Consider the following 72,089-nt stretch of genomic DNA (forward strand, 5'->3'; position numbering starts at 1 on the left):
GGGCCCAAATTCAAGAGCAAGTCCACTTTACACCCCAAGTCCTACTGACCAGGAGAAGCACCTCCAAAACCTACCTTCCAGGTTATCCCCAAACCTTGATGTCCAGGTCCAAGTCAGCCTCAACCAATGCGGTTGAAGTCCAAACCACGTCCAAGCTTTTCTATCTACAAGGCTTCTTCCCTAGGTCCCACCATCAGCAAATCACCAGTCCTGCCCAGATCCAGGTGGAGAAGAAGCCAGATCAGAGGAGTCAGAACCCAGGAACAGGTCACAGAGGTCCAGGAAAGCCTCCTATGAACCACTCACCCCTCAGATCCTCATCCCCTGGACCCAAGCCATGCACCCATCATGCTGCCAGCCTCCAGCTCAGATCCTGGACTCTTCCAGAGTTATCAGTCCTCCTCCTCCTCCAGACTCCCTGATCTCTCCCTCCAGTGTCAGTCCTCCTCCTCCTCCTCCACCCCCTGCTCGTACACTCAGCACATCAACAGGTAGCCTGCAGTGCCTGGAAGATCAGGACAAATCCTCCGATCCAGCCGGGACTCCCCCCTCCACCTCATTACCATTTATGGCAGCAGAGGGCGTCGTCATGGCAACAGTGGAAGCCGGCCGCGTGCAACCTATAATTCTCCCCGGCAGAACAGACAGCACCAGATACAATGTAACAAATAAAGGAAATCCGAATCAAAACAAACGTTTCTGTCATCTGTCAGATTGTATTATGAGGGTGATGGACGCTGAGACACCCAGGCCTCGTATTTAATAGACAATAATCACTTATTTCTGTGCTTGATTAGAACTGGAGAAAAGGATTTGAGATGAATATCTGTGAAGTGATATAAAGTATCTCTCACCAGTACAGAGACACACGGGGCTTTATTTACTAAAGAGAGAGTCTGCAAAACCAGGCACACTTCTACATAGAAACCAATCAGCTTCCAGGTGTTATTGCGAAAAAAGAAGCTGATTGGTTGAGCCTGATTTTGCACTCCTTAACTTTAGTAAATAAATCTCATAGATCATCATCACCCAGACTATCTATTTCCATTATATTTAGTGAAATGAATTACAGGTATATTTAAGGAAGGTGTGTGTGCAACTACAAGTCTCAGGATGGCCTCCCAGCCAAAGAAGACTATACAAAGCCACTACAGAGTCAGAGAACACAATCATTATTTACTATTGAAGAGATGTCAATTGTTTAATAGGAACGAAAGTTCCGGGTTATGTTTCTGGAGGGGCTGTATAAGGTGGCGGACAGGAAGTGGTAGACACGTGGGAACGGAGACTGGAGAAGAGGGGAGGATGGGGAAGGCTCGCAGGTGAGTGGCTGTTAGCTGTGTGGATGGGGTCGTACTGGTCCCCACTTGGAGGGAGCCTATCTCTCTGCACCCCTATCCTCTTCCTTAGTCGTCCCTGTTTCATGTCTGCTGTATACACCTCTACCTAAATGTTGGCTATTTAAAGTAGAACTATGGGCAAAGCGCGTTTGTTTTAATTTTGGATAGAGTAAGGGAGGATTTTTTAACCCCTGTCAGTTTTTTTTTTTTTTTTTTTGGCCATCTGTATTCTATTGTAGAGATTTCCTTTTACTTCCTGTCTCACAGCCAAAACAGGAAGTAAGGAAACACCTGGCTGTTACTTGAACTAGTGTCCCCATGGGAAGATTTTCCTTCTTCCTGTTCTGATTTTCTTTCAGTCTCACTGATAACAGTATATAGGACAGATTTATCGGGTGAATCTTCCTAATGGGGACACAGGGATAAAAAGGTGTTCCAATCCACCTCCACTCTTATCTAAAAAATAAGAGTTCATCCAAATACTCCGTCATTGCATTTGGTGTTTTAAAAAAAATCATTACACAGGAAAAGCAAAGCACTTTGGGGATAAAGCAATCGTTTTTTTGGCATGTTAACCACTTCTGGACCAGGTTTTCCCCTTTTTTTGTCCAGGCCATTTTTTGCGATTCGGCACTGTTACTTTAACTGACAATTGCGCAGTCGACACTGTACCCAAATAAAGTCAATGTCTTTTTTTTTTTTTTCTTCCTACAAAAAGCTTTCTTTTGGTGGTATTTGATCACCTGTGCAATATTTATTTTTTTTGCGCTATTAAACAAAAAAAAAAAAAAACGCCTTTTTACTTTCTGCTATAAAACATTTCCAACAATTATTTTTTTTTTTTTAAAACACTTTTTTTTTTTCATTTTATTGATAACAATAAAAAAATTAAAAAATAAATAAAAGTTCTGTCATTCTCCCCCCCCCCCCCCCCACTAATAGAGCTTTCTTTTGGTGGTCTGTGATTGGTTTTTATTTTTTGCGCTATAAAATAAAAAAGCGACAATTTTGAAAAAAAAAAAAATATTTTTTACTTTCTGCTATAAAACACATTTTAATAAAAAAATGTAAAAAAAAATCACATTTTTTCATTAATTTGGGCCAATATGTATGCTGCTACATATTTTTGGTTAAAAATTCCAATAAGTGTATATTGATTGGTTTGTGCAAAAGTAATCCATGCTAAACATATGCACTGTTACTGTACTAATGATACTGACAGGGAAGGGGTTAACACCAGGGGCGATCAAAGGGTTTAATGTGTCCCTAGGGAGTGTTTTCTAACTGTGTGGGGGATGGACTTGCTGGATGAACACAGAGACCTGTGTTCCTAAATAGGAGGATTACAGGATCTCTGTGTTCATCACTGACAGAAGAGCGGTCTGCCTCCACGGGGAGGTATCGCGGGTGCCCAGCGGACATTGCATCCGCCGGACCCGCTGATTGGCTCCCCCTGTGGCTAATCGGCACATGCGCGCCCCCCATTAGCTGTCTCTCGAAGCGACGTACAGGTACGTCATATCGTGGGACAGAGCCGACCTGCCGCTGTATAAGTACGGCGGCTGGTCGGCAAGTGGTTAAAGTATAAGTATTTAGCTTTGTATAGAGTGGAGAGGGATGAGAACACTTGTCAAATTTGTATTGCCGTCTGTGTCCCTGTTAGGGAGATTTACTCTCTGTATTTGTCCTGTTTAACCACTTGGCGCCCGTGCTATAGCTGAAAGACGGCTACAGCGTAGGCTTAAAATGCCGGTAGGGTGTACATAGACATCCTCCCATTCTTATGCTGCCCACGGGCACCTTGGGCCCTCTGGCCCTTTACCTTGATCATCACTGAAGGGCGTAACGCACGTGATCAGCTGTTCGCGGAAGTAAAAAAAAAAGCCAGCTAGCTGCTGCTTTTACACCTCTCACTGTCAGCGTGAAGAAAAGACAACAAAACTGAGGAAATAGATGTATGAGCGCTGCCAGCATTGCTGCAGAGGTTGAAGGGGTGGGGGGGGGGGGGGTCAGCCTGTCAGTGCTCAGACCATACCCCGCACACTGCATCAAATTGGTCTGCATGGCTGTCATCCCAGAAGGAAGCCTCTTCTAAAGATGATGCACAAGAAAGCCCACAAACAGTTTGCTGAAGACAAACAGACTAAGGACATGGATTACTGGAAGTATGTGTGGTGGCAACCAGGTGAGGAGTACAAAGACAAGTGTGTCTTGCCTACAGTCAAGCATGGTGGTGGGAGTGTCATGGTCTGGGGCTGCATGAGTGCTGCCAGCACTGGGGAGCTACAGTTCATTGAGGGAACCATGAATGCCAACATGTACTGTGACATACTGAAGCAGAGCATGATCCCCTCCCTTCTGTGACTGGGCCGCAGGGCAGTATTCCAACATAACGACCCCAAACACCTCCAAGACGGCCACTGCCTTGCTAAAGAAGCTGAGGGTAAAGGTGATGGACTGGCCAAGCATGTCTGCAGACCTAAACCCTATTGAGCATCTGTGGGGCATCCTCAAATGTAAGGTGGAGGAGCGCAAGGTCTCTAACATCCACCAGCTTCGTGATGTCGTCATGGAGGAGTGGAAGAGGACTCCAGTGGCAACCTGTGAAGCTCTGGTGAATTCCATGCCCAACAGGGTTAAGGCAGTGCTGGAAAATAATGGTGGCTACACAAAATATTGACACTTTGGGCCCAAATTGGACATTTTCACTTAGGGGTGTACTCACTTTTATTGCCAGCGGTTTTGACATTAATGGCTGTGTGTTGAGTTATTTTGAGGGGACAGCAAATTTACACTGTTATGCAAGCTGTACACTCACTACTTTACATTGTAGCAAAGTGTCATTTCTTCAGTGTTGTCACATGAAAAGATATAAAATATTTACAAAAATGTGAGGGGGTGTACTCACTTTTGTGAGATACTGTGTGTGTATGTGTATGTGTATATATATATATATATATATATATATATATATATATATATATATATATATATATATATATATATATAATTTATTTATATTACACTACACAAGGGGTGATTAGACAAGAGTGGCAGATGCTATTTAGTAGGGCATGCCAGCTAAGTTTAACCGCATGGTAGCCCACTTAACAAATGAAAAAAGACCACAACCCCCAGCCCCCCCCCCAGTTTTTCTTTGTGTCTTTTTTTTTTTTTTTTTTTAATTTTAAACAGGTAATTTCTCTCCTTTGCTGATGGGCACTTATAAGCTGCACTGATGGGCTACACTGATAAGGTGGCACTAATTGATAGGCCTGATGGGCACTGTTGGCTGCACTGATAATCAGTGCAGGTGTCCCCTTTCACTCTAGCTGGTTGCCGGCTCTCTCCTCACGCTGTGACAGTGGGAGGAAAGGCATGCAGATATCTGGGAAGTGTGTTTACATCCCGATCAGCTGTAATTGGACACAGCCAATAACAGGTTAAAGAGCCGCTGTCATTGGCTCTTTAACCCAATCAGGGATGCGCTGAGTCCTAGGGACACCGTTCACCTCCGATTGCCGTGCGCCAGGAATGGGAGGACATCCTATGACATGCAACCAGAACTAAAGCGGTCCTGTCCGGCCTTCATTTGACTATGAGGCAGGCTAGAACCAAATCAAAAGAAAAAGCCAAATTCTTTATAAAGTTTCCCACGCAGGGGAAATCTGCTTCTCGCATCAAAACATCAGCAATGAAAAATACTAGTCCACCTGGCTATGCTTCAGCATCACTGCTGCTCTTAGAACTGGTCCCTCAGACCACCGGCTCTTCAATGCACGCAGCTCCTCGCACCTGTCTCCTAAAGTTAAGCTCTCTGGTAAGCACACAGTGATGCTCCCTGTCTCCAGAATTGGAGCCCATCTCCCTTCTGGCTGGAGCACCAAGCTATTCTCAGAACTTGCTGATAATGGCCCTCTCACAGGCTGCAAGTATCTCGCAAAATTTGGACACAGGATTGAAGGTTCATTCCCACCCAAGACCCTTTGTAGCCTCCAAACTGTAGGCCCCAATCCGGGATTACAAAATCTAGAGAGAGCTCAGAACACGGCTTTCTCTGCTGAAAATATACACACCGGAGCCTCGCAAACTGGAAATTTGAGAGTCCTGTGTCTTTTTTTCCAATAATTTCCCAGCGGCAGGACCTTGCACTGTCACAATGTATATAATTCATGCAGAACACATTTACATGGGGAGTACAGTGGTATATTGAAATACTGCTGCTGTATGTGGTCACTGCTAGACTGGGTATTGCGATATGTAGCATTGCAGTGGCTGAGTATAGCTTACAACAGGGGTGTCAAACTCAATTTAATCGTGGGCCGCATCAGCATTATGGTTGCCCTCAAAGGGCCGGTTATATCTGTAGGATTAGATGTCCAGAGCACCCCACGCCCCCTTACACCTTTACATGGGATTTCAAGAATCCCCCCCCCCCCCCCCCCACCATCAGAAGTCAAGTCACCCACCCTTCCTTGCATCACAATGCACCCCCTTACCTTGTGCTGCTGGCAGGAAGAAGATGCGGGTGGATTTGGGAAGAAGTGCCGGGTCCGGAGGAGAACCAGAGGAGGGCAGAGTCTGCAGTCTCCAGAGTCTGCTGAATGCTGAGACCAGGGGAGGCAAAGGCAAGGTGGTGTTGCGGCTGCACAGAAAGGTGCAGGATCTGCAGGAGGAGTTCTTCCCTCCTCTCTGCTGCAGACTGCTGAGAAGTGGGGGGGGGGGGGGTGGGCAAAGAGGAGCCTTTGTGCAGCTGCACAGATTAGTACAGGATCTGGCAAAGGAGTTCTGTCCTCTCTGCTGCCGACTACAGAGGGTGAGGGCAGAGACAAGGGGGGTGTTGCAGCTGTAGGAGAGGTGCGCGGGCCTTGTGTTTGACACCTGTGGCTTACAAAATGACTACTGCTATTGAAAGCGGGCCCTTTGCCTTGGCCCAATTTGTTCCCTCACTAAAACACAAGCATCTTCCTCAAAGATCATGTCTTTTTTGTTTTTGGTCTAGTGGAAGCAAATAAAATCTGCACAGCTTTGCACCATTCATACACATTTCCTCAGTTCTTGGTACTCCTGAGGGCACTCGTCTGTAGTGTAGATCTTTGTCTGGCTGTGGAAGGACCAGCTTCATCAGAACATCTGCTTGATCAGCTCTCGTATCTGGCTACATCATAGAATATAGCCAATGTTTCATTCTCTATGAATATCTGATAAATATATTATTTTTAAAGAGAATATTTCATCATCTTGCAGGAATCTGAGGCCCAAAAAAAAAGAAGATGAACTTGTGTATGATGAATCTTTGTCCAACGCAGATATCCCTTCCACAAATGAGGTAAAACCTACAAGTCGGTCCATTGTGATTGTAATGTAGATTCCTATTTTGGTTAAAATTTATAAAAATTGTTAAAATTATACTTTTTTTTTTTTTTTTGTCCTATTGCAGGTCTCCTCAAAGTACTATAATGATGAAATTGATGATTACCACGAGGAGAAGTTTAAGGTGAGTCCGTATGTGGTAACGAGGTTCTGTAAGCTAAAAGTAATTTTGTTTAGGGTTGACGTCACTCTGCAAATGCTAGTTGACTGGATATCATGCTGACCCTGTACGATTCTGGATAAAATTAGAATCACAATTTATTTGCTTAGAATAAAGATCACGATTCTGAAGAACTTTATTTTAAAGATTTACAACCCCTGAACATTAGGTTATCAAACAAAATGGCCAAAGATTTTCTGGTGCCTCAAACCAAAAGGGGGTGGGACTTTTTAGGCAATGAAAGGGGAATAGTTTTATGTTTAAAACAATTTATTACACATTTAAAACAATACACGTGTGTGTGTGTGTGTGTGTGTGTGTGTGTGTGTGTGTGTGTGTGTGTGTGTGTGTGTGTGTGTGGCTATAGACCCTTTTGGTGTGAAGAGATGATAAAGGGTTGAATTCATAGTGAAAATGGTGACATGGTGACTTTATATGAATGTATTTGGTGACATGGTGACTTTATATGAATGTATTTCTCGGTTCTCCGTGCTTGAGCACAAGTTTTGGGACAGAGAGAACATCTGTAATATCCGACGTGTTTCGGCTTAAATGCCTTTGTCAAGGATATCACCATATCTGAATTGATCCTTGACAAAGGCATTTAAGCCGAAATACGTCGGATATTACGGATGTTCTCTCTGTCCCAAAACTTGGGATCAAGCACGGAGAACAGAGAAATACATTCATATAAAGTCACCATGTCACCATTTTCACTATGAATTTAACCCTTTATCACCTCTCCACACCAAAGGGCCTATAGCCCTACACACACACGTGTATTGTTTTAAATGTGTAATAAATTGTTTTATTTAAACCTAAAACTTTTCCCATTTCATTGCCTAAAAAGTCTCACCCCCCCCTTTTGGTTTGAGGCACCAGAAAATCTTTGATCAGTTCACAAGGTATGTTGGCAAAAATATAACCCAGGCATTTAAAAAATCCTAAAAAACCTACACATCAAACAAAATGGCAACAAAAGAATACATAATACTCTTTGCTTCAACCAAATTTTAAGAAATGTAATAAAAAGTGTGTGTTATGTGTAAAGAAATAAAAAAATTACCATAAGGTTATGTTAGGGTCAGTAAAATGAGCACTAAAGTTCTGGCTACAGCTGCCCCAAAAAAAGGATTGGAAGACCTCAAGATCAATGTAAACACAGGGATGTATAAAAAATTGCGCTCATGTTTATTTGAAGAGTTAAAACCAAGTATATCCTAATGGAAAAAACTTGCAGAGCTCGGCAGGGTCGCGGCTGGGTCTCTAGATTCAGGCTGCAGGAGCTGCTTGAGAGGGGTTGCCCGTCTGATGGTGAAGGTACTGTAAAAAGCGTCGGGTCAGCCGCAAGGTAGAGACAGCAGGGGTCAGTGATGCTCAGCTGGAGAGATGGATGTTGAGTCGGCAGGCTGGAATAACACTGCTGATGGAGGTTCTGTGAATGGTGGCAGGTCCGCCACGAGGCAGAGGTGGCATGGGTCTGTGGTGGTGTTCAGCTGGCGGGATGTGGCAAGAGGCTGGATCTCCTATCAGCAGGCTGGGATGGTGGAACTGATGTCTGGGAATGAGCTGGGGCAACGAGGATGCGGTGCATACAAGTTCCAAGAGGAGAACGAGGAGGGCATGGCTACGCGTTTTGGGGCAACAAGGACTGCCCCTTTGTCAAACTCCCGCAGCCTGAATCTAGAGACCCAGCTGTGACCCTGCCGAGCTCTGCTAATTTTTTCCATTAGGATATACTTGGTTTTAACTCTTCAAATAAATGTGTGCAATTTTTTTTATTTATCCCTGTATTTACTCATTAAATTATAACGGCACTTAGATGGTGGCACTTCCCATTCTTCCTTTTTACATGAATCGTAGAAATGCTGGATTAGGCTTGTGTGGGGTGATCCAATCGAGATTGAGATATTTTAACGATTAATTGCAGAGCTCTACCCTGTAGCTTTAGTATAATAGAGTGGACCTTCACTCTCAAAATGTAATTTCTCAATTGTTCATTGACGGACACAGTCCTCTGATCCGGATCAGTAGGGTTATACCTCCCCCTACAGGAGTAGGGGGCAGTATAACCCTACTGATCGGGATCAGAGAACTTCGTCAGTCAATGAACTTAAGAGAAAAGGATTTTATGGTAAGCCAAAAATCCAGTTTTTCCTCGCTGCAGGAAGTGACCCAAAGCATTTAGCCAGAGGTTCAGTATAGATCAACAGTGGCACACAAAAAGAAAAATCAATAAAAATGTAAAAAGCCTCCCAGCAGTGTTTTAAAACCAAAAGCAGCTCTGGCTGCAATACTCGCCTCTTATCTAATATTGCAACCCCCCCCACCCCAGTAATTTTCTTCCACCACTATGTGTCTTCAGTCTTCCAGTTTAGTGTTCAGACTGAAAAAATAATAAAAAGAAGGTTAAAAAAAAAAAAAAACTGCATAAATAACCTGGAAGCTATGCAGAGAATGGCATGACTGCATGGAGTACAATAAGTTTAAAATAACATTTTGGCACACCTATGACGTTTTTTCCTTCGGTTGCAGAAAAGCCATTTCATTGACTCGGAGGCAGGCAAACCCTTTATAAATTTTTATAATATGAGTACATTACTGGCTAGAACACCCCCCCCCCCCCATACCCTCGGGCAGTAACATGAAAACCAGAATCCTATACATCTATGAAATTTTACTGTTTGAGGAGATAAAAGGCCATGTGGATAATACTATGTAAGGGAACATTGATCCAGTGATCTTTCAGGCTGCTCAGTGGCCAGAGTGAATGGACCGCATCCATTTTGGTCCATGGGATTAATCACTTCTCTTGTGTTTGATGTAGACCCTTTTCAAATGTCTTCTCTTATGTCAGGATAGGATGTTCTTACTAAAATAAGACATAATAAACAATTGCTGTGATTTTCCATGCATTCATTTATTCCAACCTTTCGTCTTTGCTTTCAGAGTCTGATGAAAAAAGGAGTAAAATTTGACGATGACGTAGAACAATACGACAGCGAGGTAAGTGAGGAAAAAGATGTTTAAGTGTTAAATAAGAACCTCTAATAAATAAAAACTATGGAGACTCATCAGTGCTCTACTGTTTGTGATTTATCCAATGAAATCCATGTTAAAGTGGATGTAAACCCTCACATATACCCAGTGAAGTGAACAGCCTCACATCATACACAGAGATGAGAAAAATCTCCCTACATACATTTTATTTGTATATCTGCTATATTCAGCTTTCTATACCGATTAGAAAGTGAACATCGTGTTAGAATTTTTTTCTCTTTCTGTTCCAGCACTGGGTGTGGAGTCTTGGCATACACTGTGTAACTGGTGATTGGAGGAAAGGCACCCCCCCTCCGCATAGGCAGAGGAAGGAAGAAACATGCAGAGCTGTGCTGTGAATAGACCAGCTCTCTTCTAATTTATCTCTGTGCACCCAACTCAACACAAATTTCCAGCTGCTATCCTGTGTCGGATAACTTGTCAGATGTTATGCTGATCACAGAGTAAAGCCCCGTACACACGTACCGATTGTCGGCCGAAAGATCGGCCGTCTTTTGTCCAGTGCTGTCGTGTTGGTTGAAAAGTGCTCAAGACTGCACACGAATTTTGTCGGCCAACAACAACCAACTTCAGAAGTGATGTCATGTGATGGTTAACTTTCCGTGTGTTTTTTCTTCTCTGAGCATGCCCAGTCTTGCTTATCTGGCTTTTGTCAGCCGAAATCTGTACTGACTGACGAACAATCGGCCGTTCTGGTGTTGGCCTACAAAAATTTTATAGCCTGCACACCAGATTTTGTTCTGCCGAAAAGTCGCAGTCGGTTGTCGGAAGCATCATACTAACAAGCCGACAATCGGCCGATCGGACATTGGCCGAATATTTACGGCCGACAATCGGTACGCGTGTACGGGCCTGAACAGAGTTAGTAGAAAGACATGAGACTTGGGAGAGAGATAAGTAAACACTATAGACATGCATCCAGGTCACATTTCATTTCATGAATGGGGTTTAAATCCACTTTAAGCTTCTGTATGGATGGTGCTTATGCCATAACCAATCTGTCTACTTGGAATTATGTACAAATTTCATATCTAGTATGTCATCACCTGTCCAGATTCATGCGGTCATTGCTAGTGTTTACTTTTCTATAGAATCTCTCCCTATGTATCAATATATGTAGTGTAATTATCTCCTGCAGGAGGATGCATACAAAAGTGTTAATACAGGGAATGTATAAAATCTGTCCAATTACAAAATATATACAAGAATAAGATATACTTACAGAAACAACCTGGCTCATGTGGGGCTATACTAATGTACAATGTAATATAAGGGTTTCCTTTCTGTGCTGCTTTTTTGAGGATTTAAACCATAGGTGTCCAACCTTTTGGCTTCTCTGGGCCACATTGAGTGTAGAGAAATTTTCTCGGGTCGCATATAAAATATATACTATAGTTAAGGTATATAAGTAATAAAACGCTGCTGTGCCCTTCCTGCGCTGCCCCTCCCCCCCAGCACTAATTTAACACAACTAGTGGATGATCCCCTCCAAGGCAGCCTCTGCCTACAGTTAGTTGGAAACCTCTGTGGCCGTGACTTCCTTCCTCCCCAGCAAATAAAAAAGAATTGTCAGGGGGCAGTGGGTCGCATTGCCTGTGGTTCTGGGCCGCAGGTTGGACATGCCTGATTTAAACATTAACAAAATCCAATTCAGTGGGGATACTAGAAGGTTTTAAATGTAATTAGCATGCACTTCTCCCCAGTAGTAATAACTTGTAAAAAAGCAGTCAGTCTCTTTGGGTCCAGAAATGTAGAACTGGGTAATATTTGTGAAGCCTGTCTTTTGTTATGATTTACTAAGCAAAGTATGTGGTTAATGGATAAGCTGCTTTTTCATGAGTAACGGTATGCGCTCCTTCCCTTACTGCCCACAACCTTCTCAATGCCAACAGTCCGGTGTCCGCCAACAACATTCCGCTGAAACTGCTCTACTAAAACTCACCAATGACCTACTAACAGCTAAAACCAACGGCCCGTACTCCATACTCATACTCTTGGTGAGAGGAGAAAGCAAGCGCTCTGAGGAGAACCTATCCAGGGGTCTAGTGGGATAATTGTCAGTATATATTCAGCTAGTGAAAAGATAGTAAAAAGCTGATACAACTCATAAAGATGGAACATGGGAATCAAACCTGTACATAAACAGTTAGGAGATATTCAAGTCCATAATATGGAGCATAGAGTCCCAAAAAAAGTCAGTGTGCTGTTAAGGTAAATGCATGAAAACTGCAATAAGGGCTGGCTCCGAGACACAGGGAAGTCAGTTCTGTGGATGAGAGCAGATAAAAGGACACACAGAGCGCCTCTAAGTGCAGTATTGGTTTATTACAAATGGAAGCACAGAATGTAGTAACTCACATAAGGTTAGGTATCGCAGGCTTGCAATTGCTCCGGTGGTCCGTGGAGGGAAGCTGTAGAGTCCAGGTGTCCCGGGACATCAGTTGATCCCACACTTGAAAAAAGCGCGCGCATGCCCATTGTGAGCTTGGCGAATGCTCTGAAACGCGTTGTGCCATTCCTAGCTCCGGTGACCTCACGCGGCGTATGCTGCGTTCCAACCTGGTTCCCGGGCATCAGCTGAACCCGGAAGACGTCCGGCCGGTCTTTCCGTCTACCGCTTCCATCTTATCGGCTGCAAACATCTTTCTTCCCGGACACCTGGACTCTACAGCTTCCCTCCACGGACCACCGGAGCAATTACAAGCCTGTGATACCCAACCTTATGTGAGTTACTACATTCTGTGCTTCCATTTGTAATAAACCAATACTGCACAAGGTGCTCTGTGTGTCCTTTTATATACTCATACTCTTGGACCTTTATGCTGCCTTTGACACCATTGACTTCTCCTCAACAAACTCCACTCCCTCGTCCTCTGTGATTCTGCTCATGGTTTTCCTCCTACTTATCTCAGTGCACTTTCAATGTCACATACAATACCATCTCCTCCACTCCTCTTCCTCTTTCTGTTGGGGTACCCCAAGGCTCCATCTTTGGGCCCCTCCTATTCTCTTTTTATACCTCTTCCCTGGGCCAGTTGATAACCTCTCATGGCTTCCAATACCACTTCTATACTGACAACACCCAGATCTATCTCTACACTCCCCAACTCACCCCCTCAATCTCCTCACGTATCACAAACTTACTGGGCGATATATCAGTATGGATGTCACACCAATTCCTTATATCCGTATGTATGTCACACCAATTCCTCATATCATTTATGGATTCCACACCAATTCCTTATATCATTTATGGATTCCACACCAATTCCTTATATCATTTATGGATGTCACACCAATTCCTTATATCATTATGGATGTCACACCAATTCCTTATATCCGTATGGATCTCACACCAATTCCTTATATCCGTATGTATGTCACACCAATTCCTTATATCATTATGGATGTCACTCCAATTCCTTATATCATTATGGATGTCACTCCAATTCCTTATATCATTATGGATGTCACACCAATTCCTTATATCCGTATGGATGTCACACCAATTCCTTATATCCGTATGGATGTCACACCAATTCCTTATATCCGTATGGATGTCACACCAATTCCTTATATCATTATGGATGTCACACCAATTCCTTATATCATTATGGATGTCACACTAATTCCTTATATCATTTATGGATGTCACACCAATTCCTTATATCATTTATGGATTCCACACCAATTCCTTATATCATTTATGGAAGTCACACCAATTCCTTATATCATTATGGATGTCACACCAATTCCTTATATCCGTATGGATGTCACACCAATTCCTTATATCCGCATGGATGTCACACCAATTCCTTATATCCGCATGGATGTCACACCAATTCCTTATATCCGTATGGATGTCACACCAATTCCTTATATCCGTATGGATGTCACACCAATTCCTTATATCCGCATGGATGTCACACCAATTCCTTATATCCGCATGGATGTCACACCAATTCCTTATATCATTATGGATGTCACACCAATTCCTTAAATTCAATCTTTCTTTAACTGACCTTGTAATATTTCCTCCTCTCTGATCCCCCTCCCCATGACTTTACCATTCAGATCAACAGCACAACCATTGGTCCCTCCACACACACAGAGGAGCTGGGTGTAACCCTAGACTCTGACCTCTCCTACACCCCCCCACATTCAATCACTGGCTATCTCTTGCCACCTTAACCTCCACAACCTTTCTAGAATTCGCCACTTCCTGACTAACGACCCCACAAAACAAATTATTCACTCCTTGGTTATATTCCGCCTTGACTACTGCAACTCCCTCCTCACTGGCCTACCTTTACGCAGGCTATCCCCCCCCCCCCTTCAGTCTATTATGAATACTGCTAATACTAATACAACCGATATATTATAGTTACTATACAAATACTAACTGATCCATGACTGTTGCTCCTCTCTGCCAATCCCTTCACTGTCTTCCCCTACCCCATCGTATAAAATTCAAAATGCTAACCACAACATACAAGGCCATCCACAACCTCGCCCCCCAGCTTCATTACCAACCTCATCTGTAGATATCACCCAAATCATCCACTCCGCTCCCCCCAGGACCTCCTCCTCTCTAGCTCCCTTGTTACCTCCTCCCATGCTTACCTCTAGGACTTCTCCTCCAGAGCCTCTCCCATCCTTCCTCAATATGTCTGGACAGCTCCTACCCTCTCCGGCTTTAGACAATCCCTGAAAACTCACTTATTCAGGGAAGCCTACCTCACCTCCACCTAGGAACTGTACCTGAGTCACCTCCATCAGATCATTCCCGGCAGCTATTACCTTTTGTACCACCTCCCCCTCCCTTTTTAGATTGTAAGCTCCATGAGCAGGCCCTCTTAGTCCTTCTGTATTAAAATTGTACTGTCCCCGCCCTCTACTTTGTAAAGCGACGCGTACACTGTTGGCGCTATATAAATCCTGTATAATAGTTGGTTAGCCCTCAAAATGTACGTGACAGGTGCACTTTAGAGCTTTATTGTATTAAGGTAAAATGCCATTTGATGTGCGCTTCCACAATCTCACACAGTTTTTTGACTAATTTGCTGTAGGATGAGGTTATGCCCATTGATATTCCGGATGAGGATGATGATGATGAAGAGGGTGACGAAGAGGATGAAGATGATCGTATTTCAATGGGAAGTGACCTAGAAGATCGTGCAAATGATGGTTGGTCAAACTATACAAATTACTTTCTTGCTCTCAGGGATTCAGTGGTTTGGAAGGGACTGATATTTGTAGAGTTGTACAAGGGCCCATTCACAATATAATACTTTAATAAAGCATTGTGTATAAATACGGAGTGCATCGTCTGTGGTGCCTTTTATACCACAGCCTTACAATATACAGTTGTAATTTAATAATAAAGAAATGAAAGGCTTCTTAAAGAGGAACTACAGTCTTCTCACATATTTTATTATAAAAACACCTTTGCCATTCTAAAGGCCCGTACACACGATAAGAAAATCTGAAGGGAAATTTCGTCCGACCGATCTGCCGATTTTCGGATTGTTAGTATGGTGCTTTCGACAGCCGACTCCGACTTTTCGGCCGACAACATCCTGATGTGCAGGCTATAAAATTTTTGTCATCCGTCAACACAACGTCCGATTTTCGTCTCATTAGTACAGATTTCGACGGAAAAAAATCTTAAGAGCAAGACTAGGCATGCTCAGAGAGGAAAGAACACATACAAAGCAATCCAACACATGACATCACTTCTGAAGTAGAATTCTGTCGTACGGTAAAATTCGTATGAAAATAACCTCTTCACTTTCCACATCAGACTAGCATGCCACAAAAACGGACGACAGATCGTTCGATAATCTGATCGTGTGTACTGGGCTTTAAGCTTCCCTCCAACCACTTTGCATATTTTATATATACTGTGATTCTATACTTGCCAAATATGCTGCAGAAATCTCCCACCACAAAGTCTGGATGCAGCCATTTTAACTGCTGCTTGTTCATTTGCTGGATTTACATAGACGCATACATACATACATACATACATACATACATACATACATATGACGGACACACTCATAGCACTGCTTGCCTGCACTTTTCTCCTCTCTTGATGATTAAACCTAGATCTCTGTAGTCTCCTGTTATCTCCGCCCTCATCCAACCCCCTCCCAGGTCTGCAACTCTCATTAGCTCTCCTATGACTCACCCCTCCTCCCTTGCTGGCAAACCTTAAGGAGAGTAAGAGAGAGAGAGAGCTGTGCGTGATGTCATTAGCCTGGGCTTTTTACCAGACAAGAAAGAGGAAGTGAGCTGTATAAGGTATTTACTTGACAGAAAAATGTTTTACTATCCAAAGTTAAAACAACAAGGGCAGAGGATTTAATAGATGGAATGATGAAAAAATGACTGAAGAGCCGCTTTAAGAAAGATACATTTTATTATCAGAATGGTCAGGTCAGTTGTTCCCAGCATGTGAATGTGAAAAGTGTCTTAGAGCAAATCTATACCTGTATGTAAACTTAAAACTGAGGTTTAAACTGCATATATTTAGCTGAGGGTACCAGTGTCATTACTACATTAATCAGTGCTAAAATATGCACTGTTACTGTAATAATGACACTGGCAGGGAAGGGGTTAAGTGTTTAAGGGGTTAAATGTGTACCTAGGGGAGTGATTCTAACTGTGGTGGGGGGGGGGGCTTGTGAAATGACCATAGAGACCTGTGTTCCTATATAGAATTGGAGCCGCCTGCCCCGTGCATCGGGATCCCCGCTGACGAGTGGGAGCATGCCGCCGGGCGGCACGTGCTCGCCCCCTAGCTGCAGGAGCGTGACCGTTGTATACCTACGGCGGTTCACGCAGGAGTGGCTGCCTGCCGAAGTATAACTGCAGCGGGCGGTCGTTAAGTGGTTAATGGTACTGTACAAGGTTTAACAAAGCAAACTGTTTATTTAAAAATGCAATAAATTTTATTCACTATATATATATATATATATATATATATATATATATATATATATATATATATATATATATATATATATATATATATATATATATATATATATATATATATATATATATATATATATATATATATACACATACACACACACACACACACACACACACACACACACACACACACACACTGTATTTTCTGGCGTATAAGACTACTTTTGAACCTCAAAAAAATCCCCCAAAAAAGGGAGGTCGTCTTATACGCCAAGTATAATATCTCCAAGGTAACCTAAGTATAAGTATTACCGGTAGATCATGTAATAGGGGGGTCGTCTTATACACCGGAAAATACGGTATATATATACCATCTGAGACATAGGCATAAAACCTGTGTCATTTCTCTATTGCTCGATAAAACATAATCCAGATGGTATTTGCTATATCATATCTTTGAGGTCATCCCATCTGTGATTTAAAGTGCTCAGCATGTTTCATGGAATAATTGCCACTTCTTCAGGAGCTTTATTACATCATCAAGAAGAGCAGAGATCGATATGCAATACTAAAAAACATATAGCACATAGCAACTATTCAGACTATTTCTGTTAATTTTCTGGTGTTGGCTGGAAAACACATTTTTGATCTTTCTAGTTTCAGCAGTATTTTCATTATATAGAGTGATTATTATTTTTCTGTGTACTTATTGATTTATAATATGTCGTTCTGTCTTCCCCAAGGCAAAATATAAAATTGGCTCCAAGTTTGTAACAATAAAGGGATTAACACACAACCTAATATTTTATCTTACAATATAATGTATCCTGTGGTTTCAGGTCTACCAGATGCTTTGGCCTGGGGACAGAAGAAGAAGCAGTACTATGACACGGACTACAAGGAACACAGCAAAAGTATGTATGCTTCTGTTAGTGTTAGGCGTTGTTAAAGCAATTGTGTAGGCACAAAGCCAAATATCTTGTGTATATTTTTCACTGTTCACCACTCTAATGGATTTAGGTGGTCTCACCCATTTGACTCTGGTCCTCCCAGCTAATAGCTAAGATCTATTTTAATATACTGGTGTTAAATTCTGCTGGTGGTGGAACATCCTTTTAATCCAGGGATCCTCAAACTACGGCCCTCCAGCTGTTGTGGAACTACACATCCAATGAGGCATTGTAAAACTCTGACATTCACAGACATGACTAGGCATGATGGGAATTGTAGTTCCTGAACAACTGGAGGGCCATAGTTTGAAGACCCTTGCGTTTATTTAATCCATTTCCGGGGGTGTTTATGTTCCATTAAATAGTAATTCTATCCAGTGTAAAGAAAACACTTGGTGACCACAGACGGTCTTCTATCGCTGTGGTTGTAATACGGCCTGCTGTACATCACATTTGTGACAAATTCTAAACCAATCACATTGCTAGGTGCAATATAAAAATTATAGTGAATTCCGTATAGATATCAGTGATAAATTGTCCATGTAATAAAATATAAAGTCTGTGGGGTTGATTTAGTAAAATTGGAGAGTGCAGAATCTGGTGCAGCTCTGCATAGAAACAAATCAACTTGCAAGTTTTATTGTCAAAGCTTAATTGAACAAGCTAAAGTTAGAAGATCATTGGCTACCTTGCACAGCTGCACCAGATTCTGAGTGCACCAGTTTTAGGTTGGGTTCATACACATGCAAATTCGATGCGTTTTTAACTGCATCCAATTCACATAACGTGAATGTTACTGGCTTTCACTGTAGCCGAATTGCACATGCCCAGGGTGGCCGCGGTGCAGTTTTGAAAAGGGTCTTGTGCGTTTTTGGGTCTGGTACAGATGCAAATTCAGGCAAAAATTTGCACCTGAACCAGTGAACAGAAATGCTCCAGACTGCAAACCGCAGCCGGACTTGTGTGAACCCAGCCTTTAGTAAATCAACCCCTATAATTCTTAAAGAGGAAGTAAACCCTCCTCTGACACTTGTACCTATAGGTAAACCTATAATAAGGCTTACCTATAGGTACTGTAAATATCTCATAAACATGTATCGTTTAGGAGATATTTACCTTACATGCAGCCAGTGATGTCACTGGCGAATGTGCTCTGAAGGAACGGCCACTGGTGGCGTTTCTTCAGAGCCCCGTGCCGTGACTGTCGGCTCCCGCGCGCAGGAGTGACGTCACCACGGCTCCGGCCAATCAGATGGCCGGATGCCGCGATCCCGGAAGACGGGCGACTGGACATGTCACCTGTCATACAGGTAAGCAGGCGGCACGGCGAGGGTTCGTTCTAAGGTAAGTATTTCATAATGAGCTAGTATGTGATGCATACTAGCTCACTATGTGTTTCTCTTACAGGTTTCAAAAAAAATAAAAAATTGTATGGGTTTACAACCTCTTTAAAAGTGGAACTTCACTCTCTTCATCGACATTGACTATTTTTCATCCTTATGCTTCTACCATTAGTAAATAGGCAGGTATATTATATTTACTTGTTTTTAGGTGTTTTTTAAGGGATTTCTCAGCCAAATAAAGCATGACGACATGGATGGATGGGGGTGTTTGCTTTGAATTATAAAAATTAATTGAATTAAATTGAGTTTTTGGTGCTCAAATGCAGTGTTTCTCCGCTTTAACTTAACAACTTGGCAGTATTTTCACCTCTGTGCTCAATATTTCCCGGGTCGGTAAAAGGTTCCCAGATAGTTCTGTCCCCTTATTAACAAGCAAGTCCTAAAACGCTTTTCACAATAGGTTATTTTGGGCAGGACATCCAAGATCTTGCCTTACCGCCAGACCTTGGTGCAGCCGCTGATCCAGAAAAGTTTTCCTATATGTCCCTTTAATAAGTCAATGGATTAATTTCTGTTTCTCTATCGCTCATTGACAGACGTAGTCTTCTTGATTCTCAAGAGCTGGGTTATGTTGTCTCCGCAGGAGTAGGACTAGGCAGAAAGACAAAACGTTCTGGCTCCACCTTAGGGGCAGTCCCTGAGGGTATATCCTCCCTCTCTCTGCTACAGGGAATCAGTTTTTTTCTGTCTAGTCAGGAGTAAGGACCTAAGTTCCTTGCTGGGATCTTTTTGGTCCTGGCAAGATTTTTTCTTTAGAAGAAATATTTTTTAGGTAGTTTTTTCTCCAGTGTTTTTCCTGTGAGATCTTCAAGCAAAAACGCCGGACTGGGCGACACTAGTGGTCACCCCAGCCGGCCTACGAGCGCGCGCAGACCATTGCATTGCGCTTGGTCGGCCGCGACACATTCAAGTAAGTATGCGGGGCCGGGCGACGGGCTGGATGTTGAGATCCAGTGGTCACCCCGGTTTCTGCCTACGAGCGCGTGCAGACCAGAGCTCCGCGCTGGGTCGGCCGCGACGGAGTCCCAGTGGAGGGACTGACCTTGTTAAAAGTCTCGCTTGGACGCCAGGAACCTGAGAGTTGAGGCGTCCGGAGTGGTCCACAAACCCCCACCCCGGTGGAGAGGGTATTGTGAAGTGAGGGTGCCTGTCGGTTCGGTATGGTGAGTAAACGTTCCCTTTTTTCTTTCCTCGTTATGAGGCAGTATGAATTATGGGCCCCTCCATACATGGTCAGTATATATCTGACACTAAAAGTCCCCCTTGTAAATACAGTATGTGTTTGGTGGGAAGTGGACTTGGTTTGAGAGTTAACACTCTACCCAGCAGACTGTAGCATTACAGCAGACATAGGAGGTATTATCCTACCTTAATTGTAGTGTATCTCCTGTAGATCAATCAATCGCCACTCAGCAGAGATGCAGGTGGATGTGCTGGGAAAAACGATTTAGGCGGTCCGACGCCATTTTGCCGTAGACCAGGTGCATGCATGTCCTCAGGTCACGCCGGCCGCCATGTTTTTGGAGTCTAATGTCTCCTGTATGGGGGCGGCCATGTTTCATGAGCCCAGCTACCTCGTGGAGAGCTGGGAACGCCGGAAGGCGTACACAGGGGGCGGAGCCACGTCCTTCTACCCGGGAAAAAGCAACAGCTCCTTCCAGTCTGTAAAAGACAGACGCTGACTGCAGTTGGTTGGAAACTTCACTGCATCGGTTGGTGAGCCTTGGGGGTCCCTCTCTCTCTCTGTGGGATCGAGAAGCAGGTACTCTGAGGGGCGCTATTGCGCTAGGGGGAGACACATAATAAAAAAAAAAAAAAAAAAAGAGATATATTTTTTATTTAAAAAAAAAAAAAAAAGTTTTTTTGTGTTTTCTGGCAAAGGTGTCCTGAATTAACATGGACCCTGCCACTCATGTATCTCCTCCGGATCCCCTCGAGGGGTCTGCGGGATCCTCCAGCACCCCACTGACGATTGAATCATTGTCAGCTATTATGGAAACTTTTGTGTCCCGGGTGGAAGTGGCTTGTCAGGGACAGGGCGCAAGAAAGCGACCCCCGCCTAACCCCTTATTATCTGTAACCTCGGATTCAGACTCTGAGCCTATTTCTGCAGTTGCAGGTACTTCATCTGGTATTTGTGTCTCGTGTACTGTCTTTTCAGACAGTGAGGAGGATGTTTCGGCATCAGCCATAGCCAGAGAGGAAGCGTTGGTAAACGCACTCATGGTATCTGTTCAAGAAACCTTAAGATTACAGGGTATTCCGTCAGAAATAGCTGAAACTGAAATCCCTTTTGGGACTAAAAAACGCATCAAAGTGGCGAAGGTTTTTCCATTGCCCAAATGTTTTGGCAATCCAATCAAAGAAGTATGGAGTCTGCCAAAACGCATTTCTACTATTTCTAAACGCATTAACAGGCGTTATCCGTTTGAGGAAACCCTCATTAAGAAATGGACAGAACCACCTGTGGTGGATTCACCAATTGCTAGATTGAATAAAGCCACGGTTATTCCTCTAGAAGACGCTCCGTCTTTTAAAGATCCAGTGGATCGCAAGATAGAAGCTATGTCTCGCACCATGTTTACCTTGATTGGATCAGCTTTCAGACCAATAATTGCTATTGGTCTGGTTTCGCAGGCTGTAACTGTATGGACCAAGTGGTTACGCCGAGACCTAGAAGAGGTCCCTCAGGCGGTATCAGATTCGTTGGAACAAATGATACAGGGGTTACAGTTTGTGTGTGATGCGGCGTTAGACGCCACTTCATTATTGACGCGAGCATCTGTCTCAGCGGTGGTTCTCAGGCGTACACTGTGGCTAAAAGGTTGGTTAGCCGACCAAGGTTCCAATAAAGCATTGGCTAATATCCCCTTTTTAGGAGAGCGTCTATTTGGAGCCAACTTAGATGAGATCATTAGGATCTCACGGGTGGAAAGAGCACCTTTTTACCGCAAAATTTTAAAGGTAAAGGAACTCGTCAAAGACGAGGGCCTTCTTTTTCTGCTCACTAGAGGTTTTTTCGTCCCGCGGGTGAAAAAATTAAGTCCTCCAAAGCTCCTGCAGGAGGCGTCAGGGGTCGTTGGTCGGGCAAGCAAAAGCCCGCCCCCTCTAGACCTGAAGATAAACCGTCCAAAGCCTGAAGGTGCGCCCCCACCCATAACTGGGGTGGGGGGACGTCTTCGCCGGTTCCCGGATCCATGGCTTTCCAGAATCCCGGACAAGTGGGTTTGCGAAGTCATAAGGTCAGGGTACAAGATCGAGTTTCGATCTCTCCCACCGGCGCGATTCTTCCCTTCCAATAGCCGACTATCCCCGGATCGTTTAGACGATCTGCGGAGAGCAGTCACAGATTTACTACAACAAGGAGTGGTAGTCCACGTTCCTTGGACAGAACGGTTTCAAGGTTTTTATTCAAACCTATTTACAATACCCAGGAAAGAGGGCAAAGTGCGTCCAATTCTGGACTTAAGGGCGCTCAATTCTTTTGTCAACATAAGAAGATTCAGAATGGAGTCCATTCGCACAGTAGCAGCCTTTCTGCATCCAGGGGATGTCCTAGCGTCCATAGACATCAAGGACGCATATCTTCACATTCCCATTTTCGCAGGACATCAGCGGTTTCTACGCTTTTCCGTAGAAGAGAACCACTATCAGTTTGTGGCGTTACCTTTCGGTCTCGCCACGGCTCCGCGGGTCTTCACGAAAGTGTTGGCCCCAATGTTGGCACTTCTGCGCCAAAGAGGCATATCGATCCTTGGTTACCTAGACGATCTTCTGCTTCATGCAGAGTCTCCTCAGACCTTGCTACAAAACATAGAAATTACTATGATTTCTTTACAGGAATTCGGGTGGCTGGTGAACCAGCAAAAGTCATTTCTGGTTCCCACCCAGAGGCTCGAATATCTGGGTCTAATTCTAGACACAGTCAGGACAAGAGTTTTTTCTTCCGGTAGGGAAACTCCGAAAGATTCAATCAGCAGTCCAGTTGTTACTATCCAACAGCTGGTCTTCCCTTCGGACTTGCATGAGGGTTCTGGGGTTGATGGTGGCTTCCTTCGAAGCAGTCCCATTTGCCCAGTCCCATACCCGAATTCTTCAGCAAGAGATTCTTCTCAGATGGAATCCGGAATCCCTGGACAATCAGATCCGATTGAGCAAACAGACCAGAGAGTCTCTGGTCTGGTGGCTTCGGTCTCCGATGCTCAGCCAGGGAAAGTCATTTCTGCCAATATATTGGACGACAGTGACCACGGATGCCAGTCTATCCGGATGGGGAGGAATTCTCGGTCAGTTATCTGTCCAGGGACTTTGGTCCCCGGAAGAATCCAGGTTACCGATAAATGTATTGGAACTGAGAGCGATCAGACTTTGTCTGATTCACTGGACCGAGCAGCTCTAGGGCAGCCCGGTTCGGATCCAGTCGGACAACGCCACGGCCGTGGCTTATGTCAATCACCAGGGGGGCACCAAGAGTGTCCGAGCGGCCAAAGAAGTGGCTTGCATTCTTCGCTGGGCGGAACGATTTGTTCCAGCTATCTCTGCGGTGTTCATTCCGGGGGTGGAGAATTGGCAGGCAGATTATCTCAGCCGTCAGACTCTGGATCAGGGGGAATGGTCCCTCCATCCAGACGTTTTCCACCAGTTGTGCCTACGATGGGGCACCCCGGATATGGATCTGTTGGCATCTCGATTCAACAGGAAAGTTCAGAGATTTGTGGCTCGCTCCCGCGATCCTCTAGCAGAAACCGCAGACGCACTGATCGCCCCGTGGGGGCAATACCAGCTAATGTATGCCTTCCCTCCTCTTGGGTTACTGCCAAGACTTCTTCGCAGGATAGAGGAGGAAGGAATTCCAGTAATCCTGGCAGCTCCGGACTGGCCTCGTCGAGCTTGTTACGCCGACTTGGTCAGACTGATGGCGGACGTCCCGTGGAGACTTCCTCTCAGGGAGGATCTACTGTCTCAGGGACCGATCTTCCATCCTGCTTTACGATCGCTGGTTTTAAACGGCCTGGTTATTGAGACCCAGGTGCTGAAGGACAAGGGATTGTCAGCTTCAGTTATTCCTACTCTAGTTAAAACAAGGAAAGCGACTTCCAGAAAGATTATCATCGTACATGGAAGTCTTATATTGTGTGGTGTGAATCCCTTGGGTTCCATCTACATCTTTATTCGGTAGTCCGAATATTGGCTTTCTGCAACAGGGAGTTGAGCAGAAGCTGGCCTTGAGTGTTATCAAGGGTCTGGTTTTAGCATTTGCTATCTTCTTTCAGAAGCTTTTGTCTACTCATTCCTTGGTGCGGAATTTCATCCAGGGGGTGCGACACCTGGCTCTGCCAGTGCACGCGCCGTTACCATCCTGGGATCTTAATTTGGTGCTGTCGGTTCTTCAGACACCTCCCTTTGAATATATCAGGGAGATTCCCTTGCTTACTTTATCCCAGAAGGTGGTCTTCTTGGTGGCTATCACTTCTGCACGCAGGGTGTCAGAACTGGCTGCATTATCCTGTTGTTCCCCAGATCTGGTGGTTCATAGGGATAAGGTTGTTCTTCATCCGAATCCATCCTTCCTTCTAAGGTGGTTTCAAAGTTTCATTGAATAAGGACAGTGTATTGTCCTTCCTATGTCCTTAGCCCAATCATCCTTGAGAATTTGCATGGCATTCTTTGGATGTAGTTCGGGCGATCAGGATATACTTGAATACTACGGATTCAATTTGTAAGACGGATTCACTGTTTGTGATCACGGATGGCCCTAAGAAGGGGTTGCCTGTTCTGCTGCGACCATCTTTAGATGGATCAGACAGACGGTGGTATAGGCTTATTTTATCTAAGGGTCGGGATCCCCCGTTCCCTGTTAAGGCGCATTCTACTCGGGCGCTTAGAGTTTCCTGGACCTTCCGCCATCAGGCGTCAGTGGTTCAGGTTTTCAAGGCGACTGTTTAGTAGTCGGTTCATACCTTTACAATATTGTATAAGGTTTATGTGATGGCATCGTCAGATGCCTCTTCTGGCTGCAAGGTTCCTGCAGGCCACTGTTTGAGGAGACTGTTGGTCTACCTCGAGGATTTGTGGGGTAGGTCTCATCCGTTTACTCGATGAGTCCTTTTGATACTTCTGGTTGGCTCCGGTTGGGCCTTCTAGATTGGATTTTGATTCTGTCAATCCCACCCCTCATTTTGTGGCACTGCTTCTGGATGTCCCAGCTCTTGAGAATCAAGAAGACTACGTCTGTCAATGAGCGATAGAGAAAAATGGATTTTTGTAAGATCTTACCGTAAAATCCTTTTCTCTTAAGCTCATTGACAGACGTAGTACCCGCCCCTCTATCATTGAGTTGGGTTGGGTTAAATTCTCTGTTACTGCTTTAGAACAGAACTGATTCCCTGTAGCAGAGAGAGGGAGGATATACCCTCAGGGACTGCCCCTAAGGTGGAGCCAGAACGTTTTGTCTTTCTGCCTAGTCCTACTCCTGCGGAGACAACATAACCCAGCTCTTGAGAATCAAGAAGACTACGTCTGTCAATGAGCTTAAGAGAAAAGGATTTTACGGTAAGATCTTACAAAAATCCATTTTTAGTGGTGACTGCCACACACTGATCAAAATTCACCCAGTCCCTGACTGCTTGACTACCTTTTTAGAATAGCAACAGCTGAGTGTCTATAAATCTTTATCAGTACTAGAAAGTATTTTAAATGTAATCTTGTCAAAAAAAATATATATTTTTTTTGTTTATAAAGAAAAGAAAAAAAGCAAAGAGGAGCTAGAGGTGGAGGCTGAAGAAGAAGAGGAGGAAGCACAAAGCATCCAGCAACGATTGGCAAAGACCCTCAGTGAGGAAGATTATGGCCTGGATTTCCTTCAGGTAAATAGAATATACTTCAATTTTTATGGATTGAAAAAGATCTTTGTAACCAGGGCTCAAAAAGGCTGAATGCCAAGCTTGGGTATGGAATCCCTGCAAAGTGGATCATGCACAAGGGTAAAACTGGAGCAATAGCAGACCATTTAAATGTTATGAAGTCAAAAAACAGTGTTTGTGAACCTGCATAGAGAGCTCTGCAGGCAAACGCATACTCGCACTGCTCAAAGGTGAGCTGGCAACAGCGACATGATCTCTGTGGTTTGGGGTGCGTGCCCAGTCGCAGCTGCAGTATGAAAGGGAGTCTGGATGGCTGCATTCCCAGTAGTTGGATCCAAAAAAGCCTTTATTGCATACAGATGTTTAAGCAGGGGAAGGGTTTGGGGGGGGGGGGGTACTAGTCCATGCTTTGTCAACCTGTTTTTTGCAGGTTGAATTTGTATTTTCATGTGTATGGGGGAAAAAAATCCATATATAATCTGGGAGCCTAATTAAAATGATATAAAAAAATGAGTATTTTGTATCTCTAGAGGAATAGCTCTGTTGCAGAGATTGGGCCCCAAATGCAAGACTTCCTCCTAGTTGCCTTTCTCCCTATAAAGGTGACTCCATACTTGCCTGTCCCACAGCCACACCACTACCCTTCGCTTTGTTGAAGAGCTACTGCTCCAAAACGGTCTACTGCACCTGACACACTTCAGGGAGTGTCAGGTGCAGAGTCCCATCTGCCAGTCCTCTGTCACTGCTATGTCCTCCAGTGATGTAGGGGCTAACAGAGGGAACCACAGAATGCAATGAGGGATAGGACATCTGGCCCCTCCAGCAACACAGTTGGTGCGACAGGTACTTTTTTTTTTTTTTTTTTCCCTCCTGTAGGAATAAAAAAAAAAAAAAGTAAGTGTGTGTGTGTGTATATATATATATATATATATATATATATATATATATATATATATATATATATATATATGTGTGTGTGTATATATATATATATATATATATATATATATATATATATATATATATATATATATATATATATATATATGTGTATATATATATATATATATATATATATATATATATATATATATGTGTATGTGTCTTCTATGAAAAAAAATATATAAATGGACCTCCCAAGTATCCTTTTTAACATTTTCTGCTCTCTCTCCTGCAGGAATTTAGCGAACAACCGAGTGATGAGAAGCTGTCCGAGGAAAAGATTGTAAAGGATTTGGAGAAAATGTCAGATAAGGAGAAACGCAAACTGCTGAAGAAGGAATCTCCGGAGCTGCTGGAACTTACTCAGGATCTGAAGCTTAAGGTAAAGTACTGACATCATGCTAAGTGTTGGAGCAAAAACTGACCATCGCTCTATCACAGTCAGTGCTCGAAGGGGTCACATTGGTCTGCCCTTGAGAGACTGGTAGTTGGATTTAAAGGGTAACTCCACTTTCATGGGGGAAAAAAATCAGCAAATAAAGAAAAAACAATATAGCGTATTCATTTGCGACACAAGTCCTATTGTAATTGAATGTTATTAAAAATGACCCTTCCTTTTCAATCTGCAGCTGTTGTAATTTTCTGAAAATGCAATGCAATATGGCCGCCTGGAGGTGTTCTGTACACAGAATGTATACTGACCACACCCCAGAAACATCATTTCCTGCTTGTTTGATTGGCTCACCAATTTTCCCAGAAGTCTGCACTAAGATACAAGTTAGATTTCTGGCATCCCCTGCAACAAAAATGTCATTTTTGGTGAGATACTCCCAATAGGAACACGTCTAAAGGGATGCAGACCCAGCAGCTTCCCACATTAGAAACCTGCAGCTGCCACAGCTGATAGATAATTATGAAACCACTCCCATTAGACCCATTCAGCACAGAGGAACAAACAGTTTCAAAATACCAAAAGGTAGGAATCTGCAACAAAGTTTGTTAAAATCCCTGCAATGTACAGAGATCACCCAGAGGAGAATGTTTTTTTTTCTTTTTTTTTTTTTTTTTTTCTCAACAAGTGTGGAATTGCGCTTTAATTGTCCCCAACATTTATACAGAAATCCTGCTGCTTTCGATATAAGGTTGCAAAGCATTAGGAGACTGACAACACTATGTACTACTGCCTTGCCTCCTGTTTGCTCTTTGGGCTTCTGCTGACTATTCCCATGCTGACACAATACCCCAGACATGGGTCAGATGAGAATGCGCACTGTTGGGAGCCAGGTGTGCAACATGCAGTTTTCATCCCGTTGGGAGACCAGCTATAGCAAGGACACCGTGTGAATAGCTGCCAAAACTCCACGGATCTTCAGAATAAGTCACAATAGATTTTATTGAAGAAAGATCACACCACAAACCGAGAAGTGCAATGTTTCAGTGCAGTGCAGAACTCCCTCTCCAGGGCATGTGATATCACATGCCTGACAAAGGGGTCCTGTGCGGCTCCAAAACATTGCATGTCTCTGTTTTTCATGTGATCTTTAATGAAAACAGTTCGGACTTATTCTGAGGATCCATGGTGTGCTGGCGAATATTTCCACTGTCGTGTATGCTCCAGTATCCAGTTTGCTGCAGCACCCGGTACTTTTTTAAGATGCTCATTCCAGGAACATTTGGGATGGGAATATGGACTGTTAGCTTAGCAGGGAGGTTCCTGACCTTCTAGCCACCTTTTGAGGAAAGATTTACAGGTGCATCTCATAAAATTAGAATATCATCAAAAAGTTAATTTATTTCAATAATTCAATTCAAAAAGTGAAACTCCTATATTTATAGATTCAATACACACAGAGTGATAAACTTCAAGCATTTCTTTCTTTAAATTTTATTGATTATGGCTTACAGCTAGTGGGAACCCAAAATTCAGTATCTCAGAAAATTAGAATATTACTTAAGACCAATAAAGAAAAACAAAAGCCAACAAATGTTGGCTTACTGTAAAGTATGTCCATGTACAGTATAGTATGCACTTAATACTTGGTCGGGGCTCCTTTTCCATGAATGACTGCATCAATGCGGCGTGACATGGAGGCGATCAGCCTGTGGCACTGCTGAGGTGTTATGGAAGCCCAGGTTGCTTTTGATAGCGGCCTTCAGCTCCTCTGCATTGTTGGGTCTGGTGTCTCAATCTTCCTCTTGACAATACCCCCCAGATTCTCTCTATTCTCTCTATGGGGTTTAGGTCAGCTGAGTTTGCTGGCCAATCAAGCACAGTGATCCCATGATCATTAAACCAGGTATTAGTACTTTTGGCAGTGTGGGCAGGTGCCAACTGCCAAATCCTGCTGGAAAATGAAATCAGCTTCTCCATAAAGCTGGTCAGCAGAGGGAAGTATGAAGTGCTCTAAAATTTCCTGGTAGAGGGCTGCGCTGACTTTGGACTTGATAAAACACAGTGGACCAACACCAGCAGATGACATGGCTCCCCCAAACCATCACTGACTGTGGAAAATGTTGCATTTCATTTGGAAATGAAGGTCCCAGAGTCTGGAGGAAGAGTGGAGGGGCACAGAATCTACGTTGCATGAGGTCCAGTGTTAATTTTCCACAGTCAGTGAAGACTTGGCACCTGTCAAAAATACCAATACTTGGTTTAATGATCATAGTATCACTGTGCTTGATTGGCCAGCAAACTCGCCTGACCTAAACCCCATAGAGAATCTGTGGGGTATTAAGAGGAAGATGAGAGATGCCAGACTCAACAATGCAGATGAGCTGAAGGTCTGCCAATAAAGCAACTTGGGCTTCTATAACACCTCGGCAGTGCCACAGGCTGATTGCCACCATGCCATGCCTCACTGATGCAGTAAATCCTGCAAAAGGAGCCCCGGCCAAGTATTGGTATAGTGCATACTATACTGTACATGGACATATGTTTCAGTAAGCCAACATTTCTGTATTTAAAGTTTTTTTTTTTTTTTTTTTTTTTTTTGTTTTACGTAATATTTTAATTGTTTGAGATACTGAATTTTGGGTTGTCACTAGCTGTAAGCCATAATCATCAAAATTAAAAGAAAGAAATGCTTGAAATATATCACTCTGTGTGTAACGCATCTATATAAAATGAGTTTCACTTTTTTAATTGAATTACTGAAAATAACTTTGATCTCATTTTATTAGATGCACCTGTATATGCACATAATATACTACTTTTATGAGTCGATAAACTATTTTTATTTTTATTATTCTTTTTTATTTTTTATTTATTATGCTTTACAATGCTGGCATGCTCTGTCTCTTTACCCATCACCACACTAAAGCCAACCTTGAGGTCTGTTCAGATTTGTATTTTCACACCAACCTATTGAATTTCTGAACCCCTTTAACCGATTCCTGGGGTTGTCAACCTTGGCACTCCAGCTGTTGTGGAACTACATGTCCCATGAGGTATTGCAAGACGCTGACAGCCACAGGCACGACTGCCAGGAGAAGATGGGATTTGTAGTTTCAGCACAGCTTGGGTGCCAAGGTTGTCTACCTTTTTGGATTATTAGGCCCTCTTCTCCAGCCTATGTGCAGACAGAGCAGAGACACTTCTGCTTTTAACTGACATTTGGCAGTTTGCATTAAGTAAGAATTTGTATATTTCTATGAATAGGGTGTAAAAAGTACACATAGCGATGTAGTCTTTGAAAACAAGATTGTGCCTTTTTTTCATTTGTTCAAGTTTTCAATAATCATCATTATTGTAGTTTATTACAGAAGGTTGCATTGTGTTGTCTGCAGTTTTTGGTATGTTATGGCTTTAATTTCTATTTTTTATTTCCAGTTAGAAGAGGTGAAAAATGAATTGGAACCATTGTTGCAGATGGTGAAAAATAGGACCATCCCTAAAGGAAAGGTATTTGGTTAATAAAAGGGAGGCAGGGATTCTGAAAAGGAAATAATTGCTTTTACAAGTTGATGCAGTTTCTGTGTATTTTCTGTGTGTCAGTAATGTGGTAAACGTAAAGCTGAACTTCACACGAAAGGTGGCGGTTCCGCTCTTTTTCCTCATCCCACTCTTTTCTGCCACATTCGGATGGATTTATTTATTTATTTATTTTTTTGGAGGCAGTAGGTATCTAGTTTGGACAGGTTCCCACTTCTCCTTTCGCTTGGATTGCCTAGGTCCAATTATTCTGGCCAATTAAATGACTTAATGCACAAGCACTTGACGAGCTTAAATGTGTTACATGTTTACAAGCACCAAGCATTTTTTTTTTTTTTTTTGCCAAAACTCTGCTGCCAGGAGGAAAGGTGTATAGGAGAGTTGGCAAAAACGTTCAATGTGCATGAGGCCTTAAGAAGAGGCAAGCAAAGCTTGCTCTATTATCTAGTTAAAAAATGGTATCGCTCTAAATCCAAGCTTCTAGAAAATAGATTAGGAGTTTAAAAAGTTAATAAAATAAAATAAAAAACTGCCTCCAACCCTCAATTGTTTTCTTTAATAAATGGAACTGATAGACCTTCTCTAAAGGAGAGGGGGAACAGTAAAGCACAATCTGTACACAGCATGTTCTTTTTATTTCTGTTTACACTGTGGAAGATTGAGAGATACGCAATTGTGTTTTTCAGGGTAGTGCCTACCTGCAGACTAAATTCCAGCTGTATATGAAGTAAGTACTATAATGGGCCTCTGTTTAGTGTTTTATCCCTTTCTGTGCACAATTTGTAATTCACGTCCTATTCCCTTTTTCTAGTTATTGCACAAATATCAGCTATTACCTGTTTTTAAAAGCCAAGAGACTGCCGATCACTGGGCACCCTGTCATAGAAAGACTGGTCACATATAGAAATGTGAGTACACCACGTATTGTATCCTCATTACTTCTTCTGATACATTGTTCATTTAGTTCCGGAATAACCAATAATAAACCCCCCCCCCCCCACTGTACCTTTTTTTTTTTTTTTTTTTTTTTTTTTTTTATTTCAAGGCTTCTTTTAAAAGAGAAGTATGGCTTTCTTCCTTTCCTCTATCTATATATATATATATATATATATATATATATATATATATATATATATATATATATATATATATATATATATATATATATATATATATATATATATATATAATTATTACTATTTTTTTTTTTTAAATCATACTTGCCTATATGGATGCGATGCTGCATCTGTCCCCTGCTTTCTCTAAGGCTGAGAACCAAGCGATCAACCACCGCTGATCACTCAGTTCTCCCCACAGCTCTGAGCAGAGCAGTCTCTGGCTCTTTGCTCTGCCTCCGCTCTCTCTGGAGTGCTGAGCTGTGGAGGGGGCAGAAGCGGCTGTCTCAGTCTCCCAGCAGTGCAGCGAGGAGGCTGAGGCGGGTACCAATCTAGGCTTCTGGGTGGATCCCAACCATATGGTCGCTATCTTTCCCTTGCCAGCCCGCTGTTGGCTGAAAACAGGTCACAGGACTGCAGAACGAACTGCACTCCTGTGATCCACAGGAGAAGTACAGCCAAACGAGCTTTGGCTGTACTTCTGGTTGAATCTCTTATCTTATCCTACAAAAGGAATGTTTAGTCCTTCTTATTTTTATTTTATTTTTTTTGTTCTGATACTTTTGAAGTTTGTCACATTTGTGTTAAGTAGAATTCCAGGCTATATGTAAGTAATCCTAAAAATGATCTCTTCCCCTCTCCTATGCTAAGTAACCTATGAAAGAAAGATAGGTGTGTGTGTGTGTGTGTGTGTGTATGTATATGTATATGTATGTGTGTATATATATATATATATATATATATATATATATATATATATATATATATATATATATATATATATATATATATATATATATATTATACCTATTTTTCTCTCCACTCCAGTCCGGCCATGTGATCTGGCTCCCCTGTGTCCTCTAGAGGGAGCGCTGACCACGGATATGCCATAAGGAGCGTTATGGTTGACATCACTGCTCCCAGCCATAATTAGCTGTTGTCAAATGCTTTCTCCCCTGCAGCTGCCACTGGCTGATGCAGGGGAGATTGTTACCAGACTGAAGCATACGTACGTAAACCTTTTTTACACCAGTTAGTCAGCATAGGTGTTAGGAGGGGCGAGGGAGCATTTTCAAGATTAGTTGGGTATAGCCTGGAATTCTACCTAAATTTTTATTTATTTTTTTATCACTGTATTGTTTATAAAAAAATAAAAAATGACCCCATATACTTTTATCATTCCAGCTGATAAACAAGTTGGCAGTTGTGGATCAGAGATTATCTCCAGAAATACATTTGCTTCTAAGTGAAGATTTCCAGAAAAATCCAAGTGCATTTAAACTCAAAAATGATCGACCAAAAGCCTCCAAGAAAGCAGCTGTCAAGGTAGGTTGTGGAATCGGTGTATGCCAAGTTTAACAATGGGTAAAAGGCTAATAACACAGTAGAAATATATATATATATATATATATATATATATAGATAGATAGATAGATAGATTATGGTTACCACATGATTCGTGAATCTGATCCGTCTTATGATTTATGCCTGTCTCACACACTGCACAGCCAGGCAACACACACACACTCACACTCCTCTTCCGGGTTCAGAAATAGAACTCCCTGTTTCAGCTCTCTAACCCCAGCCTGCTCATTCAATGAATTACCATTATCACCTTCAGTGAGCCGGGAGGTAAACTAGGAAGTAGTAGAGGGATCTTACTAATGAGTAGATGTATGTGTTGGCAGTAATCATATATTCTGTGTTTTTTAGCTTTAGATCTAAAGCACTTTTAGGCCCCTTTCACACTTGTGTGACTTGGGACTGCAGAGTCCCATGACAAGTCGTACCCCATGTCTTCCAATGAGTACCACTCATATCTGTGTGACTTCAAAGTAGTCTCTGCACTACTTTGGTCCGACTTTGATGCAACTTGAGGTCCATAGACCTCAAGATTACACAGGCGTTGCTTCAAGGCGTGTGACTTTTAGGTCGTACAAATATTAAAGGGGCCTTGTATCTATAACACAATATGCATCTGTTTATTTGAATGCTTTCAAGAGATGTTGAGTGCGCAGTATAGCTAGACATTTGTGAACGCCTGACCACGACACCCGTGGGACTTGTTGGACTTCCCATTCCAAAACCATAGGCAGTAATATCGAGTTCAAAAACGGAAAGTAATCAGCGCAAACCACAATGATCAAAGTAAATATAGTAAATACAAATCCTCAATGAAAAATAAAATGAATAACTAAATACAAGGCAGCTAGCAATCAGTGTTGACACAAACCACCAGTGAATACAAATAAATCAATGCAAACAAAAAGAGTCAGAATATGTGTGACCAAAAATAGGTCTCACTGCACTTTATATGGTTTATGAGTCATTAAGGAGACTGGTTTATTCAATGGACCTTTTTTTAGCGCTGCTAGTGTTATAGTTTATTTTACTTGATCAAATACTCTACAACACCTTTGTTAACAAATAAATCAATATTGCTGCGCCAGCAATATTGATTTATTAGTAATATCGAGTTGTCCCTTTTCTTGCTTCTACAAGATTTTGGAGTCTGTCTGTGGGAATTGGTGTCCCAAAAAATGTTGCAAGATCAAGCACTGATATTGAATGAGAAGCTCTGGCTCCCAATCTTCAATAGGGGAGATTTATTACTAAAACGGGTTCACTCTAGAATGTGGTGCAGCTGTACATAGTAACCAATCGGCTTCTAATGTCAGCTTGTTCAATTAATCTTTAATAACAAAACCTGGAGGCTGATTGGTTTATTTGCAGAGCTGCACCAGATTTTGCACACTCCAGTTTTAGTAAATTTCCCCTTATGTTTCAATTCATGCCAGAGGTGTTCAATAGACTTAAAGCCCGAGCTCTGTGCAGGACACTCAAACTACTCAAGACCAAACTCCTCAAACCATGTCTTTATGGAGCTGGCTTTGTACGCAGGGTCACAGTCATGCTGGAACAGAAAATGACCTTCCCCAAACTGTACCCATAAGCTTGGTAGGACAGAACTGTCTAATATCTTTTGTGTGCTGAAGTTTAAAATGATTTCTGTAGTGTAGGTGTGCTGGTCAGGAGTTCACAAACTCTGCACTATTTAGTGTACGTGCCTTAAACATATCAAGTCACTTTCCCCTTGAGGAGTGAGGCTCCTCTTTCTAATGCATTTGCTAAAGTACAGATGCTGTTTTGTATTTAAAGTGATTCTAACTGTTCTTTTTTTTTTAATACCAAACATGTTATATTTACCTGCTCTGTGTAATGTTTTTTGCACAGAGCAGCCTGGCTCCTCCTCTTCTGGTGCCTCCCACTGCTTGCTATGTGGGCACTCGGTGGGTGGGAGTATGTGCCAGGAGCACCGGCAGGGGCTCTCGTCTGGGCTTGCTCCTGAGCCACCTCTGTGTGTGCATAAGACACAGAACGCAGCTTGGCTCCGCTTCCTCCTCACTGCCTGTGAATGACAGCAGCCTGAGCCATTGGCTCTCACTGCTGTTTCCAATGAGAAGTGAGAGAGCCTTGGCACCCATGCACATCGCTGATCGGGCTCAGGTGAGTATAAGGTGGGGGGGGGGAGGCTGCACTCGGGTTTTTTTTTACATTTCTGCATAGACTGCAAGAAGGTAAAAAAACATTCTGCCTTTACAACCAATTTAAAACCTGGTAAGTGCTACTAATTCTATACTTCTGTGTTTTACACAGCGTCCTCTAGAGGAGCTCAAAGACGACTCCGATCTGGATGAAGAAGATGCCCTGAGCTATTACAAGATGATGGAGAGGAAACTGCTAGAAAAAAGGAAACGTGGGAAAAAAGAGGAAATGTATGTAATATTTATTGGTGTACTGTGATGTATGTTATAATTGGCAGCTTCATCTTCTAAGATGTACTTGTGTTTTTCTAGTGATGAGGAACCAACAGAAGAAATGGATCCCAATGCAAAGAGAGCTATTACTTACCAGGTAACAATACTAAGACAGTATGCAGGATAACTGGATTATCCATAATAAGGCTAGAGCGTAGTGCCCTGCAGTACATGATGACCTCATGGTTTATTGGAAACTAAGGCAGACAGAGGGTAGGAAAGCCAACCAGATTCCACCGATAGCTGAAATATCACTGTTGGACAGAGTAACCCTTTGCAACATGACCTTAGTTTTCAGTATTGTATTTCTGTGTCTGCTTGGTGTAAAACCTGCAGAAAATGAGGCAAGATTTTTATCTGTTGCTGTTTTTTAATCCTTTCTTGATGATTTTCAGATTGCGAAAAATAAAGGACTTACACCTAAAAGGAAGAAGATTGACCGAAACCCCAGAGTTAAACACAGAGAGAAGTTCAGGCGTGCCAAAATCCGCAGAAAGGGCCAGGTATGTTTGACAGCTATGTGTACATGGGCTATCACAGGGTTCTGTATAGTAAACCACTTCTAGTCTAGACCAGGGGGTCTCCAGACTTTCTAAACAAAGGACCAGTTTTTACTCTCCTTCAGACTTTAAGGAGCCAGACTAGAGTTAGTGGGGATTATAAAATGTTCTAGTTCGGAGTAAACAATGCCTCATCATTGGTGTCAGTGGGAGGAATAGTGCTCCATCATTGGTGTCAGTGGGAGGAATAGTGCTCCATCATTGGTGTCAGTGGGAGGAATAGTGCCCCATCATTGGTGTCAGTGGGAGGAATAGTGCCTCATCATTGGTGTTGGTGGGAGGAATAGTGCCTCATCATTGGTGTCAGTGTGAGGAATAGTGCCTCATCATTGGTGTCAGTGGGAGGAATAGTGCCCCATCATTGGTGTCAGTGGGAGGAATAGTGCCTCATCATTGGTGTCAGTGGGAGGAATAGTGCCCCATCATTGGTGTCAGTGGGAGGAATAGTGCCCCATCATTGGTGTCAGTGGGAGGAATAGTGCCCCATCATTGGTGTCAGTGGGAGGAATAGTGCCCCATCATTGGTGTCAGTGGGAGGAATAGTGCCCCATCATTGGTGTCAGTGGGAGGAATAGTGCCCCATCATTGGTGTCAGTGGGAGGAATAGTGCCCCATCATTGGTGTCAGTGGGAGGAATAGTGCCTCATCATTGGTGTCAGTGGGAAGAATATTTCCCCTTTGTCGGTGTCAGTGGATGGCATAGTGTCCAAAGGGCTGCAGTTTGGAGACTGCTAGTCTAGACCAGAGGCTCAGACAATGTGCTGCTGTATAGAACCTCATCAAATAAATATCTAATCATTTGTGACCCTGTTTAGAGCCCTGGTGTAAAGGTTATGAATTTAAGGGTACTTCTAGTTTAGGGTCCATCAGACGTATTCCAGGACTACCATACGTTTTTTTTTTTTTTTTATCTCCCGCATTTCTCCTGAATTATCCCCCCACTCCCATATTCTGGGTAACAGAGCCGCTTCCTGTGCAATGTTATCTATACCTCAGACAGGAATCCTCTTTGGCTCTTTCTGTGTCTGCATGGATTTGTATGGGGGCCATCCTAGGAAGCAGCCCCCTTGTCCACTACCGTCCCATACAATCCTATGAGGGCTCAGTGCCAGGGCTGAAGCGCATTTTTGCCAAGGGTAACATTACACACTATGTGGCTTTGCTTTATGGCTTTGCACAGAGCAGTATTTTAAAACTGTTCTGTGTAGAATTGCTTTTTCTATATTATACACTTATTTTGCCCAGCACACTACCTGAAATGTAAATAGGTTCTGCTTAACTGCTCCGGGGACTGCACACCTTCATTCTCCCTTCATCTCCTGCTGCTCTTAGATAAAGGTGATAAGCCAAACTAAACTGCCTCAATTATTGCCAGGTTTTTTTTTTTTTTTTTTTTTAATACTAACTTTAGGGTTTCTTTTTTTGTATCGGGTATAATCTAGTTTTGTGTGCTCTTTGCATCACATATATTTAGTGTTCCATTCTCAACACTAAGCTTATTAAAACGTAATAAATACATTACAGAAAGATTAGCAGAGATGGTTGCCTGAGTGCAGATTAAAGGATAATTGCAGCCATCAGTGCTTGCCTCAAGTGTAAATGATGCACGGCTCAAGTGCTAACGTGACCACAAGTTGTCAGCATATTTAACCATCACCTGTGATCGTTGGCCAGTTTCCCTCCTTCACGGTGCTTCTGTGTGATCATTCTGCAATCAGGATTTCTTTATTGAAGGACATAACATAATTTCAGAAAAATAAACTATTGACAAGGCATACCATAAAAGAAAAATGGAACATGCATACAAAATCAAAAAATAATCCATCATCGTCTCATAGATACAGTCAAGAGTTACTATAACATTCGTAGATCATAGAGAAGGCCGTGAGCACTGGGAAAGCCACAGGGGAGAAACAGAAGGTCATAGATACACCAACACAGCTCCCAGTGGATGAAGGGAGTACATAGTTAGGCCCAGCTCACTGGGATGTCCATGGTTGCCAAACCCTGTCATACCTCCAAGGACACCCACGATTAATATGCATCAGCTTGTATGAGGGCAGAGCAGCATTATTCATCGTTTCCCAGGATGACCCCACAGGGGATGACCATTTACAGAGCATTTCTCTGTTGGCGTAAAATACAAGATAAGAAATCAATATTTTACTGTGGTGGGGTCGTTGAGCGTCATCAGGGATCCCTAACAGAGTCGGCTCCGGAAATTTAGGAATCGACAAACTGAAAGGAGTTGTAAAGTCAGGTTTTTTTATCTGAATGCATTCTATGCAATAAGTTAAAAAAAAAAATCTAATGTGTGAAGCAGCCTCCCCAGCACCCCCTAATACTTAACCTGAGCCCCATCTCTATCTAGCGATGTTCACGAGTCCTTTGGCCACCCGGGACTCACCCTTCTGAGTGGCTGACACACAGCAGCAGCGCCATTGGCTCCCACGGCTGTCAATCAAAGTCAGTTAGCCAATCAGGAGAGAGAGGGAGTGGGGCTGAACCACAGCTCAGTGGTTCTAGCACATGCGACACTTCCATTTGTCCAGGCCCCCCTGTGTTCTCCTTTCCCCTGCAGCGCTGACTGCTTCCCTCCACTCCTGCCAGCAGCTGCTGCAGGCACACAGATTGATGTTTCCGGATGGGGAGCGGTAAATGTAATTTTCCTTTCTTGATTGAACACAGTGAGTAATCTGTACTAATCACTCATGTGTCCATTCATCACTGAAGCATAGTAAACTTTATTTACTATTCTTCAGTTTGAATGAGCAGGAAGCCTTAGAGTGCTTCCTATTCATCCATCTGTGCATCTGAGGTTGCAGATAATCTCTGTCCTTAGTCACTTTCGGCTGGGGAGCCCAGTCGGGTAGGCTGTATGGGGTCCCCGTGATTTTTAACAGCAGTTCTCCCAATCCACCCTATCCAAAGAGAGCATGTCACCCTTCCATAGATCCCACAAATGCTCAATCTTGGGAGAGTTTGTAATGAGCAGGGTCCCATGTAGAGCGGAAAGTGGCTTATCAAGAGCACCCTGGGACAACCGTTGTCCACAGGAGAGGCTGAGTAGGAAATTGAGCTGTGGCACCATGACGTATTTGAATGTAAAGGAAGAACATCCAACCTGGCAAATGAAACATGGAATTTTAACACATTTATGTTATAGACATGTATATTTTAGTGCCAAGCAAATGCTTCTGGCTCGAGCTGAAAGGCCTGGGTGAACAGGCTTTGACTTTTTGTGGGCACTTTCAGTGGACACATGCAGCCCATGGTGGCATTAGTTTGAGATGCTTCTGAGCTTTTTTAGAATTTGACAATTTCATTTGAGCTATTATGAGTTGATTTTGTATTCCCATAGGTTTGCATAGGGAGAGATGCAATTTTGACACAAACAAAAGCCCCTCGACTTACAAGCCCTTATATTGTGAAAATAAAGCTGATCATACAGGAAAATCCATCTTGGATTATAGTTTCCTCCTCCAAGATAAATCAGCCAGACTTCTGCAGAGGTCACACAGTATTCATATAGTCATCAGCTGGCCATTGCAATGATCATCTCATGTTAGGTGGCCTATCTCATGTCTGTGACGGGACTGGGGAGAGGGAAATAAGCTTTCTATGGCTGCCAACCTGTTGTGTGAATTGAAAATCTGCTCACTGCCTGCCCAGTTCAGAGCTGTCCCCCCGACTTCCACCAAACTGCATGTCTCACTGTATAGGAAATCCTTGAGGCTAGAAGGCTGGGAGCTGACAATGGGGACTCTGGGGCTGTCATCACCGCCTAATGATTGGCTTGGGATATGAGTTCAGATTTTACTGGCTGCAGTATTTTATATGGCCATGGAGCCTGCACCTTTTAAAAAAACTATTCCTTGCATCCTTTTCCTTTTTAACAACTTAAACAATATCGCTGGTTCCCTTTTAATGTCTTGGTGGCCTGAAATTGAACCCCTGCTTGGCAATGACTTTAAAATGGCTCTAAACCCAATAACAAAAAGTCATCTTACCAGTGCTTAGATGGTGGCTGCATTATTATGATTTTTTTTTTTTCCCCTGGCTTTTTTATTTTTTTTTATTTTTAGCTGGGATCCTGGCAGCAACAACACTTCCTATTCTGGGGAGACAACGTTCACTTACTGTACTGTATCCATAGAGTAGCAGTGTTGTCATCCTAGGACAGGAAGTGTTAAGACTACAGAACACCTACCCCTCTTCTCTTTTTAATATGGGGATGAAAGGGGGAGAAATCTGTGGTGGAGAGATAACCTAAGCAGAGAATGTACAAGACCGCACTGGATTTCTGGCAAGGGTTTTTTTTTTTTTTTTTCATACTACTGGTGTAACAAAACCCATTTCATAAAGTATAATTAACAGACCGAGAGAGCAAATAGGAGAAGTTCATTGTTTGGGTTGACATACACTTAATAAAGGTATCTGGTGTATTTTAGAATGAAGCCATACTAACGGAAAACCAGTACTAAGAAATATGTAGACTTCCATTAAAGCCCCCCCCCCCCCCTGAAAATGCTAGTTGTCTGACCAACCTTAGCTTTTCTGTGTCACTGATTTGAAAAAAATATCAATTGGTGAAGTTGCAACTTTGATGAAGCCTTGGGATTATTGAGTACCAACTGCTGGCAGAGCCATTTACACCTCTATTTATTTCTTTCATTTACATTACACTCTACCAGTAGATAGTGGTTTTGGGGTGGGGTAGCAGCTAATTGATCCATAGTGCAAAATCTCCATCTTTCTTGGGATCAGTACAACAAGCTAGAATTTTCAGAAGGTCATAATAGCCATTGACATATTTCTGTCAGCACCAATCACTTTTTAAAGTGGACCTTCCTTATAAAGGCATATTGTGCTGCTCTGCCTTCTACCCCCTCCCTCTCTTAGAAATGAGAATTTTTTTCGCTTTATTTGTGCTGCAAAGTAGCACATCTACAATTCTTGCCTAGGTGGGAATTTCTCCCTGTGAGCTGCGCAGAGGTTACAGGGCTCAGGTCCCAAGAAAGCCCTGTTGTATATTTGTGCATGCGCCAGTCTTCCTGGCCATCTACGGAATTGTATACGTGAAGACAACTACCAGAGGGGTCTGATAGCTTCCCTGTCTCTGCCTGCGTAGATGTCCGGATTTGCTCTGTCAATGCCCAAAAAGTGGGTAGTGCCAGTCAGCATGTGCCGAAATGGTGGCTTCTGAGAGGTTGGGGGGGTTGTGTAGGACTGAAGTTCTACTTCAGTCTCCTCCTATGTAGGCTATAGGGCCACTTCTCCTGCTTTCAATCCAGATGCCTGGGTCTACCACTAATCCATTCTTCCATCCATCTTCCAGGTCCGAGAGGTTCGCAAGGAGGAGGTCCGATACTCTGGAGAGGTATCTGGAATCCGTGCAGGGGTTAAGAAGAGTATCAAGCTTAAATAAAGTGTGTGTGAATTATATTGCATTATATTTTATAATAAAAATGTCTTCTATTTGGAAGTGTGCCTTTTTGGATTAATTTTTTTTTTGTTTAATTCAATTCATCTTTATTTTGATTTCTTTCATTTTTTTTCCCAATTACAAAATTTCCATATAAAAAAAAAAAAAAAAAATATAAAAATACTATACATTATACAATATATAAAAAAAAATACTATATATATATATATATATATACTGTGTGTGTGTGTATATATATATATACATACATACATACACACACACACACACACACACACACACACACACACATATATATATATATACCGAAATGGCATTGATTTCCAGTGCGACTTTGATCTGACATTACATTCTATGGATCAAAGTTGCATTAAAGTAGTGCAGGCACCTTTTCTAAGTCGCACTGATTTAAATGGCTGCCATTGAAAAGAATGGGGTGCAATTTGTCATCCAAAGTCACATGACAAATTGCACACGTGTGGGAATGGAGCCTGAAGATCATTACATACTCTTTACAATTTGGGTACTGACCCTTTACTGGGAACCATGTAAATAACCGATACAAGCTTCATGCAGTGCTGCTGCCTTTTTAAAGTGGTGGGCAGAAATCTCATTGAAATGTGTGTAGTTGTAGCTGAGGTTGGCTTTTCAAGGCTTCAGGAAAGCTGCATAAAGTCTGCTGTACACACTGCCCTTCAGACTGATGTTACCATGCTGCAGCCTTGTATGGACAAGGCCTGTATTTAAAAAAAAAAAAAAAAGAGGGTTAAGCCTTACTTGTACCAAGTGCTGAGCTCACAGCAGCATTTTCACATCCAACTCTTCTTCTGGGTGTGCTGGATGCTTGTATTACACCCCCCCCCCCTCCCCCACGCTGAGCTTCTATGTCCTTGTAATGATGTAGAAGTTGGTAGATGAAATCAAAGTGTGAGGAGGGAGGGGGCGCAGGCACCTGACACACGCAGAATGTAAGTGCCCACCTTTCCTGCTATGGCTGATTGCAGCTGGGATCTTGGTTTATCCTTTAAATGTATGGGAGGGTAGCAGGAGGGACCAGAACTAGTGGGAGAACACGTTGCTTGACACTCCCAGAAGTGTCAGTTTTTCTCTGAAGATTTCTCAGAATTGCAGCAGAGTTTTGTCATACTAGCTGAGGGAAAAGCAAGTATACACTTTCTACTTTTACATATTAGGTTTGATTCAATAGAACTAGTATAGTGACAGGGTTACTTTAGAAGGGTAGGTTCCTTATTTGCTGTAAATTCTATGTGCTTCAGAGAATTTGGCTAAGCTGGTGACCTAAAATGTGAAGAAATATCTGCTGGCCACCGCAGCCCAAAGAATGACAAGGGAAGGAGGGCAACACAAGTGGTTCTTTATGGATGAAGCCCATGGAGCAAAAGGTCTTCAAACTATGGCCTTCCAGCTGTTCATGAACCACAATTCCCATCATGCCTGTGAATGTCAGAGTTTTACAATGCCTCATGGGATGTGTAGTTCCACAACAGCTGGATGGCCGTAGTTTGAGGATCCCTGCCATAGAGGGATGATCTGTACTGCAAACAGAACAGGTTCCTATGCACAATACAAACACTACAGGAAATACAGATTTTGATATCTCAGGTTTAATATTTACATTGCATACAGAGGTATGAATAAACAGACATTCATATCATGAATGTAGTTGCCCAAGTCCAGATTTGGCATATCAGACTGTCTACTAGAACTTGCTTTCTCTCTCATCTGTTGGGTTTATTAGCAGAGACCTGCTGAACTTTCCAGCAGCTGACAGGCAGTATAACGGGTACCGATGCCTCCCCATGGACGGAATGGCCAAGAAAACGTGAAAAGTTTGTGAGGGGATTGCATGGCACATCATCCTATACAACACCTTTTATAATCTTTAGAAATAGTAGTAAAGTGCCCTGACCCATGCAGTTATCACAACCCTTGATTGAATTGGGAGTATGAACTGGTCTGCTTGATGAAATTTGCATGACGTGCAGTCAAGTCATTGATGATCTTATCCTCGATCTCTATACCCAAGCTCTCCTCTTCGTCAGATACAAAAAGCTTAGTGTCTTCTGTGTGGGTCACGACCATTACATAGGATCTCCGTGTATCAAGCACGTTGGCCACCACAACCTGGTGCCGGTAAGTGTCCAGGGCTTTCCGAGCTCTCTCAATTAATATCTCCGGGTCAGTTTCCAGTTTAAAAGAGATTACAAAGGCTTTGGGGGCCCAGTCTTTCACCAACGGCGAGAGCATTTTAGGAACCATCTTCATTGTAATCTGAAATCCAAAGAACAATTTTTGGTTGCAGTAGAATAAGGCAGGACTATAGACAGACAGTATCTGACAAAAATGAGAACACCCCTCACATTTTTGTAAATATTTTATTATATCTTTTCATGTGACAACACTGAAGAAATGACTTTGCTACAATGTAAAGTATTGAGTGTACAGCTTGTATAACAGTGTAAATTTGCTGTCCCCTCAAAATAACTCCGCACACAGCCTTTAATGTCTAAATCACTGGCAACAAAAGTGAGTACACCCCTATGTCTATATTGGGCCCAATATTCCATTTTCCCTCCCCAGTGTCATGTGACTTGTTAGTGTTACAAGGTCTCAGGTGTGTTAAATTTGGTGTTATCGCTCTCACTCTCTCATACTGGAAGTTCAACATGGTCCCCTCATGGCAAAGAGCTCTCTGAGGATCTGAAAAAAAGAATTGTCGCTCTACATAAAGATGGCCTAGGCTAGAAGAAGATTGCCAAGACCCTGAAACCGAGCTGCAGCACGGTGGCCAAGACCATACAGTGGTTTAACAAGATATGGTCAACCAAAGAAGTTGAGTTCACGTGCTCAGCGTCATATCCAGAGGTTGTCTTTCAGTAATAGACGTATGAGTGCTGCCAGCATTGCTGCAGAGGTTGAAGGGGGGTGGGGGTCAGCCTGTCAACGCTCAGACCATACGCTGCACACTGCATCAAATTGGTCTGCATGTCTGTCTTCTCAGAAGGAAGTCTCTTCTAAAGATGAAGCATAAGAAAGCCCGCAAACAGTTTGCTGGTGACAAGCAGACTAAGGACATGGATTACTGGAACCATGTCCTGTGGTCTGATGAGACCAAGATAAACTTATTTGGTTCAGATGGTGTCAAGCGTGTGTGGCGGCAACCAGGTGAGGAGTACAAAGACAAGTGTGTCTTGCCTACAGTCAAGCATGGTGGTGGGAGTGTCATGGTCTGGGGCTGCATGAGTGCTGCCGGCACTGGGGAGCTACAGTACATTGAGGGAACCATGAATGCCAACATGTACTGTGACATACTGAAGCAGAGCACAATCTCCTTCCTTCGGAGCCTGGGCCACAGGGCAGTATTCCAACATTATAATGACCCCAAACACACCTCCAAGATGACCACTGCCTTGCTAAAGAAGCTGAGGGTAAAGGTGATTGACTGGCCAAGCATGTCTCCAGACCTAAACCCAATTGAGCATCCTCAAACAGAAGGTGGAGGAGCGCAAGGTCTCTAACATCCACCAGCTCTGTGATGTCCTCATGGAGGAATGGAAGAGGACTCCAGTGACAACCTGTGAAGCTCTGGTGAACTCCATTCCCAAAAGGGTTAAGGCTCCTACATGTAGGCGTTTTGGGGGCGTTTTTCTGCTCTAGGATCAGCTCTCAAAACGCCCAAGAAGACAAATCCTACTCATTTCAATGGCCCCTGTTCACATCTGAGCGTTTTGACGCCGTGAGCAAAACGCCCAACGCTCAAAAAGGCTACATTCACACTTGAGCGTAGCGTTTTCGCAAGTTTTTTACCGGGATTTTAAGGCATTTTTTTTCAGGCGTTTTTGGAGGCAGGCATTGACATCTATCAAAAACGCTGGTAATCAGCCCAAAAAGAAGCTCATGTACTTTTTTCAGCTACAATGCTCAGATGTGAACAGGGGCCATTTAAATGAATGGGGTTTTTTTGTTGGGCGTTTTGGAAACTTTTTTTTGAGCGTTTTTGGAGCTGAAAAACACTCAAAAACGCCCAGGGGTGAATGGAGCCTAAAGTACATGAGCTTCTTTTTGAGCAGATTACAGGCGTTTTCCATTGGTCTTTAGTCAATCTAAAAACGCCCATAAAAATGCCTGTAATAGCAACGCCAAGATGTGAACGTAGCTAAGGCAGTGCTGGAAAATAATGGTGGCCACTCAAAATATTGACACTTTGGGCCCATTTTTGACATTTTCACTTAGGGGTGTACTCACTTTTGTTGCCAGCGGTTTAGACATTAATGGCTGTGTGTCGAGTTATTTTGAGGGGACAGCAAATTTACACTGTTATACAAGCTGTACACTCACTACTTTACATTGTAGCAAAGTGTCATTTCTTCAGTGTTGTCACATGAAAAGATAGAATAAAATATTTACAAAAATGTGAGGGGTGTACTTACTTTTGTGAGATACCACACACACAAACACACACACACACACTATTGTCAAAAGTATTGGGACACCTGCCTTTACACGCACACATGAACTTTAATGGCATCCCAGTCTTAGTCTGTAGGGTTCAATATTGGGTTACATAGTTAGTCTGGTTGAAAAAAAATAAAGATTCAAAGTCCATCCAGTTCAAACAATTAAAAGGGGAAAACAAAACATTTTTTTTTTATATAACCTTTTATACACAATCCTATACCCACAATTGATCCAAAGGAAGGCAAAAAATGACCCAGCAAAGCATGATCCAATTTGCTCTAGCAGGGGAAAGAATTCCTTCCTGATCCCCCACAAGAGGCGAATCGGATGATCCCTGGATGAACTTTACCTATAAATATTAGTATCCAGTTATGTCATGTGCAATTTAGGAAAGAATCCAGGCTTTTTTTCAAAGCAATCAAATGAGCTGGACGGAACCAGATCTTGAGCGAGTTTATTCCACATTTTCAGAGCGCTTACTGTGAAAAAGCCTTTCAGTATTTGGAGATTACATCTGGGGGAAAGGAGATTTAAAGAGTGCCCCCTTGTCCTCTGTGATGACCTTAAAGTAAATAACTCAACACCAAGTTCACTATATGGACCCCTTATGTATTTATATACATGTTGATCATATCCCCCGCTTATCAAGAGAGTTGGCCCAACCTTTGCAGCTATAACAGCTTCAACTCTTCTGGGAAGGCTGTCCACAAGGTTTAGGAGTGTCTATGGGAATGTTTGACCATTCTTCCAGATGTGCATTTGTGAGGTCAGGCACTGATGTTGGATGAGCTGGCTCGCAGTCAAAATCATTTGGTGGAGGGGGGATTATGTTTTGGGGTTGTTTTTCAGGGGTTGGGCTTGGCCCCATAGTTCCAGTGAAGGGAACTCTTAAGACGTCAGCATACCAAGACATTTTGGACAACTTCATGCTGCCAACTTTGTGGGAACAGTTTGGGGATGGCCCCTTCCTGTTCCAACATGACTGCGCACCAGTGCACAAAACAAGGTCCATAAAGACATGGAAGAGAGAGATTGGGGTGAAACTTAAATGGCCTGCACAGAGTCCTGACCTCATCCTGATAGATCACCTTTGGGATGATTTAGAGTGGAGACTGCGAGCCAGGTCTTCTGGTCCAACATCAGTGCCTGACCTCCCAAATGCGCTTCTGGAAGAATGGTCAAACATTCCCATAGACACACTCCTAAACCTTGTGGATGGCCTTCCCAGAAGAGTTGAAGTTGTTATAGCTGCAAAGGGTGGGCCAACTCAATATTGAACCCTACGGACTAAGACTGGGATGCCAATAAAGTTCATGTGTGTGTACAGACAGGTGTCCTAAAACTTTTGGTAATATAGTGTATATTAGCTGACTCTCCATGGGGCTGATACCAAAAGAACACCGGTACTAAGGGAGCACACAGAATGCACAATGCATCATATAAATGTACTATGTGACGAACGCCCATTTGCTGGGACATTCGTCACGGGTTACTGGAGGAGTGTGGAGGCCAGCCTCCTGCCCACGGACTACAGCCCTGGCTTGTAGAGGAGCGCGGTACTGGTTGGGGGTGTATGCTGGGGGACCCTTGGAGTACTGTTACCTTGAATTCAAGTCCCTGTCACCCCAAGCGACACAGACTTTGGGCTTAAGCTGCATATTACAGCAGAGGACTTCTCCACACATTGAGAGACTAAAGAGATGCTAATGACTTCTACTGTGGGGATGTGTACTGACAGTTATAATAAGGTGTGTTGAAAACGGAGACGTGCAGTCTGAGAGCCGATGTCTTCTGCTTTCATCTGTTAGAGGTGAGGTGTGTTCACACTTCTAGGAATGTGTATTCGGCTATGTTTTAGGCTTGTTGTTTGTTGAATTAATTATGATAATGTTGCAGTCTCATTCACCTGTGTCTGTCCAGATGGCCAGGTATGTTAATTACTGGATATATATTGGAAGTGAGTTGGTGAATAAAGTGTCTTTTGTTTTACCCTTCATTGAGCTCAGGCTAATGTTTGGGGGGAATTGAGGGGCCAGGTCACTGCATCACTTGAGATTCTGGGGACTTAAGACAGAAATACTTGGTCCAAGTATTGGGGATCTGTTACATACTATAACTGAAGTAAAAGGGACTATGTAAAGTGCTTCAGACGATGTAAATGCTGGACAATAATTCAGCTTTTTGATGGCTGTAGAGATTACCTGCAGAGGACCACTAGAGGACTGGATTTTATGTTCTGGCATCTCTGATGCTGGGATGTAGAAGTCTGACACTGCGGCAGCCAAGTAGAACATGGCGTTTGATTCTGAAATAAAAGAACGGAAATTAGCTGTATATAAAATATACAATTCAAGATTTTGTTCTCAAGCAAATCAGCAGCAGTGGATCTCCTGCCAAAGCTGTTCATACAACCAGAATATGGAGAAGACCTCATCTCCATCAATCACCAGTATGGAGAGTCAGCTCTTCTAATCCACTGCCTGCCTCTGATCTCCGATCAGTGTTGCCTTCAATACTCCATACATGAAGATCTAAGGCCGTCAGCCTGAATAGTTCCCGGAATCTGGCTCCGAGACCAATAATGACCTCCTCCTAAAAAGGCCAACTGCCTGGCTGCCTCCAGCATCAACGCTATGCCACTGGTATGGAAACTGCAACACTACTCCTCGGCATGCAAGACATACTGAGACTGGCGGGTCAGGCAACCAGTGTGTGATCACCCCGGTACACCCAGCCATCTGCCCCTTTACCACACATCTAGTCAAAAAGGGAAGACTACCACCAACAAAACAAATACTACTACTCACTGGCACACAGAAAATACAGAGACTGGCAGATTCTCCCTAACACATCCAGATCTGTGCTTCTTGCAATGCTGACACCCCACCCCCCACCTTCTTTGCCCCAATGGATGTCCTGTCCTTAGCCTGTTAGGTGGGCATAGCACTGGGGTTTGACATTCACGTTTCATTATACGGAGCACAGATCAGAGATTATTACCTCTGTTCCTTACCCTATCAGTGCCCACTATACTGTACACACCCTGAGCAGGAGGGGACATCCCACCATTCTGCCCACCTAGTGGTGGGATATGTGCCCAACCGTTAGTGCAGACACCCAGGCAGGAGTTAATGGATAAGGTGGTGGGCTCACTACATGGTGTAATTAGGGAAGGAAGAATACTCTCTGGTATACTAACTCCACACTCAGTTCCTTGTAATGCACAACCCCAGGCAGAAAAGGGCAGCTCACCCCCAAATGTAATGCCCAACTGGGGGGCTAAGGACCTCTACAGCATTAATAATAATGTCTACTCTGTGCCACCCCCCACGGTGCGCACACCCACAGGCAGGAGGGACAAGTAAACCCCAGGTGGGATGCCACCTAGTGGGCTAAGAGCCTCTATAGTACCCATACCCAGGTAGGAAGGGGCAAGTGGTTGGGGTCATCCACCAGACATGATGCCCATCTAGCTGGCTGGAAACTTCTGAAATACTCATTAGATCCAAGCAGAAAGGGACAGGTAGGTGGCTGGGATCACCAATGGTGCAATGCTCACCAAAAGGACTGAGTGAAGAAAGACGACACCTTGGCAGCCCCCCCAGATGTAATGCCCACCTAGTGGACTGGGTGAAGAAAGACGACACCTTGGCAGCCCCCCCCCCCCCAGATGTAATGCTCACCTAAAGGACTGAGTGAAGAAGGACGACACACCTTGGCAGCCCTCCCAGATGTAATGCCCACCTAGTGGACTGAGAACATCTACAGCATGCACACAGGAAGGGGCAATTGGCTGGAGTCAGCCTCCACGTATAATGCCCCCCTAGTTGACTGAGGGAAGGAAGACTAAGCCCTGGCTCAGTTTAATGCCCACCTGGCACGCTGAGTATCTCTACACCAGTCCTTAGACCCAGACAGGAAGGGGTAGCTGGGTGTTTGGGGTCATCCCAGGCATAAAGTTCACCCAGCAGGTTGAGCTACAGAATACTACACCTTGGCAGTCCGCCCCTGGGTGTGATACCACTTTGTGGGTTGAGGACTTCTACAGCACACAAACCTAGACAGGAAGGGGCACTTGGTGGGGGGGGGGGGGGGGGTCATCTAACTGGCAGAGGGAAGGAAAACTAAGCTTAGGCCGGCTACCCATGGTGCAACGTCAACCTAGTGGGCTGAGGACCTCTTTACCAGTCTTTACACCCAGGCAGGAAAGGGAGTTGATTGGGTTACTCTGGGTGTAATGCCCATCTAAGAGGATAAGGACCTCTATACTCCCTAGAGAGGAAGGGTCAGGCAGATGTCTGGGGCCACCTGGGTGTAGTTTCCTCCTAGTGGGCTGAGGAATTTTGGCCCCCTCCAAGTATAATTCTTGCCTAGCAGGCTGAGGACCTCCATAGCTCCTGGACAGAGGAGGGGTATTTGGTTGGGGTCAACCTTTAGGTATAACGCCCTCCTGACAGGCTAAGGGAAAGAAGACTAAGCCTTGACTGGTCAGTGATTGGCTAACTGGTAGGCTGAGGACTTCTCTACCAGTCCTTACACCCAGTCAGGAAAGGGAAAATGGATTTTTGGCATCGCCCTCTATATATAATGCACACCTAGTGGGCTGAAAGACCCCTGGACAGGAAAAGGGGGGGGGGGGTGTTTGGGGTCACCCTGGGTGTAATGTCCCCCTACCTGGCTGAGGACCTCTATACCAGTGTTCATATTGATGTCAAGTTTAGATTTAGTCCTATTTTAGTCATCTGAATTGTCTTAGTTTTAGTCAACTAAACTGTAATGGGTTTAGTGAAATTGTAACGCACTTTTTAAAGGTTAACTTCACTTTCGTGGGGGAAAAAAATAGCAAATTAAGAAAAATAATAATAATAATAATAATAACAATAATAATAAAGCGTATACAATTGTGACACAAATCATATTGTAATTGAATGTTATTTAAAAAAAATGGACAGGTAGGTATTTGGAGTCACCCCCTGGAACCGGTAGATATTTTTGGTCATCCTTACCTAGAGGGCTGAGTGTCTCTATACCCTCCCCCCCACCCCCGCACAGGTAGGTATTAGGGGTCACCCCTCAGACAGGTAGCTATTTGGGGCCACCCTCTTACACAGCAAACTGAGTGTTTCTATACCCCCCTCTTTCCCCACACAGGTAGATATTTGAGGTCACCCTTGGTGTAGTGGGGTGACCCCAGGTATAGTGAGGCGTTGGGGGTGACCCCGGGTATAGTGAGGCGTTGGGGGTGACCCTGGGTATAGTGAGGTGTCGGGGGGAGTCACCCCAGGGATAGTGGGATGTTGGGGGGGAGTGACCCCCAAGTATGGTGGGTGACCCTGGGTGTGGTGGGGTGTGGGGGATCACCCCGGGTATAGCGAGGTGTTGGGGGGTCACCCCAGGGATAGTGAGGTGTTGGGGGGTGACCCCAGGTATAGTGGGGTGTTGGGGGGGTGACCCCGGGTATGGCGTGTTGGGGGGGTGACCCCGGGTATAGTGGGGTGTTGGGGGAGGGGTGACCCCGGGTATAGTGGGGTGTTGGGGGGGAGGGGTGACCCCGGTTATAGTGGGGTGTTGGGGGGGAGGGGTGACCCCGGTTATAGTGGGGTGTTGGGGGGGAGGGGAGACCCCGGTTATAGTGGGGTGTTGGGGGAGGGGTGACCCCGGGTATAGTGGGGTGTTGGGGGAGGGGGGTGACCTCTCACCTAGAGGGCTGAGTGCCCTGGCGGCAGCCAGTAGGAGGTGCAGGTAGTCGGAGAGGGTGTGGTATTCCAGGCTCAGCATACGCCCCGCCCCCTTCACTTTCTCATACTCCTCCAGGACTCGCACTATCCCGGGCAGACAACTCGGCTCCGCCTCCACGCGGGGCTCCTCCCCTGCGGGGGCGGGCAGTAGGCGGAGACTGTCCATCCAGTTGAGGTTGCTGTAGCGGCGGCTGTACGGGAAGAGGGATCGGTGGCGGTGCAGGAAGATGACGGCGTAGCCGGCCCGCAGGAAGTACTCGGCAGAGGCGGCTCCTCTCCGGCCGCTGCTGAAGTTATCGAGGAATCGCACGGTGCGGGACTCCAGAGGGACCTTCGTGCCCCCCGAGGTGATGAGCACCACCCGCCGCCCCTCCGAGCTGTGTCCCCGGGAGAAAGCCGCCATGGCCCGGCCTGCCTCTTCCACATCGACCTGGGGGGGCGCAAAATCCCGCCGGAGCTGCTCCACCATGATGAGCCCTGACCTGCCCTGCGGAGCTGTCAGCTTACAAGGCGCTACTGCCGGGTTTTGCGTCACTTCCGGCGTGACCAGGTTTCCCGGGCGCCATCTTTGATTTGGGCAAATGCCAGTGCTGACCATGTGTAAGAAAAGGCAGTGCAATGATCATGAAAGCAGAGCGATAGGCATATGAAGAGCAATTCCTCCTAAGTATGGCCTCATTTACACTTCGCGCAATTATTTTTTGCACTACAGCATTGGGCAGTCTATTCATTTCAATGGCCCTACATGCAACAAAGAAGCTCCTGCAACTTTTTTCAGGCACAGAGCTTGTCACCTTTTTTTTTTTTTTAACAAAAATGAGCATTTGGGGTGTCATTATAGCCCAAATCACACCTGCACAATGCGCTCTTTTTTCACATTCATCACATAGCAGGATAGGCCAGTCCATTACATTGAATGCAACAAACACACCAAAGTAGCTCCTGCACCTTCCATAGTTACACTGGCTATAAAAATCCACAAGTCTATCTAGTTCAACCAATAGAAGAAATAAAAAATTATATATATATATATATATATAATATATATATATAATCCCATATACACAATCCTATACCCAAAATGATCCACAGAAAGGCAACCCCCCCCCCCAGCAAAGCATGATCCAATTTGCTACAGCAGGGGTGAAAATTCCTTCCTGATCCCCCCCAGAGGCAATCAGATATTCCCTGGATCAACTTTACCTATAAATATTAGGACCCATTTATATTATGTACTCCTAGGAAAGAATCCAGGCCTTTCTTAAAGCAATCTAGTGATCTGGCCAGAACCACCTCTGGAGGGAGTCTATTCCACATTTTCACAGCTCTTACGGTGAAGAAACCTCTCCGTATTTGGAGACGAAATCTGTTTTCCTCGAGACGTAAAGAGTGCCCCCTTGTCCTCTGTGTTGACCTTAAAGTAAATAACTCAACACCAAGTTCACTATATGGACCCCTTATGTATTTATACATGTTGATCATATCCCCCTTAATCTCCTCTTCTCAAGAGAGAATAAATTCAGTTCCTCTAATCTTTTCTCATAGCTGAGCTCCTCCATGCCTCTTATCAGTTTGGTTGCCCTTCTCTGCACTTTCTCCAGTTCCCCGATATCCTTTTTAAGAACAGGTGCCCAAAACTGAATGGCATATTCCAGATGAGGTCTTACTAATGATTTGTACAGGGGCAAAATTACATCTCTCTCTCTGGAGTCCATGCCTCTGTTAATACAAGAAAGGACTTTGCTTGCTTTGGAAACCACAGCTTGGCATTGCATGCTATTATTAAGCTTCTCATCTACCAGAACACCCAGATCCTTCCCCGCTATGGATTCCCCCAGTTCTACTCCGCCTAGTATGTATGATGCATGCATATTCTTAGCCCCCAAGTGCATAACCTTACATTTATCAACATTAAACCTCATTTGCCACATAGTTGACCAAGGAAACAGTGCATTGAGGTCGGCTTGTAAATTGGAGACATCTTGTAAAGAAGTTATTCCACCGCAAAGCTTGGTGTCATCTGCAAAGACTGAAATTGTACTTTTATTCCCAGACCCTATATAATTTATAAAGATATTAAAAAGTAAGGGTCCCAACACTGAACTTTGGGGTACACCACTGATAACCTGAGACCATTCAGAGTAAGAATCATTTGTTTTTTTTATTTATTCTTTATTTGATTTTCCAAAAACAGTCAAATATTATATTTAATCATTTATATACAAAAAATAAAACATTTGAATTAAAATTAAAAGTTTTATACCCCCTTCCCTCCCTTTCACCTTAAAAAGTCTTTACTCCTTTCTTTTCCCCCTCTCCTCGGGGCTCCTTCCTGTCTCATTATCTCTGTCTTTCCCAAATCTCCTGAAATTTCTTAGTTTCTTTAAACTCTTCCCATCCTTTCCATATATTAACAACTTTCTCTCTTTGACAGAATTGTTGTTCCATTCTATATATAAATTAAGTTCTTTTTAAAGCAGTCCCTCATCCACTTTTAACCATTTTTTTTTTTTTTGGGATTGTCCCTTTTGCTCCATTCAAGAGATATATGGTATTAACATATTCTTGTATTGTTTTAATGGGCTTTCTGTATTGTGAAAGAGACGGATCCATGGGTCGTCTGCAATCTTCTTTCCCCTAATCTCCCCTATATATTGTCGTACCTTCTGCCAGAATATTTGTATTTTTGGACATTCCCACCAAATATGGGCCATCGTACCTTTCATATTACATTCCCCCCAGCATAATGCAGATTTCTCCGGGTGACCTTTCTGAGCTCTGACTAGGGTTATATATCACCTCGCTATACATTTATAATTCATTTATATTGTATTAGTATCTCTGGCCAAGGAATAAATGGCTCTCAGGATCTTATCTTTTTGTTGCATTCCCGGAGAACTACCCAGCTCCTTTTCCCATCTTGTAATGAATGGCGGCGTCCCCAGCCCTCCACATTCTGCAAGAATTCTATAGATTGGAGAGATATTATGTTTTGAGGCTATCTAGGAACTGCACAGATGCTCCAATGGGAGGAATTCATCCTCTGTTCTAATTGGTTGGCATAAAGATGTCAAGAAATGTTTTAACAGCAGATACCGCCATTCATTTACTATCATTAAAAGTCACTTTTGTGTTTTAATTCCGGATAAGTGTACATTTCCCCTTTTTTTATTATATTCTTTATTTGTGCATTTTTATCCCTAATCCAACTCTCAAATTGAGTCTCGTTCCCAGGTAAAAAAAATTTGTCCCTGTAAGTGCAATTAACGGTGAATTGTATTTCCATTTAAATTTTTTATATATCCCATCCCATATTTGGAATGTATTTCAAAGAAATGAGAAGCCGCTCGGCTGTCATTACAAGGAGCGGGAGGGGACATCCCCTCCCGCCACCTTCTGTGGCTCGCCCAGGTCTCCTGTCCCACCGGGAGACTCAGGCATCCTACCTACACGTCCGCCGAAGAGAAGACCCAATCAAAGTCGCATTCGGCTCTGATCGGGTCTCCATTTAAAAAAACCTGGAAGTAATGTCATGACATCACTTTCGGGTACTCCTTGACAAATTCCAAAAAATGCGAGCATTCAAAACAGCCAAACTTGGCATTTGTAATGCTTTTAAGTGCAGAGGAGGAGTTTGGGGTCTTTTAGACCCTCAGATCCCTCCCCAACATTACCTGTGAAAAAAAAAAAATTTAAAATATTCGAAAGTATCAGAAGATACCGATGACCAAAATATCGGTATCGGCATTAAAAAAAAAACGATATCGGTCGATCACTAATATCAAGTCTCTTTTCTGTGTCCTCTACTCAATATCTGATCTAAATCACAATGTAAAGTTGCCATATCTGTTTTAAGGGAAAGTTTAAGTTTGTTAAACATATCCGCCATGTCTGATTTAGTAGGCTATTGTGTTTTCAAATTCTGTTCCTCGAGTCTCTATTTTCCGCGTCGCGTTTCTACTCCAAATCTATTTTTCACTGATCTGGGATCCGTATTCCCACTGATAGTCGGTGCTGTGTATCCTTGCACCTCCCCGACGCTGGTTTCCCACAAGCTCCCATTTGTTTTTCACTAGCTGTTTTATCTGTATTTTACTTCTGGGACCTGTACTTTTTAGTAGTCCCTGGGCTTGCACTTATTTTGGGAGATTTTACTGCCCCACTTCCTTTAGCTGGTTTACCTCTCATAACTTTCCTCCTCTGCAAGGGATATACAGCATTCACAAGTGAGGAATAGGTGGTGTTCACAGATGAGGAGCACCCAACCTTCACAGGTAGGGAGTACACACCATTCACAATTCACAGGACCACAGATTCATATCATTCCCAGGTGGAGAGGATACAGCATTCACAGAATAGGAATTTACAACATTTATAAGTATAGGTGAATGTATATAGACATTTATCAGTGAGACAGGCTGCCATTCACAAACAAGAGGTATTCAGGCCAGAGGTCACCAATGTGGGGAATATAGCTCAGCAGGCTCAGAGGAGGGGTATACAGGGAAAATTTCATATGCACGCCAGCATGTAAGGAGTATACAGACCAGTGATTGCAGAGAAGGATAAGACAATTCTTTTCTCCTTTTCTTAATTCTCTCTAGTTATAAATGAATCCAAGTATACTATATCCACAGCCACCCCTCTGTCCAAGGTTTTACTTACCGCTTCTAAAAAATAAATCAGGTTTGTTTAACAACGTCTGTCTTTCATGAATCCATGCGGTCTGTTACCTAAAATATATTTCTCTTTCGTTCATTGACGGTCACAGCTTCATATCTTCTTTGACCAACGGGTTATGCTGCTCTCCTTAGGAGTAGAACACTATGCGGAAAAGGGTTAACAAAGCTTGACTACACCTATAGGGCAGTCCCAGAGGGTATACTCCCCACTTCCTGCTATAGGATCGGTCGTTGTCTGCCTAGTCTGGGATCTCTGGTCCTGGCATTTTTTTTCTTTTTAAACTGAACTTTTTCCTTTTTCCAAGCTGGACTACCTGGGTCTGACTCTGGATTCAGCCTCAGCCCAGGTGTTTCTTCCAGAAACAAAACTGTTGAAATTGCAGCATGCGATTCGGCTCCTGTTATCCAACCGCAGGTCGTCTCTCAAGACTTGCATGCAGGTGCTGGGTGCGATGGTCTCCACCTTCGAGGCAGCCCTCTGCCCTCAGTTCTAGCCAAATGGGACCAGAATCCACAGTCTCTGAACAATCTGATCCAGTTGAGCTGGGGTACGAGGAGATCCCTAATATGGTGGCTTCGTTCCCCGGTGCTTCGGCAGGGAAAGTCTTTTCTTCCCCTGTACTGAACATTGGTTTCCATGGAAGCCAGCCTGTCTGGGTGGGTAGGTATCTTGGGCACAGAATCAGCCCAGGGGTTCTGGTCTCGGGAGGAGTTTAGTCTTCCGATCAACATTCTGGGAATTCAGGCGATCAGGCTTTGCCTGTCCCAGTGGACGGATCATCTACAGGGGTGTCCGATAGGGATTCAATCGGACAAATGCTATGGCTGTGGCATATGTCAATCACCAAGGGGGCACCCAAAGTTCCCTATTGGCCGAAGTAGTGGCCGGTTTTCTAAGGTTAGCAGAATGCTTTCTTCCAGCCCTTTCTGCTGTGCACATTCCAGGAGTGGAAAATTGGCAGGCGGACTAATTCAGTCGACAGGCACTGAGTCCGGGTGAATGGTCTCTTTACCCGGAAATGTTTCAGCAACTGTGCCTCCAGTGGGGGACCCCCGATGTAGACCTGTTAGCCTCCTGCGTCAACCGGAAGGTTCCGAGGTTTGTGACATGGTCTCGAGACCCTCTGGCAGACACGCCACAGATGCTCTGGTGGCCCCTTGGGGCCAGTACCGTCTAATTTATGCCTTTCCTCCACAACAGCTTCTGCTGAGACTTCTGCGCAGAAGGGATTCCAGTAATTCTGGTGGCCCCAGACTGGCCTCGTTGGGCTTGGTACGTGGGCCTGGTAAGACTGGTAGCATATGCCTCTTGGCGGCTTCCTCTCAGAGAAGATCTTTTGTCTCAAGGGCCGATCTACCATCCTGCTTTAAGGTTGCTGGCTTTACCAGCCTGGCTATTAAATGCCAGGTATTGACGGATAGGGGGGTTGTCTGATTCGGTGATTCCTACTCTGTTAAAAATTAGGAAATCTACTTCTCTGAAGATTTACCATAGAGTTTGAAAGGCGTACATTACTTGGTCTCGGGGGGTTCCCCCTGTTCCTTTTCAGTATCACAACTGCTGGAGTTTCTACAAAGAGGTGTCGATCAGAGTTTGGCATTGGTCACCATTAAGGGCCAGATTTCAGCCTTGGCATTTTCTTCCAAAGGCTGTTGGCCACAAATTCCTTGGTTCACACCTTTGTGCAGGCAGTTTGCCACTTGGCTCCTCCAGTACAGTCCCTGATACCCCGGTGGGATCTTAATCTGGTACTGTCGGTTCTTCAAAAACCTCCCTTTGAAAATATTAATGAAATTCCTCTGCTTACCTTGTCACAGAAAGTGGCTTTCTTGGTATCTATTACTTCTGCACACAGGGCCTCAGAACTGGCTGCGCTGTCCTGTCAGTCGCCTTACCTGGTGGTTCACAGGGACAAAATGGTGCTACGTCCCGGTCAGTCATTCCTTCCTAAAGTCGTTTCAGGGTTCCACTTAAATTAACACATTGTGTTGCCTTCATTGTGTCCTAAGCCAAAACAGCCAAAAGAAGTTGCCTTGCATTCCTTGCATGTGGTCCAGGCCGTCAGGGTGTACTTGGCGGCGACTGAGTCAATTTGCAAATCGGATTCCTTGTTTATCCTTATGTATGGTTTCTGTAAAGGGCAGGCTGCATCTGCTGTGACCATTTCCAGATGGATCAGGCAGATGGTGGTGCAGGTCTATTCAATTAAAGGTCAGGTTCCTCCTTTCCCTATGAGGGCGCATTCCACGAGGGTGCTTAGTGCCTCCTGGGTTTTCTGGCATCAGTGGTCCATGTTTGCAAAGTGGCCACTGGTCATCTGTACACACATTCACCAAGTTTTACAACGTGGATATTTTCACATCTACAGGTGCTGCGTTTGGCCACAAAGTTTTGCAGGCCGCTGTGGCATAAACTTCTGCCTCCTGAGGGTGTTTTTTTTTCTGGTATTTAACCTCCAGTTGTTCCTCGTTGGCTAAATCCCAATAAGCGAATATTGACTGGTTTGTGCAAAAGTTGTAGTGTCTACAGACTATGGGATATGTTTATGGAATTTTTTTTTTTTTTTTTTTTTTTTACTAGTAATGGCAATCTGCCACTTATAGCGGGACTACGATATTACGGCAGACACAAATCAGGCATTTTTTTGGGGGACCAATGACACTAATACCGTAATCAGTGCTAAAAAATATGTCACTGTACTAATTACACAGGCAGGGAATGGGTTAACTTTAGGGGGCAATCAAATGGTTAACTGTGTACCTAGGGAGTGTTTACGATCTGTGGGGGAGGTGTTTGTACTGTAGGAAGGCAGAAACACAAGATCAATACCTTCCCCACTGACAGAACGGCGATCTGCCTTGTATACATATATAGGCAGACTGCCGTTCTGCTTCTCTCCCTCTTCACAAATGTTTTTTTTTTTTTTTCGCACATTTTTCCAGCGAGGGCATAGGGCAGACCATTTATTTATATAGACTGCCCTATGTGTGACAAACGCACCAAGGAGCTTGGTGCATTTCAAACTCTGAATTTTCTGGGTTTGTTTAGGGTGTCATTACCAATTGATGGCACTACTTATGAAAGTAAGAGGGAAAGGGGAACACCCTCGCCACCTTGGAGGGCCTGTGGGTGCCAAAATGGACTGGCGCCTCCGATTGAGAAATCAGCCGCATCCTCCATTTTCTAGGTTTTTACACACTGACACAATCAGCACATCCACCAGTGCCTTTTCATGCGCGGCTACAGGAGCAGAGGAATCATCCTCACTATTTGTGGACGCAGACCCAGAAGGGAAACTCACATCCATGGCGGCCGAATCAGATTCAGGAGCTGATGAGACAGGTGAAGGCGCGGGATGCTTTTGGTTAGTCCCTTTACCCAGGACCATATCCACCATAGACACCAGGACCGTCGTCAGTGCAGTCAGGGATTGTTGGGACCCAGAGGGCTCAGCAGCCTCTGAGAGGGGATCAGGTGGAGAATGTGCTCCAGGGACTCCATTAGAAAAAAGGGGGACTTACACAAAAAAAAGGTGTATACAACTGCTAGGGACCCCCCTCGCAGCACAACAGGATCCAGCACAGAGCACTACCACTGCTATAACAGAGATGGAGAGAAAACCCCACAAAAAGACTCACCACCCCCGATCAGGAACTTACAGCACCAGGCAAACTGCACACCATGCAGTGATCAGGAAAATAAAGATCCAGGAGTCAGCACTAGGGGATGATGATGGGCACCCACCACCAAAATCACTGCCAATATAGTGACCGCCGACCAGGTAGCCGCCTTGCAAACTTGCATCACTGATGACGGATGGCCTAGGAGGCATTAAACACCCTAGTAGAGTGTGCCTTGACAGGGAAAGGAGGAACCAGACCCACAGTCTGTCTGATCCATCTGGAAATGGTCGCAGAGGAAGGGAACAACCCTTTTCGAGGTCCATCTGTGAGCACAAATAGAGAGTCTGACTTCCTGAAATACTCTGTAGCTGCCAGGTACACCCTAATTGCCCAGACCACATCCAAGGCAATTTCCTTTGGATGTTTAGGCCTGGGACACAGGGAAGGCAACACAATGTCTTCATTCAAATGAAACTCAGAGACAACCTTTGGAAGAAAAGATAGACAAGGGTGAAGAACCATTTTATCTCTGTGAATCAGATAGGGTGGACAGGATAATGCCGCCAGTTCCAACACTGTGCATGCAGAGGTGATAGCCACCAAAAAGGCCACCTGCTGGGACAGCCTACGCAGGGGAATCTTTTGAATATTTGCAAAGGGAGGCTTCTGTAGAGCTTAAAGCATCAAATTGAGATCCCAAGGCAGCAATGGAGCCCGCACTGGAGGGACCAAATGTCAGACACCCTGAAGAAAGGTATGCACCAAGGAGTGTGTGGCTAAAGGTCGTTGGAAGAAGACCACCAAAGCAGACACCTGGCCCTTATTGGTACACAAATAAAAAAAGAGAGAAGAAAATAAAGTGTGATCTGGATCTCCCATCAGAGTAGTGTGTCTCCATCCCAAAATACATACAAACAAGGACTGAATTGCCCAGGGAACTTTAAATGAGGCTACACACTCACAAATTACATAGTACAATTGTCATTTACACAAAGTTTAAAAGTTTTATTGAACAAACATGTGAAGGGTAAACATTCAGTTGAAGGCATATTGGACTGATCAGTGACACGTAAAAAATATAAATGACAGCATGGGCATACATTACAAGCACATACAAACATGTACATAAAACATGATAAAATATATAGCACCCTTGTACTCGACGCGTTTTGCGAAATGCGATTCGCTTCCTCAGGAGTAGGTGTATATCATGTGTCTATAAGGTAAAATAGTATTGCAAATGGTATGTGTATACACATGGTGGGGTATCTAAACTGAACAGATGATGGAGCAGTCATCAAAGCTCCATACTTACTAAATTAGTCTCAGCGTGAAAGCGGCACATCACATTTCACGGAACGAGTCAAGTACAAGGGTGCTTTATATTTTATCATGTTTTTTTGTACGTTTGTATGTGCTTATAATGTATGCCCCTGCTGTTATTTATATTTTTGTCACTGATCAATCCAATATGCCTTCAACTGAATAGGTTTACCCTTCACATGTTTGTTCAATAAAACATTTGAACTTTGTGGTATACAATTGTACTATGTCATTTGTGAGTGTGTAGCCTCATTTAAAGTCCCCTGGGCAATTGCAGTGCTTGTTTGTACTTAAGGACAACTTCTGTTCAACCCTCTGTTGAAAGAAGGTTTGGATCGGAGCCACCGAGAAAGAGCAAGGATGAACCCTAAGCGACTCACACCATGCAATGTAGGTCTTCCACGTACGATGGTAGATCTTCCTAGAAGTAAGCTTCCTAGCGTTCAACAGTGTAGGAATCACAGATTCAGATAAACAGCCAGGCCGTCAAAGCCAGCAACTGTAAAGCAGGATGGAAGATCGGTCCTTGGGACAGCAGATCCTCCCTGAGAGGAAGCTTTCTAGGAACGTCAGTGACCAGCCGCTCCAAATCGGCGTACCAAGCCTGGCGAGGTTCCCCACAGGAGACACAGCTGATAAAACACCTCTGGATAAAGGGATCACTCCCCTTGGTCCAACGCTTGCCGACTGAGGTAATCTGTCTGCCAATCTTAAACCCCGGGAATGTGTATGGTGGAGAGGGCTGGAATGAGCCGTTCTGCCCACCTTAGAATGCTGGCTACCTCCAGAGCCGCCAGGACACTTCTTGTGCCCCCTTGTGAGTGACATAAGCCACGGCCGTGGAATTGTACAATTGAATGCACACTGGACATCCCTTTAGACGATCCATCCAATGATCCAAACACAGTCTGATCGCTCGGAGTTCCAAGACATTGATCAGCAGTCTGGACTCTTCCAGCGTCCAGATCCCCTGAGCAGAATGCTTGCTGAGAACGCCTCCCAGCCAGCCAGGCTGGCATCCGTGGTGACCACTGTCCAATACAAGGGGAGGAAGGATTTTAACAGCCTAAGCACCAGAGAACGAAGCCACCATATTGGGGACTCTCTTTCCCAGACTCAAGCGGATCCAATTGTCCCGAGATTGCGGAGTCTTGTCCCATTTGGTCAGAATCCACCCCCCAAAGTCGCCAAAAGCAGTACAGGAACTACTTTTGGAAATCAGTGTGGCGCAAACAGTTATAACTATGCAGGCACTAGAACTGTTTTCTTACTTTTAGAAATCCTTTTTTTTTTTTTTCCCAATAGTAAAAAGTTGTGTCATGTGACCATGTATCTCTTCTTCCTGATCGTGGGGGGGTGGGGTTACAGGACACTGTGCAGACATACTACATGTCTGTATTCTATTGGCTGTTCAGCCTGAGGCAAGATGCAGTCAGTGCTTGAGAAGGGGGTGTGTTCAAGCGGCAGGCTGGTCAGGGGGTGTGGTGACTAGACAAACTACCCAATCCAGGCATAATGTCTGTCTGCACAGTGTCCTATACCCCGGAATGGCCAGCCAAAGGATGAAAACTGACCACGTTAACACAGAGCAGCTTATGTACTTTGTGTGATCAGTTTAGAACATGAAAGAAAGGTTACCAGCGGGATCAACCAGGTACTTCAGATGGAAGAACAATATGAAGATGAAAGACTATGAATTATAAAATACAACATATGTGAAGACACAGAGAAATAATAAATATTTAGGGTAACAGACTTTAAGGCTAGGTTCACACTATTGCAGGTCCTGCATGCAAACCACACTGCATTTCCAGATGCGTGGGGTGCCATTACACATCTGCTACAGAGCAGCATGTTATAGATGCAGGAGCGCATGCCATTTGTACAGGTTCCTGCACCCACAATAGTGTAAACCTACACTAAGACATTTAACTTTGCTGAAAACTAAGATTTCAGTTAGTGATAACGTTTCAAAACATTGTTTTTATATTTGAGGCTCAATCCACTAGTGTGTAAAGCTTGTGTTATTTGACCCAAAGTCCAACTCCAGTATATTAGCAGCAACACCCCCCCCCCCCCCCCCACAACAACAAACCGCTGCAATGGAGAACCTCATTACTCACTATGGACATCTCCTATTGGTGGAGCCGACACTTCCAGCGGCTGGGTCTTCTCCCATAGGTCCAGAGCCAGGAGAACTCATGGGGCAGTGAGAGGACTAGTGCACAAGAGGATAAACGCACATGGCAGGACGCTAGCTTTGCTCATAGATGAAACTGACCCTAAAGTGATACATTTTTTTTTTTTTTAAAGAACATTTAATACCAGGTCATACTTACCTGCTCCGTGCAATGGCCTTCACAATTTTTGTCTTTTGTGGTACATTTGTCAGCTTCTGTCAAAAAGGGCATAATCGAAAAAGGCTATCCGATCAGCGCTCTCAGCCAATGACTGAAAGTGCTGACCAGTGTGTTCTGGCAGGGGGCTGCCCCCTGTCAGAACACAATATCTCAGCGGGGAGATTGCGGTACTATCAACATATTGTTAGTACAGGATCTCCTCCTGAGCGCTTTTTGTTTGTTCAGCCCACTGGGTTGAAAAAAAATAAAAAACCTGATAGTGTGTACCAAGCTTTAACACAACACTCATGCATTTCATGGTGGTGTAAATGGGCCCTGGATGCGATGGTGGCCTCATTGGCCAATAGAATACCTCAGAAAACAGGAAGGAGTGTAATCAGCTTCAAGTTACAGGAAAAGTCAAAATATGCCTGTGTGTTTCTGGATCTACAGATCAATTGACATTTATGATTAGTCTTTATATAGCGCTGACAATTTACGTAGTCTTCAAATGTTGTACATTCACATCAGTCCCTGCCCTCAGAAAGCTTACAATCTACACACACACATATTATATTATATATATATATATATATATATATATATACACATATACACACACATTATATATATATATATATACACATACACACACACATTATATATATATATATATATACATATATATGCACACACACACACACACATTATATATATACACATACATACACATATATATATATATATATATATATATATATATATATATATATATATATATATATACATACATACATACATACACACATACATACATACATACATATATATACACACACATTTTATATATATATATATATATATATACATACATATATATACATACATACACACAGTACAGACCAAAAGTTTGGACACACCTTCTCAAAGAGTTTTCTTTATTTTTCATGACTATGAAAATTGTAGAGTTACAGTTCAAGAGGTAGTCACCTGAAATGGTCTTCCAATAGTCTTGAAGGAGTTCCCAGAGATGCTTAGCACTTGTTGGCCCTTTTGCCTTCACTCTGCGGTCCAGGTCACCCCAAACCATCTCGATTGGGTTCAGGTCCGGTGACTGTGGAGGCCAGGTCATCTGGCGCAAGCACCCCATCACTCTCCTTCTTGGTCAAATAGCCCTTACACAGCCTGGAGGTGTGTTTGGGGTCATTGTCCTGTTGAAAAATAAATGATGGTCCAACTAGCATGCCGCTGCAAGATGCTGTGGTAGCCATGCTGGTTCAGTATACCTTAAATTTTGAATACATCGCCAACAGTGTCACCCGCAAAGCACCCCCCACACCATTACACCTCCTCCTCCATGCTTCACGGTGGGAACCAGGTATGTAGAGTCCATCCGTTCACCTTTTCTGCGTCACACAAAGACATGGTGGTTGGAACCAAAGATCTCAAATTTGGACTCATCAGACCAAAGCACAGATTTCCACTGGTCTAATGTCCATTCCTTGTGTTCTTTAGCCCAAACAAGTCTCTTCCTGCTTGTTGCCTTTCTTTAGCAGTGGTTTCCTAGCAGATATTCTACCATGAAGGCCTGATTCACACAGTCTCCTCTTAACAGTTGTTCTTGAGATGTGTCTGCTGCTAGAACTCCGTGTGCCATTGACCTGGTCTCTAATCTGAGCTGCTGTTAACCTGCGATTTCTGAGGCTGGTGACTCGGATGAACTTATCCTCCGTAGCAGAGGTGACTCTTGGTCTTCCTTTCCTGGGGCGGTCTGCATGTGAGCCAGTTTCTTTGTAGCGCTTGATTGTTTTTGTGACTGCACTTGGGGACACTTTCAAAGTTTTCCCAAATTTTCGGACTTACTGACCTTCATTTCCCAAAGTAATGATGGCCACTCGTTTTCCTGTACTTAGAATTTGTATTATGGCAAGAAAAAAGCAGCTAACAGTCTATTCAGTAGGACTATCAGCTTGTGTATCCACCTGACATCTGCACAACACAACTGATGGTCCCAACCCCATTTATAAGGCAAGAAATCACACTTATTAAACCTGACAGGGCTCACCTGTGAAGTGAAAACCATTTCAGGTGACTACCTCTTAAAGTGCGACTCTACAATTTTCATAGTCATGAAAATAAAGAAAACTCTTTGAATGAGGTGTGTCCAAACTTTTGGTCTGTACTGTATTGTGTGTATATATTGTGACAGGAAGTCAGGTAAATCTGGGAATGTAGTCACAGGAAGGAGATACATTTCCACCTGATTTAGAAAGTTCACTGATACTATAGGGTGTTGGCTACAGAGCTAGCCAGCAGGAAGTTGAAAGGCCTTCACCTGTTCAGAATGAGAGAGTTAAGGCTCTATAATTTGTTCAGAGAAAGTCCTATTGATTGCTGCCTCCTGTCGCCGTGTGGGCTGGGAGAGGAAGGCAGACAAACGGCTGCCTCCAGAAGCTGTGTCCTGAAGCCATGTGGGCTGGGAGCAGGAGGACAGTCAGCGTGTGCCTCCCGACAGGATGTGTGGGCCTGGGAGAAGACCCCCCGGAGTGATGTGTGCCCGGGACGGTAACCAAGGGTGAATACGTCTCAAAGGTGAGAAGACGAACTGTTGATGTGAAAGAAACAAAGGACTGTGTTGCCCTGTGAAGCTATTATAAAAGGACTATTGAGTGTCCGCTGTAGGACAAGGAAGTCTGCCCGACGGTAGGTTGGAGACAGACACTTAGGCAGGTTTCAGTTGTGAGAAGGTAGCCGCCCAGAGAGGCAAGGATTTATTTTCTGTTTTATTTTATTTTGGATGTTTTGCTGCATACAGCCTGGTGAAGAAAACACCATTTAATAAACCACACTGTTTGTTTGCAAGCACTTGTCGGCTACCTCTCTGGGAAAACGCACCCCCCAAGGGGTCACCCATACGCCTACCACCGAGCTAATCCCTTACATATGGTGGAGGATGCGGGCATAAGCAGAGATCCCTGCAAGGAAGTGCAAATGTTTGATGAACTTTATCTGGTGCATGAGATTGCACAATCTATGTGTGCAGGAGAGAAGATCCTGACAGAAAAAAAAAAAGTGTTTTAAAGAGACAGCGGTCTCAAAATTATTTGATGAACTTTGTTGTGTCTGGTGCAAGTGACTGCACAAACTGTGTGCGCAGGAAAAGAGATCTTGCAAGAGAGAGAACAACTACATGTGTTAAAGAGACAGTGGTCTGAAAATTTTTTTGCTGGACTGTGAAAAATTTGTTTGTGGAGTTATTGAAGATGGGGCGTTCAAAACGCCTGAAGAATGCAAAGATAGATGAAATGAGAGACCGGATTCTATGGATGGAGGGGATGTTACCGTCTGAACCAGCCCCATCCATGCCTAAAGAGAGTCTACTAAAGAGGAAGGTTGTTGTCCCTAGCAACACTGATGAAACTGCTATGGAGATGCAGTGTGCTCAGATGAAAAGTAAACTCAAAATGGAGGAGATGTTGAAACAACTGATTATATCAAATACAGCTCAACAGCAGGCAAATGCGGATTTTCAGCAGAGCTTTGCAGCTCAACAAAAGGCTCACCAAGCGAGCATGGCAGGCTGGAAACAGAGATGCCAGCAGCCAATGGAGGCCATCGGTTTGGAGGAAACCGAGTATGTGTGCAGGGCTGAGTTGGATGCCTTGCAACGGAAAATGGAAGAAAAGGAACAAGCCTTGGAATTGCTTAAAATGGAGCATAGAAACTTGCAGGAAACAAATGAACTACTCAAGTCTCATGTGTCACAGTGGGAAGAATCCACTGCTCTTCTTTTGGTCGAGTTGCAAAAACGCAGAGAGACTATAATGGAGAAAGATACCATCCTCATGGAAAAGGAAAGTGAAATTCAGACTTTGCAGAAGCAAAGCATGTGTGAAATGTTGGAGTTGCGTAATCAGCTGGAAAAAAGTCTTCAGTGTTTGGAAGTTACAAAAATAGACCTGCAGGAGTCGCAGGAACAGAATGTCGCTCTGAAAACGACATTGTCTCTCAGCGACAACGAGAAAAGTGAAAGAGAGGCTAAATTACTGAGTACTGTGTATGAGCTCACTACTTTGAGCAATGTGGTAGATGAATGGCGTGCGGACTGTGAAAGTTGGAAAGGGGAAGCCCAACGTGTCCAGCAGCAGTTAAAGGAGAAAGAAGCCTGTGTGGCAGAATTACATTCTTATTCCCAGATGCTAGCCAATGAGGTGAAGGCTCTTATGCAGGGAAAAGGAGATTGTGAACATAAGAGGAAAAAAGTAGAGGCACAGCTTCTGGAATCGCAAGTCAAGGTGTCAGAAGGTGACCGATTGTGTGCTAAGCTGTCAGAGAAGGCAAACCGACTGCAGGTTGAGTTGGACAATGTTACAAATCAGCTTTCTCAAGCAGACAGCAAATCTAGAGAAATTGCGGAAGATTTTTCTATCTTGGAATCGCAGCTGCAAGACACGCAGGAACTCTTACAGGAAGAGAGGTGTCAAAGGCTGAGTTTTAGCACAAAGCTCAAACAAATGGAAGATGAGAAAAATGGCTTCCTGGAACAATTAAAAGAGGAGGCGGAAGCAAAGAAAAACCTATCAGAGCAAGTCGCAACATTGCAAGCTCAGATAGCGGATATGAAAAAACGCATGGAAGAAAGCGTTGGTTCATTACAGTGTGTTGAAGATGTGAAAAAGAAGTTTGATCAGATGCTTGGTGAAGAGAAGACTGTGTCTGCAAAATATGCAGAAGAACGCGCACGTGCAGAAACGGAGGTGCGTGATAACGAGAGCAAAGCCCTGTTCTTGGCTCGCTCTTTGGAGGAAGCTCTAGAGTGTAAGGCTGAACTAGAAAGTGTTAAACAGCTGCGTACAGAAATGGAAGAATTGGTCAGCTCCAAGGATGATGTTGTGAAAAGCGTTCAGGAGCTAGAAAAGTCTAAGCGAGCCTTAGAACAGCAAGTAGAAGAGATGAAGATTCCGTTGCAGGAACTGGAAGAGGAATTCCAGGCAACAGAGGATCTGTCCCAAAGAGGGGATAGTGTGCCTGATGCAGTTTTTAAAAGGATCAGTGTTTTGGGGTCTGTCCTGAGTGAGCCTCAGAAATGTGATGACACGTGGCTTGAATCACCCCTTTGGAATAAACCGTTCCTTCAAAAACTTCAAGCATTGGAAAATGTATCATTAGAGCTTCAGCAAACAAAAGAGTTGTGTAAGAAATGTGATGATTTCTCAGTTCAGGCTGAAAACCTAGTGGAGAAAACTAAAGCGGAGAAAACTAAAGCAAGTGATATAAATCTGGGAGAAAAAAGCAAACGCCACCTAGTGGAGAAAACTAAGGCTGTTGGTGAAAACATGAAGCAAATGAATAAGTGCCTTTCAGGGAGTGTTTCGAAAATGGAACTGGTGAAAGACGGGTGGCAGAAGTTTGATCGTGATCTTAAGATGCATTCCATGTGGAATTCAGATAGAGAAAAGGAACTAGGTGACTTTGAGCGGTCAAATAGTTCAGCAGAAAGTGCATTGAAGAAACCTGTAAAAGAATGTGTTGCAGTTCCATGCTTCTTCACTGATGCAGAGAGGAGGTCTATAATGGATACCACCCAGATCGCTGGGTTCAACTATGTTGTTGCCTTTGACCCCTATGTTGGTGGAAGGAAAGTTGATGATGTTCTGGTTGGCTTCTTCTGTGAAGAGTTTGGCAAGAAATATAAACTCAATATCAAATCAAATAGTAGGCCTTTACTGCGACTCGCTCAGGAGGGCGAAAAGTTTAAGAAGTTGATGAGTGCAAATGCTTCAGATCTGCCTATGAATATGAAATGTTTGGTGAATGATATTGATATCTCTGGGAAAAGGAACAGGGGTCACTTTGAAGAAATGTGTGACAGCCTGTTGTCTCAATTGGAAAATCCTCTGCACAGCATCTTAGAGCAAGCAAAGCTCAAGAAGGAAGATCATTCCCTTTTACAACAAAAAGTCAATGATTGTGTACAGCTGTATGGAGAGGCAACTCAAGTCACAGAGGGATGTCAAGAGTCCCTACTTGGAACAAAGCTTAGTGAAGCAAAGGTTCTCAAAGTTTTGTGGAAAACATTTATGGATTGCAGAGAGAGGCGTCTTAAGAATGTTGAAGACATTAAGACTAGCCCAATTGAGTTGCCTATGGATCACGGTCCTCCATGGTGGATTGGACAGACGGTTATGAGGGACAAGCTGTCTGACATTTATGAGAAAGCTGTCAATGAAGATGACAGAAACGAGAAGGAGCAAAATGATGCCAAAAATGCAGTTGAAGAATGTGTATATGAGATGAGAGACAAACTGTGTGGCATTTATGAGAAATCCGTCAATGAAGATGACAAAACAGTTTCATCCGGAAGCTTGAGGATAATAGGAGGCTTATCAGTGAGTCAGCAGTGCTTGACACATGCGTGCCTGGAAATCTGTGTCCCAACCCTAGGGTTGAAACAAGAGGGGGGGGTATGTGACAGGAAGTCAGGTAAATCTGGGAATGTAGTCACAGGAAGGAGATACATTTCCACCTGATTTAGAAAGTTCACTGATACTATAGGGTGTTGGCTACAGAGCTAGCCAGCAGGAAGTTGAAAGGCCTTCACCTGTTCAGAATGAGAGAGTTAAGGCTCTATAATTTGTTCAGAGAAAGTCCTATTGATTGCTGCCTCCTGTCGCCGTGTGGGCTGGGAGAGGAAGGCAGACAAACGGCTGCCTCCAGAAGCTGTGTCCTGAAGCCATGTGGGCTGGGAGCAGGAGGACAGTCAGCGTGTGCCTCCCGACAGGATGTGTGGGCCTGGGAGAAGACCCCCCGGAGTGATGTGTGCCCGGGACGGTAACCAAGGGTGAATACGTCTCAAAGGTGAGAAGACGAACTGTTGATGTGAAAGAAACAAAGGACTGTGTTGCCCTGTGAAGCTATTATAAAAGGACTATTGAGTGTCCGCTGTAGGACAAGGAAGTCTGCCCGACGGTAGGTTGGAGACAGACACTTAGGCAGGTTCCAGTTGTGAGAAGGTAGCCGCCCAGAGAGGCAAGGATTTATTTTCTGTTTTATTTTATTTTGGATGTTTTGCTGCATACAGCCTGGTGAAGAAAACACCATTTAATAAACCACACTGTTTGTTTGCAAGCACTTGTCGGCTACCTCTCTGGGAAAACGCACCCCCCAAGGGGTCACCCATACGCCTACCACCGAGCTAATCCCTTACAATATATATATATATATATATATATATATATATATATATATATATACACATACACACACACACACACACACATATATATATATACACACACACACACACACACACACACACCAATTAACCTACCAGCATGTCTTTGGACTGTGGGAGGAAACCAGAGTACCCAGAAGAAATCCATGCATTAGGATTTTCACAGAAGAGTAAGCTCTGTTGATGCTTTTTGTTTTTCGGTTTATATGCGGTTTAAATTTTAGGTTTGTGAGGAGGCTAATCCTATTCTCCAATATACAGATAACCACTAGAGGGAGCAAACATATTTGTACACAATACAATAATAAAAAAATGTGAAAAACAAGTGAAAATGGGCAAGTCTCAGGCAATTGGCTTGTATACATGATCATAAACATACAATGATGAACAAAAAATAGTCAGAGGTCAGTATATGAAGGAGTCTGTTAGCAAGTTTTTTTTATTAATTTTTTTTTTTTTTTTTTTTATAAGTGCCCTTCATGCATATCAGGTCTGTTAGCAACAATCCCATTGACACTTTTAATAATCTGACAGCACTGCAGTTTAACAAGCGTTTGTGCTGTGTCTTATTCAGCAAATGTATTAAACCGTGCAATAACAAAAAAGTATAAACATTAAAACACTGACTGTAAAACAGCAGTACAGGGAGAAAGGTAGTGTTGCACAAAAAAAAAAAAAGGAAAAAACATAAAACATTTAAAGTAAAACAAAAAAAACAAAAAGAGCCAAATCCATTTTCATCACATATATACAATATAGATATGTAC

At 43.7% G+C, this 72,089-nt stretch overlaps 2 protein-coding genes across 2 annotated transcripts; one reads left to right on the forward strand and one right to left on the reverse strand.

Annotated features, from left to right (window-relative positions):
* The first annotated feature begins 1,249 nt into the window (after nt 1–1,249).
* UTP3 (UTP3 small subunit processome component) lies at nt 1,250–41,942 on the forward strand. Its single transcript, XM_082273355.1, has 16 exons — nt 1,250–1,322; nt 6,588–6,669; nt 6,781–6,837; nt 9,823–9,879; nt 15,003–15,120; nt 17,715–17,789; nt 25,970–26,094; nt 27,269–27,415; nt 30,863–30,934; nt 31,651–31,691; nt 31,776–31,872; nt 33,265–33,405; nt 35,737–35,855; nt 35,937–35,994; nt 36,293–36,400; nt 41,796–41,942. Exons 1-16 carry the CDS (start codon nt 1,306–1,308, stop codon nt 41,883–41,885), a joined length of 1,404 nt encoding a protein of 467 aa, XP_082129481.1. The 5' UTR covers nt 1,250–1,305; the 3' UTR covers nt 41,886–41,942.
* Nucleotides 41,943–43,838: 1,896 nt separating this feature from the next.
* On the reverse strand, nt 43,839–52,655 carry PPCS (phosphopantothenoylcysteine synthetase). Its single transcript, XM_082273498.1, has 3 exons — nt 52,082–52,655; nt 48,584–48,687; nt 43,839–44,195 (listed from the first exon to the last, which is right to left on the reverse strand). The coding sequence occupies exons 1-3, from the start codon at nt 52,587–52,589 to the stop codon at nt 43,845–43,847; spliced, it is 963 nt and encodes a 320-aa protein (XP_082129624.1). The 5' UTR covers nt 52,590–52,655; the 3' UTR covers nt 43,839–43,844.
* Nucleotides 52,656–72,089: the final 19,434 nt, after the last annotated feature.

This window comes from Pelophylax lessonae, assembly GCF_965119305.1.
Source record: "Pelophylax lessonae genome assembly, chromosome: 12".
NCBI lineage: Eukaryota > Metazoa > Chordata > Amphibia > Anura > Ranidae > Pelophylax > Pelophylax lessonae.

Coding starts and splice junctions, on each gene's coding strand:
- PPCS (XM_082273498.1), bottom strand. CDS start 52,589: ATGGTGGAGCAGCTCCGGCGGGATTTTGCGCCCCCCCAGGTCGATGTG. Junction 48,688..52,081: donor CAGGGCACTCAGCCCTCTAG/GTGAGAGGTCAC, acceptor CTTTTATTTCAG/AATCAAACGCCATGTTCTAC. Junction 44,196..48,583: donor CCTCTAGTGGTCCTCTGCAG/GTAATCTCTACA, acceptor TTTGGATTTCAG/ATTACAATGAAGATGGTTCC.
- UTP3 (XM_082273355.1), top strand. Junction 35,856..35,936: donor CGTGGGAAAAAAGAGGAAAT/GTATGTAATATT, acceptor GTGTTTTTCTAG/TGATGAGGAACCAACAGAAG. Junction 35,995..36,292: donor AGAGAGCTATTACTTACCAG/GTAACAATACTA, acceptor GATGATTTTCAG/ATTGCGAAAAATAAAGGACT.